Source organism: Podarcis tiliguerta, assembly GCF_965153285.1.
Source record: "Podarcis tiliguerta genome assembly, chromosome: 5".
NCBI lineage: Eukaryota > Metazoa > Chordata > Lepidosauria > Squamata > Lacertidae > Podarcis > Podarcis tiliguerta.
In genome coordinates, this window is record NC_139538.1 from 10,228,671 (window position 1) to 10,300,219 (window position 71,549).

Genomic DNA, 71,549 nt, shown 5'->3' on the forward strand with positions numbered 1-71,549 from the left:
CCTTTAGAAAAGTTGGAAACACAGACATTATCCCAATATTTTTCTGCTTCTACCTGATATCTAGAAGCAAACTAAATAATGATAACAGGTTGCTGAAAGCATTGTTATATACAAGGCTGGCTCTACCACTGGGTAGAGGAGCAGGCAGCTATCAGGGTACCACTAAAGGTAAAGGTAAAGGGACCCCTGACCATTAGGTCCAGTTGTGGCCGACTCTGGGGTTGCGGCGCTCATCTTGCTTTATTGGCCGAGGGAGCCGGTGTACAGCCTCCAGGTCATGTGTTCAGCATAACTAAGCCGCTTCTGGAGAACCAGAGCAGTGCACGGAAACGCCATTTACCTTCCCACTGGAGAGGTACCTATTTATCTACTTGCACTTTGACGTGCTTTCGAACTGCTAGGTTGGCAGGAGCAGGGACTGAGCAACGGGAGCTCACCCCATTGCGGGGATTCGAACTGCCGACCTTCTGATCGGCAAGTCCTAGGCTCTGTGGTTTAAACCACAGCGCCACCCACGTCCCTCAGGGTACCACTAGAGGGCAGCAAATGGTCATTTGCTTACTTTATTATATTATATTTTTGGCTTATGAGGACACCATCTTGGTTTTCTGCCGCATGCTCCAAAACAGAATGGCCCCTTCTGTTTGCAGAAGTAATACAGTCAGTGCTATGTTTTCTTAATGCACATTGTTAATCTGTCTAGGTGAAACAAGGCCCAGATAACAGGATTCGGAATGTGTGTGTGGCTGCAACAAAACGTTGTGTTGTGGAGTCTGGCTCTACAGGATTCCAGACACTCTATTCCATATACCCTCCTATTTTTCATTTCCACCTCCAGTGGTGTGTCTGCATGCACACCATACATTTAACACACACACACAACTCCTGAGGAACTGGAGTTTACCCCCCTGAGCTATAATTCCCAGAACCCTTAACCAACTAGGCTTCCCAGGTTTCTTGGTGGTGGTGTGTATGTGTGCTTTAAATTTATGTTACGCACACAGCCTTAGTCAGTCCAATACTTACGGACTGTTTTGGGGTGTTGTGAAGGGTTGCATGTTGTTGTTGTTGTTCTGTGCTTCTGCAAACCTCGGTTTTAGCAGCAAGTCTGCTGATGCTCCCTTCTCTGTGTGGGTAATGCCATTTTGGCTACATAACGATCGACGCAACCTGAAGATCAGAAGCAGAAGAAAGGCTTCCTTAAAGGCTTACGTTGCATGCAAGTTTCTACATGAGTTGAAAGGACAGGGGAGAGAAGGGCAGAAGATAGGGAGGGTTGTTTTGGGGTTTTTTTAATCATTTTTTCATCAGGGAGAAAAAGAATAATCCAAAGCGTGTCGGAAATGGAAAACAATTTACTCGGGACTGTCTCCTTAAGTGTCACAAAACTCTTCTCCGGCCGCTGCGACATCCTCTAATGACATTACAGCTTGTGGCTCCCATCTCATCTAATCTGTTAGCAAAATCCGAAAGTCACTTATGTCAGTCTCTAATGCAAGCTAAATGAGTCTTCCCAGTAATAAGAAGCTTCGCAGAATTAGTTTTCGTTCTGCAGAAAATTGCCATGGGGGCCGGCACTTTTATCTAAAAATTTCACTTGTGCATAAGCAAAAAACTCATATATTATTTGGTTACATTCCATCAGTGTGAGGAATAACATTGTGAGAATTCAATGCATGCTAATGATATATAGAAATCCACCTGCTTTCCGATAAAATGAGTTTAATTTTCTGTTGCCCACTGACTGGTTGGCCTTTCATAAATTACTTATGCACAGCTATTATTAAAATAGAGGGAAAGCAAATTAGAAAGTCGGCATATCTCTCTACTGGATTTAACCAAGGCAGGACTGTGACAGCTAGAGTCAGCGTTTTTGAAAAAAAAAAACCCCTCTCCTCTCTTGAAAATTTTTGCATCTCTATACAATTCTCTGCCACTGTTGTAAACGTTCTGACCTGCCTTCTTACCAAATTAACCTAAATCCTTTCTATTTTTCAACATTAATGGAATCCTCTAGAGTCCTGCTGATATATATTAAAATATATTTATTGGTTAATTTGAATTCCAGCCATATATTTTTTTTTGCACCTCATTTCCTGGCACTTCTGTTATATCTCCGCAGTTTGGAGCTTTAGCATGAGAAACCTTACAAATTAAGATAAATGCATCTGACAATTATCAGATCAAAAACAACTTAACTTTCATTGGAATATATGATTGCAAATTTCCCTTCCTGATGAAAGAGAAAAATGAGGACTTTCTCCTTGAAACAGTTAATTGGATTTTGAAGCACTGTACATTTCAAGCAATTGGTACAGCTTTGGGCCGGTCTGCGACTATATGACCCCTTGGCTTTACAAACAGACAATGGGCTTTCGTTTCCTCGCGGGTCTTTCAAGTCCATAGTTCACGGTGACTTTAACTTTAATTTCTGTTAATGATATTATTTTGCTCTTTTTAGGATAAAACTTTCGTCTGATGGGTTTGAGCAACAGTGGCAATCCCATTAGCGTCTCAAATTGCACTCTTTTTAATGCTGCTTGCAGCATTATTTCATTTTATACTATCTTTTCACACACAAACACATTTCAAACGCATACAAACACACATACATATGCACACGCATATAGAGAATTTCCAAGTATTCTAGGAGATACATAATAATAAAGGGTAAAGAAAATTAAATAAATTGAAGCTGCAGTCCTCTATCCATTTACCTAGGAGTAAGTCCCATTGGACTTAGTGAGGCTTACTTCTGAGTAATAGTAATAATAATAATAATAATAATAATAATAATAATAATTTTTTATTCATACCCCACCCATCTGGCTGGGCAGCCCCAGCCACTCTGGGCAGCTTCCAACACACACAAAAATAATAATAAAACATAAAACATTAATAGTAACAATCTGATCCAATATAAAAAGTCACAATAACTTTAAAGTAAACAACTTATATCAAATAAAGCAACTTATATCAAATAAAGCAATATTTGTTCTGTGAACCACCCTGAGACCTCCAGGTATAGGGCGGTATATAAATTCAATAAATAAAATAAATAAATATTCAACAATCCATTAGAAGACCATACGTTTGCGCTGTAGATTAAGCCTTTGTACAGCGGAAGCTGATAATCTAATAGTCAGAAACATTGGGTTGTAGCCAACATTAGTATTACTCAGGGCTGGATTTAGGTTTGATGAGGCCCTAAGATACTGAAGGTAATGGGACTCTTTGTATGTCCAGCTGTTCTTTGTCAAATTGTCACTGTTTTTTGTGTTGAATATATGCTATATGGTAATTTATGGACCTAACAGGTATCTAAATCCATTATCACATAACAAAATATGCATTTTATCAAAGCAATTGTTGAACTGAAATGCAATTAAGAAGAAGTATAATAATAGTGAAGTACAATTAAGAAGAAGTATATTAATAGTGAAATAAGTACTAAGCTAGGGACGCGGGTGCCGCTGTGGGTAAAAGCCTCAGCGCCTAGGGCTTGCCGATCGAAAGGTTGGCGGTTCGAATCCCCGCGGCGGGGTGCGCTCCCATTGCTCGGTCCCAGCGCCTGCCAACCTAGCAGTTCGAAAGCACCCCCGGGGGCAAGTAGATAAATAGGGACCGCTTCCTAGCGGGAAGGTAAACGGCGTTCCGTGTGCGGCTCTGGCTCGCCAGAGCAGTGATGTCACGCTGGCCACGTGACCCGGAAGTGTCTCCGGACAGTGCTGGCCCCCGGCCTCTTGAGCGAGATGGGCGCACAACCCTAGAATCTGTCAAGACTGGCCCGTACGGGCAGGGATACCTTTACCTTTTTAAGTACTAAGCTCTAACTTAAAATGATTTTTTTATTCATAACGAACTTAAAAATGCAAACACATTGGCATTTGGCAATGTTTCTTTAGAAACACTATTTACAAGGACTCATAATTTTGGGGGGCCCCCCCAAGAGAGTGGGGCCTTAAGCTATAGCTTGTTTAGCTTATACGTAAATCTGGCACTGGTCTTACTCAGAGTAGACTCATTGAAAATATTGGGCATGACTGACTTAGGTCCATTAATTTAAATAGTCTATTCTGCACTGAATACAACCCCTTGTGGTTTCACTCAGGGATCTGGTGAGAAGAAAGGGCAGGGGCAGATTCTGTTCTCGTGACTTGACTGTAGTAGCAGGGGGCCTGGTAAGAAAGAGCGACTCAGGGATAAGACTCACAACCACCCCATAATTGGGCCAGAGGAAGAGTGTTATTCATTGCCCCCCAAAAACCCACCACTTGCATTCAAGGGTTTCAGGTAGAAGAAGAAGAAGAAGAGTTTGGATTTGATATCCCGCCTTTCACTCCCTTTAAGGAGTCACAAAGCGGCTAACATTCTCCTTTCCTTTCCTCCCCCACAACAAACACTCTGTGTGGTGAGTGGGGCTGAGAGACTTCAAAGAAGTGTGACTGGCCCAAGGTCACCCAGCAGCTGCATGTGGAGGAGTGGAGACACGAACCCGGTTCCCCAGATTACAAGACTACTGCTCTCAACCACTACACCACACTGGCTCTCAAAGCCAGTACTTGATATATGTCCATTTGGTGGGCAGGATAATTGCAAACTGCAATGTTACTCATTTTCATTTTCTCCCTCTGTGACCTGTGTCCATGGAGCCCTTGTTGATTCTGTGCCGAAACACCACATTTTCTTGAAGTGCAAAGCAATGGCAACAGAAAAGGTGACCACTTACACCTTGCCCAAAAATAAGACAAAAGGGGTCATGGTTCTGCAAAAGCTAATTTGTGTGCATTGATGCAAATTTAGAAATAATTGCTGACCTCCCTCACTGCAGATGGTGACAGCAGTCACAAAATTAAAAGATGCCTGCTCCTTGGGAGAAAAGCAATGACAAACCTAGACAGCATCTTAAAAAGCAGAGACATCACCTTGCCAGCAAAGGCCCGTATAGTTCAAGCTATGGTTTTCCCAGTAGTGATGTATGGAAGTGAGAGCTTGGACCATAAAGAAGGGTGATGGCCAAAGAGTTGATGCTTGTGAATTATGGTGCTGGAGGAGACTCTTGAGAGTCCCATGGACTGCAAGAAGATCAAACCTCTCCATTCTGAAGGAAATCAGCCCTGAGTGCTCACTGGAAGGACAGATCCTGAAGCTGAGGCTCCAATACTTTGGCCACCTCATGAGAAGAGAAGACTCCCTGGAAAAGACCCTGATGTTGGGAAAGATGGAGGGCACAAGGAGAAGGGGACGACAGAGGACGAGATAGTTGGACAGTGTTCTCGAAGCTACCAACATGAGTTTGACCAAGCTGCGGGAGGCAATGGAAGACAGGAGGGCCTGGCGTGGTCTGGTCCATGGGGTCACGAAGAGTCGGACACGACTAAACGACTAAACAACAGCAACAACAACTGTCCTCCCATCACTGCCATGGCTGTGGTATACCAGGAAAGCAAAGGGTGAGGCAGCAGCAAGGTTGGCATGCCGCAACCACATTGCCAGTGCCAATCCAGTATGCTTGCACCCCGCTGACCTTGGTGCCACCTCCAGTGTCAAAACATCTGGAGGGCCGAGGTTGAGGAAGCCTGCTTTATGTGAACATTCCTCTGAATACCAAGTTTTAATATCACAAGGCTCAAATTTAAGTGATTGTTATGCTTACATGGGCAAGACTGGTTCACAGAATAAGCTTTAGTAGGGTAGGAGAGCTGAAAATAATGTCAATATATCTTGCATCTGCCGACGAATGCGCCCCTTGGGTTTCAGATTGCACATGGGAAATTTAGGGCTGCCATACATGCAGATTTTCCTAGACATTACCGGGATTTCAAAGGTGGAATTGATGTACGGGGGGAATTTCCAAAAGGCAGCACTTTGTCCTAGATCTTAGGCAAGTCAATCAAAAAATCGCCCTTTTTGTGCTTTCGTAAAGGAAAGCTCAACAGCTTTTGGGGTGTCCTTGTTTTTACTTTTTGAAATATGGCAGCCCTAGATAATACATGGGTCCTCCTGACACTTTGGGAAGGAAGAAGCTAGGATTCCCTCTCCCACCCCTCATATTTTCAGTCTTCTTACAAACTCTTCAAAGATACAGGGGTTTAATCATGAGTACATCGACACATCAATAAGTTCAAGTTTCTAAAATATTTAGAAATAAATTTGCAAGTAACAGGCATTTAACATGCAGGGGAACACAAGCAAAGTTATCAAAACATTTCACTAAGCTACAAGAACAAGACAATATATGCCTCTCAACAGGCATGGTAGCAATCTCCTCCAACCCCCTAGGATGATGGGAAGCAAGACTATGGCAGGTGACTCTGGCAGAATTAACATTCTCCAGTAATTGGCTCACTGCCTCTTTAGCCACAAAGCCATTGTCAAACAAAAACTGGGAATAAGCAGGCATTTGACAAAGCATCATTTTGAGCATAGTATACTGAAAACAACATCCAAGTCTTGTTTGCGTAAGCATGCAAATTAGCTGGCTTAAGGGCAGAGAAAAAAACAGCGTTCCCTTGTGATGACTTTTTTTTTTTACATAGAAAACTCGCTCTACTGTATTTGTTTGATAATGGATTCATGCCTATTGTCCTGCCCTTCACTCCTCATCAACAAGAGCACTTCAGTACAGAGAAATATGATTTTACTGCAGAGGAACAAAAGCGAGTGAGAAGGCAGAGGGGAGGGGAGAGGAGAAAACAGCGGATGGAATATTATTTGCATCTGTGCAAATAATGCATCGCAACAAATATATATGCTGTTTTATTATGAGATAAAGCAAGCCAGCTTGTCTAGAGTGCACCTAGTGTACGGAGGAGGAATGTCTTTGTTCGAGGCAAAGTTCTTAACCTTCATGTATATTCCTCCTTGTACGTCCATTAGCTTTTCTCTTTATAAATCTGTTCACTTGCTAGATGCCAAAATGTGCACAGTGCATTTGCACAGGGCTGCATTATCATCAAAATGCCTTTCTTTCTAACAAGTGACACTCAAAATAAGGTTCTGCTTTTGACTGTGAGCACTGAGCTATAGATAGTCTCTAAAAACAAAACACACTTTATAAGTGCAGAGAGAGGGAACAGGTGAACCTTCAGATGTTGTTGAGCTCCCATTAGCCCCCAGCTAGCATGGGCAACGGTCAGGGATGATGGGAGATTGTTGTCCGGCAATAACTGGACAACCACAAGTTCCCCACCCCTGGCATAGGGCCTTTTGCATAATCAGTAGCCCTGCATGATCCAAAGTCCTCATTGCACATACAGAGCCTAGACATGGATTTGTGCACCTGTAGGGAGGCCTGTCCTGCTCTCATTCCTGCTCTTCTCAGGCGCTCAGTGAATGCATACGCGGGTGGCGCTGTGGTCTAAACCACTGAGCCTAGGGCTTGCCCATCAGAAGGTCAGCGGTTCGAATCCCTGTGACGGGGTGAGCTCCTGTTGCTCAGTCCCAACTCCTGCCCACCTAGCAGTTCAAAAGCACATCAAAGTGCAAGTAGATAAATAGGTACCGCTCTGGCAGGAAGGTAAACGACATTTCCGTGTGCTGCTCTGGTTCGCCAGAAGCGACTTAGTCATGCTGGCCACATGACCTGGAAGCTGTCTGCAGACAAACGGAGTCTCCCTCGGCCTATAGAGCGAGATGAGCGTGCAACCCCAGAGTTGTCCGCGACTGGGCCTAACGGTCAGGGGTACCTTTACCTAGAGAGGCCTGTCCTGCTCTCATTCCTGCTCTTGTCAGGTGCTCAGTGAATGCATACATAAACATAAGGGATACCATGTTAGTGGAAGGGGGAGTGTGTACATCTCACATATCTGTTTATTTGAATGCTAGAATGTTTAGACCAGCATTTCCCAAACTTGGGTCTCCAGCTGTTTTTGGACTACAACTCCCACCATCCCTAGCTCCCAGGACCAGAAGAAGAAGAAGAAGAAGAAGAGTTTGGATTTGATATCCCGCCTTTCAATCCCTTTAAGGAGTCTCAAAGCGGCTAACATTCTCCTTTCCCTTCCTCCCCCACAACAAACACTCTGTGAGGTGAGTGGGGCTGAGAGACTTCAAAGAAGTGTGACTGGCCCAAGGTCACCCAGCAGCTGCATGTGGAGGAGCGGAGACGCGAACCCGGTTCCCCAGATTACGAGACTACCGCTCTTAACCACTACACCATACTGGCTCTCAACCAGGGGTGATGGGAGTTGTAGTCCAAAAGCAGCTGGAGACCCAGGTTTGGGAAACATTGGTTTAGGTCACTCCATGTTCCTTTTCATGGTGGGTCCTAGACCCAGACATTTCATTTTTCTGGGTTCATGTTGAATGTTACAAAACCCTCTTCCTACAATTCCTCTTTCTACTGTGTAGGGACTAATTAAGTCCCGTTTGCAAAGCAGAACTATACGACAGTTTCGTATGACTTCACCCAACATGATTCTCCTGGTGAACTGTACAATAGTGAGTTATGCGATCCTGAACAATCCCTTCAGGAAGGCTGCTTGTGTTCATTCATGTGAATGCAGTGTAAGTTTCAGAGGCTTGAAATAAAACAAGATATTGACCCTTTTCCTTCCTTGTTCAGGCAAAAGTATTTGCAAGCCTGTCACTTCTTTCTCGTTTCTGTGATGAGCTCTGTTCTGCTGCTGGCTCTAATGCATCTTTTTTTGTTTTTAGCAAAAGTAGCAAGTTTCCCCACGATGCCTCAGCAACGACTATTAAGAATTCAGTTGCCTACAAGCCAAAGTTTTCTTCCCGTTCTAAAACTTTTGAGAAGACTCTGATTCCAACCCAAATGAAAGGAAGAGTTTTAACAAGGCGTTTGCTTGTGAGTTCAGCACATGTATTTCTAATCTGAACCAGATCAAACCCTTGCTTCTCTGTACGGCTACTGTCCGTTGTGTACTGAACCAGATCTTCAGTCATCTTTCAGCTGACCAGTATCTATAATAATGATTCCTTTTGCTTTTTTATTTTATTTTTTTAAGAACGGAAAGGTGACTAAGTTCTCCACACACACACACTCCTAATGGATGAACATCTCCAAAGGGCATCAAGTCTTTTGGAGTAGTAATGAATACGGATTTTTGTCTTGCGCACTGCATGGGAGAGGAACTTTTCAAGCTTTCCCCCATATAGCTACCATGAAAACTCGACCCTAAGCAAGGGTGTGAGTCACTGATGAATGAAGCTCCAAGGCTTCATGCTGTGTGCTATGAGAACTGAAAAAGGCATTATAAGAATGCAAGAGTGGGAGGAGGATGAAGACAGATTGTGGCTGTTAGGAGGTTATTAATAAAAATCAAAATGTGTTTTTATGAGATGGGAGCCATTTCCTAAACAAGAAATTACTGCTGGGACTTTTGACATGCACCTTAAATGTCATCTAAAGGCTGCAGTGCTCTTGCTATCATGGGATACATCTGCATGTATAACCAGTGTCTTGCAATAATAACGAACTAATCTCTTGCTATTAACAGAATGTGCTAAACTTAGTATAGATTAGAAACCTGGGTCTTCTCTTGAGGTTGATCCAGACTGAAGCAGCCAGCCAGAGATGTGCGACCCCATTGCTTAAAGCAGGAATGAGGAAACCTTTTCAACCCAAGGGCCACATTATCTCCTGGGCAACCTTCTGGGGGCCACATCTCAGCGGTGGGTGGGGCCAAAGGCAAAAGTGTGCGGAACAATGAATGTGAGTTCAGTATTATAGTAGGGTGGTTTCTACACACTACACACTCCCCCTCTGTCTTCTATCCGGGCAAACAAGAGGCATTATCAGTGTTCAAGGATGCATCCCAGCCAGGCAAAAACAAGGAGGGTGAAGAGAAGAACCTTTGAGGGAGAGGGAGTGTGGCCTGGGGGAAATAGAAGGGGCTGGGAGGTTGCATTCAATTCTCGGGCCTGAGAATACTCAGGCTGCAGCTGATGGGAGTTGTAGTTCAAAACCTCTGGAAGGAGCCAAGCTGGCAAAGGCTGTGCCACACTAACAGATACTTCATCATCTTATAATCTTTTTTATTTTTTTTAGCTGTGGTGGTCTTTGTTTCTTTCTTGTAGAACCCCACTGCTCCTTGTCTTCTTCTTAGCCAATTGTTTCCCTCTTCTTCCCACATTCCACTGAATATCTGAAAAGTCAACGCATTTCCACTTAATCTTTCCGCCATGCTCCTTCACCCTTTTCCTCACGTTGCTATTTTCTTAAAAACTCTTTATTGTTCTCATAGCTTTCTTCTGAAGCCTTTCCAACTTAACTTCCTTCTTGAACTGTGGCTTCCAGAGCAGAGCCCTCAGGTGAGATCCTCCTAGCACTCTGTCAAGTGGACACTTCCCTCCCTTTTCTGGGAGCTGAAGTTCTCCTTGAAGGAGAATAAGGAAGTAAACCAGACCTTGAAGAACAATTCCTTAGTCTCTCACTGGATGTTGAATGACGGGCAAAGATTGAGCACATATTAGATATGTGTTTGGAGACATTCAGGTGTCCCCCTCCCTGCAGCAGATGCCTTAGTTAAATTATAGATTTGATTCCGTAGCACAGTAGTTCCAAACTTTTTGGGTGATTGTCCCCTTGGCTCCATAAACCCATCCCCAGTGTCCACTACTCTACCCTACGTATAAAGAGCATTATTCAGAATAGCAGTTTCCACAACCCACTAAGGAAGACAATGACACAAGAAAATTCAAAACAGTAAAAATTAATTGTACATTGATCAAAAATTCAATGCCCTTAATTTAATTAATTTAACCAAAGTTATTAACTTGATCCAGTGATACCAGCTTTTCAATGTCTGATAGTCAATGTTACCAGCGTTTCCTTGCTGCCACCTAGATAATTCCACAGCCCCCCAGGGTGTGCTCCTGTTCATTTTGGGAACCACATACTGAAACTTTTTTGGTTTCATCAAGTGCTTTTAGAAAATTCATTTGATACAGGTTTGGACATTTACTATGCATATTATGATTGTTGTTGTTGTTGTTATTGAAAAAGCATGTAAAACAAAACATTAGAACAAAACATTCCAAAAATCGCATCGAGGGGGAAAAGAATCACAGGTGAACAGTGCATCCTCCTTACACAAGTTGGAAAGAATATATCTCTATATTTTATATTTTAAAATATTTGTTTTGTTTTGTTGGGCCCCACCATATTTCTGATTAGCAGGTGGTTTATAAATATTAAAATAAAATAAATAAAAGGGAGGATCACTCCATTTTAAGTTTGATAATGTTTCTTCATTGTCCATTGAGGGCTCATCCACACGGCCACTTGCCCGGTCGTTTTCCCGCAGGGAAACCCAGTATTTACCGCTGAATTGGAATAAACACCAATCAGTTTCTTTGCAGCTTGATGTTCCGATTCAGAGGTAAACAGTGTGCTTACTTGGGAAAGCAGTGGGACAAACGGAAAATCTCTTGGACCCATACTTTTTAGGCATGAGACAAGCAGAAGTGTGGATGAACCCTATGCCTTCCTTCAGCCTCACCTTTCTTAGTCTGTTGGCTTCTCTGCTCCCGGACTCCCTGTCCCTTCGTTTCCCTGCATAGGAACATAGGAAGCTGCCTCTTATTGTGCCAAACCATTGGTCCATCTAGCTCAGAACTGCCTTCACCGATTGGTGCTGGGTTTCCAGGATTTCAGACAATATTCTCTTCCAGCAATACCAGGAGACATCTGAAGGCAGCCCTGTTTAGGGAAGCTTTTAATGTTTAATAGACTATTGTATTTTAATATTTTGTTGGAAGCCGCCCAGAGTAGCTGGGGAAACCCAGCCAGATAGGTGGGGCATAAATAATAAATTATTATATTATTATTATTATAAGGATTGAACCTGGAACCTCCTGCAGGCAAAACAGATGCTCTACTGCTAAGCCCTTACTCTGTCACGAGGAATGCAAAGGGAGACAAATTTCCTTATCAGGGCAGAGGAGAAGCACGTGATAAATTTCCTCATCACTAAGCTGTTTATCATTTATTTATTTATTACATTGATATATCACCTTTATCTTCCAAGGATCTCAAAGGGGTGTACATCGTTCTCCTCCTCTCCATTTCATCCTTACAACAACCCTGTGAGGTAGGTTAGGTGATAACTGGCCAAAGGCACCTGCCTTTCTGTTTCCCATATTCATTGTGGATAGAGGCAAAACCTGTACGCCTAACCCCAACTGCCTTGGAGTAAGCCCAGCTAAATTCAATGGTACTTATTTTCTGAGTCGAGGTGGTTAGGATTGCAGCTCACTATCATTTGATGACCAAGGATTATTTTTTGTTTTGTTTCCGTAACATGGGTTTAAGCCACTAGATAATTTTTGGATTCTTATCTTTTGAATGCAAAGGGACTCTTCAGGAGGTATACATATTTATTTATTTAAAAAAAATATTCCCTTGAAATATACAGACATGCAGCACCATCTACTGGAATAATGACATTTTAAGTAAGGGAACATTGTCATAAATATTGGTTCACATGTGGGAGGGAGTCATGAAACAAATACAGTGTGTGTGTAATTTCACATACAGTGTAATGATCAGCGTAGCCTTTTCCGGCATTTTCTTTTGCGGAGGAAATCTCTTCAATTGCACATGTATGGGCCAAGCAAAGGGTTGTTGGTCCCTTGCCCACCCCCCAATATCTCTTGTGCATCTAAGAAATGAATTAACAAGCAGAGAAATTCTGCATAGTTTGTGAATGTCTGTCTCTCAAACAGCAGAAAAGGCACAGCTTTTTAAAAAATTGAATCGGTTTTTGAGATGCAGTGGGCGTGAGTAAATGGGAGTGAGATGCCTACTGTCTGTGCATACGTGCACCTGGGTTTTTAAAAAAAAGGCATAAAAACCTTCCAAACATAATGTAGACCCCCCCCCCCCATTTTAAAACTGTGCCCTCCAACAACACATACCGCTGGCTCATGTTATAAACGAGGAACTTATAGTGAAGTATTCCATATAATAATGGGACTTCCAAAAGACCTGCCTATGGAGCATTCATCCCGATTCGTTTGCAGGGAGGTCAGACAAAAGTCAATGAACCTTTCAGCCCGTCAGTTCCGCAAGAAGTCTGAAGACCTCCCAATGGTGCCACCTCAATTTGCAACAGCCAGGAAACACTCTTAGCTCTTATTTTAATATATATAATTTAATATATGACTATATATATATATATATATATATGTTGTTGTTGTTGTTTAGTTGTTTAGTCATGTCCGACTCTTCATGACCCCATGGACCAGAGCACGCCAGGCACTCCTGTCTTCCACTGCCTCCCTCAGTTTGGTCAAACTCATGCTGGTAGCTTCGAGAACACTGTCCAACCATCTCGTCCTCTGTTGTCCCCTTCTCCTTGTGCCTCCATCTTTCCCAACATCAGGGTCTTTTCCAGGGAGTCTTCTCTTCTCATTAGGTGGCCAAAGTCTTGGAGCCTCAGCTTCAGGATCTGTCCTTCCAGTGAGCACTCAGGGCTGATTTCCTTCAGAATGGAGAGGTTTGATCTTCTTACAGTCCATGGGACTCTCCTCCAGCACCATAATTCAAAAGCATCTATTCTTTTGCGATCAGCCTTCTTGATGGTCCAGCTCTCACTTCCATGCCTCACTACTGGGAAAACCATAGCTTTTACTATACGGACCTTTGTTGGCAAGGTGATGTCTCTGCTTTTTAAGATGCTGTGAGGTCTCTGCTATTTTTTTTTTTTTTTGCTTTTTAATTATTTATATATATAAAAAAAATTAAAAATTATATATATATATATATATATATAGGAATCTCATTATATACAGTATGTGGGAATTAAACCCAGATTCAATGTGGCTGGGATATCAGCCTATTCTGACGCCTCCGACGTGGCGTGCAAGCTGTGAAATGTTCCTGCTCACGAGGAGCACTATAAACACTGATCTGGAGGCGCCTCGTGTTGCCGAGTCGCTGCCGCCGCCGCCCCCCCACCCGCCGGACCCCGAGTTTTATGAGAGGAGGGGGCGTAGGGAGAATCCCGCCCCCACAGCACCGCTCTTGGCTTTATAAACCCGCCGCGCCCAGGATGAGGCCTGCCTGCCTGCCTGCCTGCGCGGCGGTTGCCAAGGCCTCGCGCCGGCCGTTGCCAAGGCAACCAACGGCGCGCGTCGGGCTTTGCTCAGGGCCGGCATCGGCGGCGGCGGCGGCGGGAGCCCCGACCTGAGGAAGGGGCGCCATGAACGCCTTGGGCGACCGTGGCTATGGCGGAGCCGGCTCCACCGCTTCTATACTGGCCGAGCTCGACTGGGACGACGGCTTCGCCATCCCCGTGGCCAACGCGGAAAACAAGGCTCTGGAGGACGAGGCGAGTTGGCGGGCCGGGGTGGGGTGGGGTAAGAGAGGCCAGGGCGGGTGGGGCGGCACCCCCTTGGCTCCATCTCTGAGTCTGCCTTGGTCAGGCCGCACCTGGAGCGCTTTGTCCCGTTTTGGGGCGCCATCATTGAATAAGGACATGGGCAAGCTGGAACACAGGCAAGAGACCAAGATGATGAAAGCCTGGCCTGATGAGGAACGGTTGAAGGATTGGCATATGTTTAGCCTGGGAAAGAGGAAATACAGTGGTACCTCGGGTTACATACGCTTCAGGTTACATACGCTTCAGGTTACAGACTCCGCTAACCCAGAAATATTACCTCGGGTTAAGAACTTTGCTTCAGGATGAGAACAGAAATCGTGCTCCGGCCGCACGGCGGCAGCAGGAGGCCCCATTAGCTAAAGAGGTGCTTCAGGTTAAGAACAATTTCAGGTTAAGAACGGACCTCCGGAACGAATTAAGTACTTAACCCGAGGTACCACTGTATATCCACCTTTCACATATCTCCAGGGGTGTCCCATGGAAGAGGGAGCAAGCTTGTTTTCTCCTGCTCCGGAGGGTAGGACTCGAACCAGTGGATTCAGGTTACCAGGAAGCAGATGCCGACTAAATGTCAGGAAAAATTTCCCGGCAGTGAGAGCTGCTCCACGGTGGAATGGCCTCCCTCTGGAATCTGCGGACTCTCCTTCCTTGGAGGTTTTTCAGCAGAGGTTGGATGGCCATCTGTCCCCTGGGTGCTTGGGTTGAGATTCCTGCATTGTAGGGGGCTGGACTAGATGACTCTCGGGGTCCCTGCCAACTCTATATTTCTATGATGCCAATTAAAAATGAGCGGGGCTGTAAAGGCCCCCCACTCCAAATGTTATTGGAGTGGGATCTCCTGGAAAGTGAGTTGTGGGTTGGGTTATTTTGGCCGACCAGCCCCCCAAGTGCAGCAATTTCCTCAACTATGTGCTTAGTGTGCCACAACCATTGCTGATAGAAGAATTGAAACCAAAGAATCCCCCCAAAAGCCACACACACAAGAGTCCGCCTGTTTTCTCATGGCATTATTTTTTTTACAGCTCTGGCGCATGAATTCTTCTGGTCAAACTCTATTTCCAGGGATGCTCTCTGTGTGTGAAAGATGTCTGTCTCATCTTTGCATAGGGGACATTTCAGTCTTTCCCCGGTACAAAGATGCAGCAACATGGCGCTGGAAGTGAATTTAAAGAAGAGCCTTGCTTCTAGGCCTTCAGTCTCACTTAGGGGTCTATCTAAAACTGGATTCCAAGCAGCAGGTCCCCCTGTGCCTCCTGGCAGCAACTGGTTTTCAGAGGCATATACTCTGTTAGCTCTGGCTAAGAGCTGTTAATAGACCTGCGAGGCTGCTGCTCCATCTCTGCATGAGTACATCTACTTTGGGCTTGTTGCCTTCCAATGCAGAGTGACTAGTGCAGAGCAGAGGCGGTTCAAAGTAGGAATTTTCTTCAAGGGCAAGAGCGAAGAGTTCCTTGAATTCAGAGGAGAAAATAAAGCATGCCTCAACCACCTGGGGTTTGGGAAACATTGTGCTGATGCAGTATGGTGCCTTGTAGGGCTGTGTTCTGCTCTTTATATTTCCGGAGCTGTCCGTAATTGGTCAGAAAAGTTGGCTTAAGAGAGCACTGCTGGATCAGAGTAAAGGTCCGTCTGCTTATTTTAGTTCAGCATTCTGTTTCCTTACACTGGCTAACCAGATGAGGTAGGAACATGAGCTGGGTGTAAAGGCGGCCTTTATTGTTTGTGCCCAGCATATGGTATTCAGAGATGAATTGACTTTGGACGTGAAGGTTCCAAGTTAGCTATAATAGCTAATAGGTGTTAAGAGAGTGCATTTATGTAATCATTTTAAAAGGCCATTTAGGCTAAATGCCATGTGGCGGTAAATTCCATTATATAATAATAATAATAATAATAATAATAATAATAATAATATCTTTATTGTCATTGCCCCCTTCGGGGACAACGAAATTACTTGGTTACTCCATAAAAACACTAATTAAAAAATATAGTAAAATACAGCAGAGGAGATTTGATGACTTTCAAAGTCCGGTCTTCCCATTCAGGGCCGAGATCGCTCTGGAGAAGAAGCTGTTCTTAAGACGGCTCGTTCTAGTCTTCATCGTCCTGTATCTCCGTCCCGACGGCAAGAGCTCGAAGAGACAGTGACCAGGATGCGATGGATCTTTTACTATGTCCAGTGCCTTCCTATGGCACCTTGTGGCATAAATCTGCTCTAAGGTGGAAAGTGGGCAGCCAACAATGCTCTCTGCTGCCTTCACAACCCTGCGCAACCCCATCCTGTCCTGGGTAGTACAGCTTCCGTACCACACACATAGGCCATAAGTAAGCACGCTCTCAATGGCACAGTGATAGAAGGCAAGCAGCAGTTTCTGCGGAAGATGGTTTTTCCTTAGTATTCTCAAAAAATACAGTCTCTGCTGCGCCTTCTTCACAAGCCCCCTTGTGTTGACACTCCAGGACAGATCCTCTTGGAGTGTCAACACAAGGGGGCTTGTGAAGAAGGCGCAGCAGAGACTGTATTTTTTGTATATATATGCATTATGGTTGGAGTTTGTCCAGTCTCCTGCACAAACAAATTTTATATCCCACCCAGCCTAAATCTATTTTTACACAGGGTTAGGATGCGTGTATTGGTTAAACTGTGGCTAAGTATGGCAAACAGGGAAGGAAGTAGGGTTAACTTGCCTTTAAAAGTGGATATATTTTATGGATGGCTGTGCTGACATTCCCATTTACTGTGTGTTTCCAGTGCTGGGCGTTTAATGCATATGTATCCTGAAATTTGGTGTAAAATGCTACTGTTTGATGTATTGTTTCTTAAAACAGCTTCACACTGATTGGATCCTTAAGCCTTTCTTAATTGCTAATTCGTTTCTAACCAAAGTGTAAACACCTTTGCATGGGGTAAAGACATCCCCACCTTGTCAACATACCTTGGTGTGTACACAAACAAACATATCTGATGAATTCAAGATGTGGTGATAGAAACAGCTGGTAAGGGGAGTACTGTGAAACATGCTGGGCTGCTAGTGGTGAAATGTGAATACACCAATTTATTTCTGAACAAATCACCAAATAGGTTCATGTATGAAGACTTTGTGGTTTTTCTTCCCCACCCCTAAATGCAATAGTATCTAAAATACCTGATCATCTTCTGATCTTCTAATACTTCTAATATTTTGTAACACTAAAATATATTGAATTTTGTTTACAGCTGCAAAAATTGCAAAAAGAAAAGGCAAACTTACAAAATCAGTTGACTGACTTTGAAGACCGTATTGCTGCAATGACATCACATTTGAAGAACGTCAGGCAGGAGTTTAATTTGACACAGGTAGATGCTTAAGAGTTCTTCTTTGGTGAAATACATGTGTAATGTAGTCCTGTGCATGTTTATTTTGAAGTAAACCCCATTGTGTTCAGTGAGGCATATTCCCAGCTAAATTGGCACTGGATTTCAATTTTATCTAAATATACTCATCTTTCTTCCCTTCAAGGTAGTAAACATAAGATTCCATGTGATCTCCCATCCAGACACTAACCAGAAATGTTGCTGTATTACAGCCTTTCAGGCCTGCCATCCTATGCACACTTATTAAACATAAATAAACTTAATGGAATTTACTTCTAAGGAAATATGCTTAGGATTGTTATGCAGAGCTGTAATCCTGTGTGCAATTATTTGCAAATAAGACACATTTAACTCTGTAGGGTTCACTTCTGCGTAAACATGCATAAGATCAGGGTACATGAAACAGAAAAGGGGTGTTGATCATTGTTACTTATGTTCTTTGTTTATCATTGTTGCTTGTGTTTTGCATTGATCATTTCCAAACATAATTTTTAAATGAGTTGTATTCCTCTTTTGTCAGTAGGCAATGCATGGCGGGTTCATAATATTTACAAAAGAAATGTTATAAGCAAAATGATATCATTGATAGTGTGGGCACTTAAAGATTTAATGGATTTTTATAAGTCAAAGGGATTCTAGCAAAAACGAGAGATCTTATAACTGGTTATATTTAATATGCTAGTTGTAGATAAGATTACGGAACTTCTTTGTAAGAGATAGAACATTTTATCTGGAAAAATAAATGATTATTAATAATGACAGTTAATAATTTCTGTCAGTTAATTCATATAGCAGCTCTTGATATTAAGATGTTTGCTGCACTTACTTTTTTTGAATGAAATAGACTCCAAATTGGTAGAGAAACCCACCTGAATATAATTAACACTACATTTGTTCTGCTCTGGACTACAGAAAAATAAAATAATGGATTCAAAATCTCATTTGAAATGTTTGCATCACTTGGATAGCTAGCCGTAGGAAACTGCTTCAAGAGAAAATGCTGGATCTTTTGTTATACAAAACTCATACGTTTCTAAGTCTCAATACCTATCAGAAAGGTTCTTGGATATTTACTTAAGTGGAACTCCTTAGTTGTATGTTCTATAAATTTCATTCCATTTTTAACTTCAATTTCTTCTAAAAAGGAAACAAACACAAAAGGTGCCTTTAAATCATCACTGCTTGTTAACCCTGAAAAATAATTAATTGCCTTTCTCTTTAGTCTCTTTTCAGAGCCAGGCAGAATGAAATTGAAACTGAGCAGCATTTTAAATCCCTCGCAGAGAGAGAAGTGGGGCGACTGAAAAGCGAGATTCAAAGACTGGAGAATGAAATGGTTTCATTACGAGAGAAGAAAAATAGTCAAGAAGTATGTTTCAAGTATTTCATCACATATCTGAAAAATATATTCCTAAAGTTGGAAGCTTTCTCTGCTGCTATTCTTGCGCTGAGCTTCTCAGCTGCATCAAACAAAGGACTTCACACAGCAACAGTTTTGATATTCATACTGTTTTATTGCAGCATTCCCTCCTAAAGTATTTTAATGATCCAAGTATTTAAGGTTTTTAATGCAAGATTAGGGTACAATGTGGAAGTGGTTATCTGAACTACTGTCTTGGTTTGGTCACTTTAACATGGTTGATTTGAAACTTAAAAAGTTGTCAGACATTTAGTTCATCTAGCTCAGTTCTGTTTACAGTGACTGGCAGGAAATGTTTGTTGTCCCCCCCCCAATTTATTGGTTTTCACAATATTATAAACAAACAAACAAACACACAAGACAAACAAACATAGCAAACATAAATCATAGACTTATTGAAAATTACAGTTATTAACTTTGTTAAGTGACTTCCTCGCTTCCCCTTGGTTGAATTTCATTGCATATCCTTTTAACGGTTATCCAAATCCCGATTTTTATGAAATTTAACTTAAACATTAACATCCTTAAATCTTCACCTTATAGAATTAAACATATTAATTCATCACTTAACATAAATAAAATCCTAAGCCCATTAAGTATCTGCAAACTATTTCCGGTTTGTTTAACTTAACAAATTTAACTAAATAATCATTAAATTTATTCCATTCTTCCTGATATTCCTCCTCCTTCTGGTCGCGGACTCTTCTAGTTAGGTCGGCTAGCTCCGAAAAATCCATCATCTTCATCTGCCATTCTTCTATTGTTGGTAATTCTTGGGTTTTCCACTTTTTAGCTAACAAAATACGAGCAGCAGTTGTGGCATACAAAAATAATTTAACATCTTTGACTGGCAGGAAATGTTTGGGATTGAATCTGGGACCTTGGGCATGCAAAACATGTTCTCTATTGCTTATCTACAGCCTGTCCCTGCTTAACACTCGATTTTCCAGGAACTGTTTACTTGGGGCAAAACTGTACTTAATAAGAAGCAGTCTCTTATTGAGGCACTCATATTGGGCTATTGTTGAATCGCTTTGGGATGTTTTATGAGGTGTAACTCATAAATGAAGTAAGTAAATATTGTTACAGGCCACCCTAATCTTTGCCGAGCAGTAGCAAGAGATTCTGGGTTCTTCGACTTAACCAGGGTTTTTGATTCCTTGGAAAAATGAGGCACAGCAGAGTTTGTGCGTCTTAGAAATATGGTTTATTCACACATATTTACACCTGAAGCCTTCAATGGAGGGGGAGTTCACAGTATTAACATTCCAAGAGGGGCTTGTCCTTCCCAGCAGCACAGCAATGAATTCAGAGGCTTAGCCAAAGATAGGCCTACATAACTTGTTCATCCCAACTGAGCCAAAGCTGGGTAACTGGAGGCCAGTGTAAATTCCTCAAATGGCGTTCAGAGGCGTGGCAGAAGTGGGACCAGAGAGGGAGGAATTCATCTGCATCCTAAACCCATTCATCTTGGTCACCTACCTTGGCAACCCAGCACAGAACACTATTTTAAAGGCTTGTTTTCCCTCTGCCACGCTTAGGCAAAGCAGCAACAGGCCTGCTGCCAGATGAGGTTTAGATCTGGTGTAACTTTATGCTGCATTATTTTCCCAGGCTTGCTTTATGTGAGTTTCTTCTGCATAGGATTGCTCCCTCAATAATAGTTGGTGTTTGGCATGGATTTGTAGTAACATGGTTTTATGCATATTATTGGTATGCTGTACTGATGTTTTCTCATATGGCATGAGAATCCACTGTGTACAATTCCACTGAACTTGCAGAAGAAGTAAGGTAAAGGTAAAGGGACCCCTGATTATTAGGTCCAGTCGTGACCGACTCTGGGGTTGCAGCACTCACCTCGCTTTATTGGCTGAGGGAGCTGGTGTACAGCTTCCGGATCATGTGGCCAGCATGCCTAAGCTGCTTCTGGTGAACCAGAGCAGCGCAGGGAAACACCATTTACCTTCCCGCCGGAGCGGTACCTGTTTATCTACTTGCACTTTGACATGCTTTCGAACTGCTAGGTTGGCAGGAGCAGGGACTGAGCAACGGGAGCTCACCCCGTTGCGGGGATTCGAACCGCCAACCTTCTGATCGGCAAGTCCTAGGCTCTGTGGTTTAACCCACAGTGCCACCCGCGTCCCCTTGCAGAAGAAGTAAGAAGTGTCAAAATAAGTCTTTGGATCCCAGCAATGATAATAATCATTTTTATCTCCTCCAAAAGGGTCAAAGTAGAGTGACATGTCAGCTGTGCTAGGTGTGTCTCTGCTTTTATGCAATTTCCCCATGCCAGCTCCAGGGCCGGAAACTAGTTGGATAAAGAGAAAAAATGTTTAAAGCAATATAGAAGTAAGGTTGGAAAAGGGGATTGCTTTTGTTCCCTTCTCCACTCACCTCTTTTGCTGTAAAGTAGTAGATCTACTTCTAGTTCTGGTTTTTATATGAACAGAGTAGATACATGTTTAAAACACATGTGACTGTCCCATCATGTCTGGCACAAATACACATATATAGGAAAGATTTGGAAGCAGCTAGTCTGTCCCCTTACCTTTCTTGGAAGTAGTCATGTGAATTAAAGTCCTTTCAACGTGATGAGTTAGTCATAGCCCTCTGTTATAAATACAACCTGTTTTTATTTATTCGGGCCCATCACTCCCATCTACTGTAACTCAGTGTCTTCAGACTAGTCTTCAGAGTAGGATTTCAGATTACTGGAGGGGGGAAAGGCAGATAACCAAGAGATACACAAAACAGATTCTGACAGTATTTAAACTCAATATTTTCCACAGGTAAGCAGCCTCAAGTTAGCCATAGCATAGTTGTTTGTTGGGCTGATAAAAATATGGTATTGTATGATTTTTTTATTACATCTCCTCCCCCCCCCCCTTTTTCATTCCTACTATATTAGAACAATATTTTCAAAGTGACTCAGAAGCTGGAAGCCTTAAGATGCCAAATGAACTGGGACCAACAAGCTTTGGAGGCTTGGTTAGAAGAATCTGCACGCAAAGACAATGATGCAGTTGCAATCCAGAAGTATGCACAGCAAGATGATGGCAAATTGCAAGTATGTATATATTTTATTTAAAGTTCACGTGTAACACCCCCAGCCCCGCAAGTCCATATTACTTGCAGCATCTGGTTGGATGGGAAAGAGGCGTAGTGCTGTACTAAGACATGAGATGCGGAACATGGATGTTTGCAACTATTATTTCTTTATTAACGGCATTTTACAACAAAATAAGACGATATCTAATGTGAAAATCTGGAGTGGATTATGAGGGGTGGGTGCAGAATGGAGGAGAAGAGGTTTGGTTGTGCAAAGTGGTATTCTGTTGCATGAGCAAAACAGCCACATTGGATACTTCCAATGGAGTTATAAGTAGATGGTCCAGATAAGTAGATGAGCCCTTCCTAGCCTTAGGATTTTATGACCTGAGGTTTTCTGAAAACATGGCAGTGGTAATGCTTTATTAACTTCTAACTATTTTATAATTAGAGTTCAGTATTTTTAAAAGTATGTTTCATTATCTTTTCAGATGTTAACTCTACAGATCGAAATGCTGACTGTACAGTGTAATAACAGACGCAGAATTCTTGACAATGAGCTTACGGAAACCTTGGCTGCTCAGGTTTGTCCACTGGAGAACGGGTTTTGCAGTAATACTTCAAGTGCTTCTTATACCTGGTATACATTGTTATTAGTTTCCACTTCTCTTTACAGATAGAGCTGGATAAAACAGCTGAAGATTTCCGCAGGGTTCATCATGAAAGGCAAGAACTTATCAGGCAGTGGGAGAGCACCATAGAACAAATGCAGAAAAGAGATCAAGAAATAGATAAGTGTGCCTTGGTAAACTATTTTCTGGCTTTTTGACCTCTTAAGATACGTAATTTCATCTGGGCTTCCATTTCCCAAAGAGCTGAATGTCGTATGAGCTTTATCATATTGGTCTGAATGTAAGCCACCCCAAAATATAGACCGCACTCGTAAAATGAGTTCTCTTTGGAAGGAAAAAAATGTCATAAATCTCTGGCACAATTTTAAAAACACATGCAACCTCTAGACTCGTCTCACACAGAATAATACTGGGCAACCAATGCCACCTATTGAGAAGGGCAGGTGATCTTTTTACTAAAATTACTAAATCTCTCTGTGGTTCCTGAGGCCTCATCCTAAATCACACCTTCTCTACCTATTAGCGCACAACTAAAGACTGTACTCAGGTTTTATGCAAGCCAGATTTGGGGGGAAATGTGGACTATATTTGTACCAATACAGTATATAATTGGGTTTTCCCACCATTAACTGTTAAAGCAAGAAAACAAAACAAACAGTCCCCTGAACAACAAATTTAACTAACATATTTTGCGGTTCTTGGTTTGTTGATCCAGCAGCATGGTTACAACTGATTTGTATATTTTTCTGTGCCTAGCTTTTAGCACAGGCAAGGCGGGCAATCCGTGCAAAGGAAAGTTTGCTTAAAGACAAGGTTCAGTTTTTGGCAAATGAGAGCGGTAATAACATGGAGTACGAGAAGAGAATCGCCGTGGCTGATCGGCTAGCTACCAAACTGAGGCTAGATTACCAAAAAGAGGAGGCCAATCGAAATCAGTTACAGGATGAGGTAATTTTAACATCATATATAGTATGGAGACTTTAATCTTTTTCAGTTTGGAACGTCACTTTGGAACAAAATGTCTGCCCATGCTGTCATAGCAGAAATATGCTGTAAACTTGAGAAAGTTAAAGCGCAGCAAAATGAAGACACCTTTCTAGAACTGATAGTCCCATTATGTCTGATGTTTACTAACAGATTCATCAGAAGAAGTTATAAGCAAAACTTGTTATGGTCAGTGCATGTAAGGGATATTTATACATATGTGGCATTTGTCCAGGGGTTCAGACTTTGAGCATTGGCATTTGAATTGGGAACGCTGTAAAAATGCCCATGATGCTTTGTCAACTTTACATCTTTTGTCAACTGAAGTAGTAGGTTTATTCTCTCGTTTCACCTTTCAAATTAATTTTATGCACGTAACTAAAATCCCACATGGCTATAAAATCTAGCCCCAAATTTTAGAATTTATCATTTTTACTATGGCTGTTATTAACTTCTAGAAGTCCCAATTCTGTAAAAGGTTTATCTTTCCCTCCAGTACTTCAGTCTTGTTCTAAACATCATCAATATTTTCCATTTTCAATATGGGAAACTGTGGCTTGGCAACCACGTGAGTTTGTGGCTTAACACCTATTTGAACTTGAGTCACCCAGATCCTAAGTTCAACATTTGTGGCCTAGTGAAGTGAATTCTGTGTTTATTCCAGCCAAACTGCACTTCACAATCAAGTAGCATAAACTGAGAAAAAAACCAATACTGTACACTCTTTCATTTCAACAATGTTTTTGATAGGAAGTTCACAGAGAAATATACATAAAATTTAAAGTAAAAAGGTATGAAAACAAGGGGTGCGCACCTAAAATTGGGAATGTTTGCATTACAGAAATGCAGGTTTTCTTTATCAGAGTAATATTTGTAATAGTTAGGTAAAGGGGACCCCTGACCATTAGGTCCAGTCATGACCGACTCTGGGGTTGCGGCACTCATCTCGCTTTATTGGCCGAGGGAGCCGGCGTACAGTTTCCGGGTCATGTGGCCCGCACGACTAAGCCGCTTCTGGTGAACCAGAGCAGCACACAGAAACGCCGTTTACCTTCCCACCGGAGCGGTACCTATTTATCTACTTGCACTTTGACGTGCTTTCGAACTGCTAGGTTGGCAGGAGCAGGGACCGAGCAACAGGAGCTCACCCCTGTCGCGGGGATTTGAACCGCTGACCTTCTGATCAGCAAGTCCTAGGCTCTGTGGTTTAACCCACAGCGCCACCCACGTCCCTTGTAATAGTTAGATGTTAGTAATAAAAAAATAAAATCTGTGTTAGAAATACAAAATCTGTGTTACAGCACAAATGTGGGAAGTTGGTGGGCTGCCTGACAGCTATGATTTCAAAATGACCACAGTACTCTGAATAAACACTTATGTTTTCAATATTCATGAAACCTAACCATTAGCTGGATACCTTGAAAGCTACTGTGGATGGAACTGCTTCTGAGTTAGAAGCGATGAGGATCAATGTAGCTAACCTTAAAAAGGAAATCCAGGAGAAAACTTTAAGGTAGGCATTATAAATGGTGAGATGACTGCTATAGTTATTTTAAAAATATTTTTGTAATAAGTACTAGAAGAATAGATACTTTACACAATGATGAAAAGCGATGGCATGGGCAGATTCACAAATATGGCTATTAACATTTACTGAACCATTTTTTGTTAGCTAGGGTTTTTTTTTTAAGACTTAGGGAAACTTCGGGACTTGGAGCATAGTTTAGGGCAAGGTGCTGTATTACCTGGATGCTAAACATTGTCTCCCCTACCTCCCCAGCTAGAATTTATTATCTTGTCTTCTCTTTTCCATACCAATCTGTAGATTCTCTCAGAATGGTACAGTATTCCATCCATTCTCTTCTACATTCTGGAAAAGTGTGAGAGTTGCCCAGGAAATTCCCAATCCCATTTTTGATAAAGCTTTAAAGGTGTTTCCTGATTCATATCTTAATATGTGATAAGCTGTTAAGTGTAATGAAACTATCTGATTTATTTTGTCTTTATATCAAAACAATGGCTGAAATTTGGGCTCCTTACTAAGTAAGTTGTTAGAGGTCCTAAATAGCAAATTACATTTCTTAGAGTTACATGTAGTTTATATTAATTTGAGGGTTAGGGATATTAGCTCCAGTTTTCTCTTTTGAAAATTATATGTAACTTTCCTTCTCACCCCATAAATCTGTGCTCAGGCTAAACGTGATAAAGGACCAGAATGACAGTCTTGCGAGTAAACTGAAATATGTGACAAACCAAGCACTTACTTTAGAAGAAAAAGCAGCCAGAATGGAAGAGCTCCTGAAAGAGAAAGAGAAAAGTGTCAAGGTAAAAGCAAATATATATAAAAAGCATACTTTCTTTCACTGTTACCAGCAGTTTGTCAAAGTGCCATTGGACATGGATACCTTCGACAATTTGGTTTCAGTTTTTATAGAAATATTTGTTGTCTATGTGAGCTCTATCTGATTAATCATTTCCGCAATACTTTGAACTTCCATTAAGAACTGAGATAAACATATAAGAAATTTTGAGATGAAAACCTGTAAGATCAGGTGTATGCCAGACAAATGTGTTTTGACTGAATTGAGAATGAGATTCACAGAGGAAAGAGAATCAACAGTTCTAAGGTGAAGGAACTCAAATGTTATAACCAGCACCACAAAAGCAAAAATCCTTGAATCACGCAATGAATCACAGAGGATGTAAGGAACGTCTGTCATTATTTCCACATGGGATTTTTTTTTATAAGGAATTTAAGGAAAACCTATAATAATGATCCTTACAGGAACTGTTCATACGAAGCATGAAAGGTAAAAATGAACAGTATTTTAATCACTATTCAGTTGTGCGAAGCTTTAACATTCTGGATGATATTATTTCTGGTCTAAGAGGCTCACAATCAATGCCTGTTATAAAATCATACAATTATAGAGTTGGAAGGGACCACAAGGGTCATCCAATCCAACCCCCTGCAATGCAGGAATCTTTAGTCCAATGTGGGGCTCAAACTCAATGACCCTGAGATTAAGAGTTTTATGTGCTACTGGCTGAGCTGTCCCAGAATCTTCATAAGGAACTTGAGTATCAACAATCTGTATAGACACAAGAGGTAGATTAGTGCCCTTGCTAGCACTGACAAAATATTTTATTGAAATTACTTAAGATGGGAACACAGCTCAGTTGTCTCCACTCCTTAAGCTTAGCAGACAGTCTTCCAAAATGGCTATTTTTGCATAATGGTACTGATTTTGTAGTATTGGTGAGACAACATGGACCGGTTTGTGACACTGGACTGTGCTCTATTCTAAATGCTAATTTTTTGGCATATGATACTATAACACTAGACCTCAAGTGACTTCATAATTCAACAAGAAGCACTTTAAATTCTTCTTTGAACTTAAGTCTAGAATTTTCTAAATGTGGATTAATAGTAGTTGAATTAAAATAACAATAAGGCCGAGAACCTGAAAGCACTGAAATGAAACAACCTGACTGCAGACTGCAAGAGATTATCCGTAATATTCTTAGGAGGGCAGCTAAACCATGTGCAGTGCTTTTTTCCTTACACAGGAAGTGGATAACCCGAGAGCATAGCAGTTCCACAGCTGAGGGGTGATAGTTTAACTAGGATGAACAATGTCTGTAATGTGTTAGTCATAAGTACGCTTTCCATCAAAATTAGCCATGCATGTCTATTTGCCACATCTATTAATTCATGGTGAAAAGATATGGGCAGGGAATAATGCACTCAAAATTGCTTTCTTTCCACTTGAGCTTCTGTTCCTCACTGGCTGCCCCAGTCTCCCTTGTAGGAAAGCAGTGTTGCTGGGACTGAATCTTATTGAACACTGTATGTTTTAGGATCGCTATGTGTTATTAAAACATCCGAATTAAGATCTTAATCATTTAGAAAGAATGAGATCTCATTTCAGTCAAAGTGAATTATATTTTTGTGTTCAGTTATGGTAATTTCTAACGGTGTTTGGTAGATCAGTGGATGAATAAGTTAAAACTTATTTTCTTAGGGACATAGTGGTCTGCCCTTTAGGTAGATGAGAGAGATAGAATTGTCTGAGTGGTTGTCTTTCAGGTGACACTTTGCAACAAGTTATAGTGGGAGTGAGAGTGGGAATGGTCTATCTCTAGAAAGAAGAGGGAGAGGCAAGATGGAGGTGTCAGGTAAGGGGTGGCCTGGGTGCCAGAGCAGAATAGGTGCATATCCCAAAGAGGGACAGACCCATCCAAGGTAACTAATCTTAACTCTGGTTAAACTTAAAAGTGCATCCTTGTGTAGTCATTTACATTCTTAGGGTGCTTTCTGGTTATCACTGTTTCACTGGTAGGATTCAGAATGAATGCTTAATAAATAGCGAGTGTCATATAACCTCCATGCAAACATTCTACAAACAAATTGGTCACCTGGAAGCAACCTTGGAATTGGAAAGATTGATAAAGCAACAGACAGCACAGCATTCACCTTTTGAACGTTTTTAACACCATTAGGAGAGAGAGGCACTGGAACAACATCTGCGAGACAAACAGTTCAAAAGAATTAAGGAGCTGCAGAAACTTAAAGACAAGGAGAAGTGTTGCTCAGCTGAAATAGATGGACGCAAAGGACAGCTGAAAAACCTACACAGTCGCTTATGCCGGGTGGATGCTGAGACACTCAAACAACAAGAACTCATGTATAAGCAGGTAAGGGATAACAAGTTTTGTGTCTGTGTGTCTGTGTGTGTGTGTCAGCAAAGGGACATCTGCTGCAAGAGAGGGTTTTTAAAAAGAACGGGAAAGCAGAGGTAGACATTTAAGAACTGGGAGAACACCATGGGCTGAGCACTCCTAATTCTTAAACATTCACTTTTGACAGGTGTCCCCTTCCTGATAAATTTCTCCTTTCTTAGCACAGTCTCCTAGACTTCGTGATTTGAAACCCAGCTGTGCTGTTGATGATGGCAGAAGCCAAAAATGGTCAAGAAATCATTTTAAGCCTTTCACTGACATACATATAATTGTGTGTATATTTTCATTGTGTAGTTCTGACAAAATCTAAATCAGAAGTGTTTGCAAAATACAGTATTAAGTAAGAGAATATTTATTTGAGTTCAGAGTTAATAAAGTTATTGTTTTATCCTTCAGTTATAAAATATATTTATCTGATAGTAAGTGTCATTGATATTAGAGGAATCTATTTCTAAAAAGGAAAAAAAAAATCCATTTACTTGGAGACTAATTCCATTTACTTCCAAGTAAATATGTTTGGAATGGGATTGTATGAGTTCCAAATCAGCTTTTTGCTATGGCTCCTCTGAACCATGGCTGCTTCAGGGTAAATTTTTGAAGCGATACAAGAGATGAACATGCCCAAATCCTGTTATTTGTTAATGGGATTTGTATGCATAACTCCTATGCACCACTTTGAAAATTTACCCCTTTTTATCAGCATCTACTGGTAGTGGTAAGATTGCTACTCAGCTGTAAGCCTCCCTAAAGCAGACTCTCTCTGGGTTGGGGACTCTTTGTTATATTTTTAGAAGATTACTTGGGAGCCAGCATTGCACACCATCCATTTTAAGACAGTCTACAAATGAGAAGGCCTATAGGCCTGAAACAATTGTACAGGAACAATTACTTAATTAGGTGCCTGTCCTACAGCTAATTTTTTTGTGTTAATGTTTTAGCATGTATAGAAATGACTCTAATTGTTTGCTTTTCAGCCTCTCTGTTCATTTTATTTCTTGCCTAAAATATTTTTAACAGGATTTTTACATACAGCAAGTTGAGAGAAGGCTGTCACGCTTGCATGGGGAGCTTAACACAGATGAGAAGCAAGTTTTAGAAGCAAAAGTTGCTGAACTTTCGAAGATAGCAGAAGAAAAGAAACAAACATACAATACTCTACAAGCACAGCAGAAGAAACTCCAGGTAGTATGGCTTTTCATCTCATGGGATTGCACCTACAGCGGTGATTAATTTATAGCCCACATAATGGTCTAATGTAACTCATTGTTTGGAACTAAGCACATTTGTCCTCAGCCAATATCAGGACAGAGGTGTGGGTTGGGAATGCCAGTTCTATAGGGGGAGGTCTAATATAGTATGAGCAGGCATCCTTGCACACTTCTCTTTCCTCTTTTCTAGAGGATCAGGAACCATTTGAAGCAGATTTTGGGGGTGCTTGGGGAGTGCTGGAGTGGGGAAAAGAGAAACTAGACATCTTGTTGTGGTAGTAGGTTTCTGTTATGCAAGCAGATGGACATCAGTAGATGTCACCCATGTTTCTGGGCTTCTTGGAAGAAGGAAGGGGTTTAAATGTAACCTCAGATGCCTGAGACCTAAATACATTTTGCTCAGGTAAGAATCTGGGATGTGGCAAGGCTCTACTGATAACAAAACAGTATTTATGACCAAACTAAAAGCAACTCTTTTTTTCTTTCTTTCAGAATGACATCCATTTTATCAAGCTGGCTATGACTAAGACTGGAGAAGAAATGGCTGGCTTGACAACCAGAGTAGACGAGCTAAATCTTTTCACTGAAAAATCAGAGAAGCTACTAAAAAAAGCCAGAGCAGATAAGCAGGTATAAATAAAAATAATTATTATAATGCTGATCCACACAGATTATTGGGTTCTTTGCACTGACAGACTGTCCATGGCCCTTGGGTATACCTAAATTGACGTGTCACAAGTTTGGAAACCAAACTATTAAAAAAAAAAAGTTACATCTCAGGAGGCTTTGGATTTAGTGCCGAATATTCTTTTTCTTTTGCCAACTAAAGGATATGTTGATTGAAGATAACCTCCTGAAACTGGAGCTGAAACGTGTAAGAGATACCCTGTACAACAAGGCAGAGCAAGTTCTTTCCCTGGAAAAACGGAAGCAGCAACTTCAAACGGCAATGGAAGAAAGAACTGCAGATATCAAAGTTCATAAGGCAATGATTGAGACACAGATAAGGATAATAGAGCAGGAGCGTCAGACTTTGAGGTATTTGCCCTATGTGCTGCGTGGAGGTGGGAATGGATTTCTCTTTTCAAGGAAACATATGATATTGAAGGAATCACTTTGGAAGACCAACTTTATACTTGCTGCCTTTCTCAGCCTTGGTAGTTAGCTAATTACTGATGTACCTGTGTGATTGGTTGTCAGGAATTGCTATTACAGTGGTGCCTCGCAAGACGAAAAGAATCCGTTCCGCGGGTCTTTTCGTCTTGCGAAGCAAGCCCATTGACGGAGTAGCGCTATTAGCGCTATTGGCTAAAAAAGGGCTAAAAACGGCTTTTAAACACTTGGGAGATTAGCGGTTTTGCTGCAAAAATGCTTTTAGCAGCTTAGCGATTCAAAATAAGGGGTTTTGGAGCAAAAAAAAAATTTTCCCGTCATTTTTCGTCTTGCGAAGCAAGCCCATAGGGAAATTCGTCTTGCGAAGTGCCTCTGCAGACGGAAAACCCTTTCGTCTTGCGGGTTTTCCGTCTTGCGGGGCATTCGTCTTGCGGGGCACCACTGTACTTTGCTGCTTCTAAATTTCCTTGTACAGGAATTCTAGACAGAAGCAAACACACTCAATACTTATTCTCAGGCAGGGTTCTGTTACTAGGAGCCTGCTTTTATGCCTGCTTGCGTGCTTGTTTATCGCATTTGCACCCTACCTTTCTATAAAAATGTAAATCAGCAAAGGGCCCAATCAAGGCTAGCTACAGTCAGTTACAGAAACTAAGATACAAGCTGCAAGGGCCTGTTTTCTACAGCTTTAAGAAATCGGGAAGTAAGAATCTTTGTGCAGCGGGTGGTTAAAGCCAAGTGGGAAATGAACACTCAACCAGCTGATTTGGCAGCCCTTTTTCCCCTTCTCCTCCTTCCATCCACAGCCCACGCAATAGGAAATTAGAGTGATTTAGTGTGACTGGAGCTTAACCCCTCGCCAAGCAGGCAGGCTCTGTGTGTTTTTCCTGTGATAATTAGATGACTAATTGGCACTTGCATATAATTTGATTTGGGGTTGCTTCCTGCTGTTGCTTATTCTCTCTGAGCAGTGGCAATATTAAGATACAATCAGCAGGGGGCAGCTTCTGCAGCTGTAAGACTGAAATGCCAAACCTTTAAATATTTGGGTAAGGTTCCTTGGATGGCGGCTCCCCACGATGCAGGAATTTGCAATGTAATGTTGAATTTGTCTCCTTCTGCGTGTGGGGATTTGAGACAACTGTGAGTCGGGAGGACTGGGTACCAGCAGCAACTAGAATAGATGGGTATACCCCTAGCCTAAGTACTGTGTTGTCTGTTTTTAATAGCAACAGCATCCACTCTGCTATAGGGTTCACACACAGTCTCACTAAAGGGAAGAGGTCCCCCAAGGATGCATCTAGATGGGTAGCAGTGGAAGTCTTTTACCAAGGCAGCACAGACTTCATCTCAATCTGCAATTGTTAAATTTAACAAAAGAGAAGTAGCTTTGAAATCGGACAGTTCTCTGCCCCAAACCATCTCCTCTCAAAGCGGCTTCTCACTAGATGAGCTGACTGCCAGGATTTTGTGCATACATTTGTATGTAGTTTGTCGCCCTGCTCTTACTTGGCAGTCACAGGGAAATCAAAAAGACATTTCAAAGAAAGGATCACATATGTCCGTGGTAGCTCCATGGTCTGGGTAGGAGGGACTGTTGGGAAACCCAATCTCAGTGATGCACAAAGGCTTTCCCCTCTAACCTTCAGCACTGTCCATAGGTTCTATGGACATGGATGGGCCTGTAGGTTTAATAGCCTTTTCCCTTTACTGATTGGAAAGGAGGATCTTTGTGGAATGCTCTCCTCAGGGAAATGCACCTGGCACCATCATAGGCTAAGAAAAATTTATTTACCTAGGCTTTTGGTGCTTACGTTAGCCTCTACTGTGCTGCTCATCCTTCAATGGGATATAGTAGGACTTGTTTTTCTTACTGTTGGTTGAACAATTTAGATTTGTATTGTATGGTTTTGTTTAATTGCTTTTACTTGCTTTTACTTGCTTGTATTTTATTTTGCTGTAAAGTTGCTTTGAGTTTTCTTTTGTATAAAGCAAGTAATAAAAGCAAAACATAATAAAATAATAATTACCTTCAGGTCAATTCCCTGTACCCCCAAAAGGCCAAAAGGTGTACCTGATTTCTTAGGAAACGTCCTCTCACATATTTATGACCAAGAGTTAAATGATTTTCTTTCAAACCTGTTAGTCAGTTTCTCCTATTCTTCTCAAATCAGTTCTGAGTTTCATGAGCGACTGGGTAAAATTGAAAAATTGAAGAGCAGATATGAAATCATTACCGTTGTCATGATGCCCCCAGAAGGAGAAGAGGAGAAAACACACACTTATTACGTCATCAAGGTAACCTTCCAGCTCGGATGCTGCCCATGAGCGTGTCAAATTATCCATACTTCATCTCCAATCTCTGCTGTTTTCATTACTGGCTATCCTGCATCTATCCAGCGTGAGATTGTACTATGGGTTGGTTCATAACTTCCTGATCTGCCACTTCTACATAGAGATCACTGAAGTAATCTCATGAATTCAAGGGATTGTGCAATCATCCCAAGGGTAAATGAGAGAAAATATCCACAACCATCTTCAAAATCAGAAGGAATAGACAGGGAGGTGGGCCAAACAACTTTTTGTAGTATTTCTGACTACACTTATTATTGAAGAAGGAAAATGTGGCACTTTTGACATTGGCCTCGGAAGCAGAAGTGTGTGTTGCCATTCAGTCTAATCTTTCCACTGGTGGGCAGGGCACGTTACAATTTCAGTGCCATTTAACAGTAAGGGTGTTGCTTTATAAGAGGAGTCTGTGGTCAAAACCTTGAGAGAGGTTTCATGTTACCATGTGCGTGGTGTCTCAGAAAAGGCTTGTGGGGGGGACTAAATGTGTTTATTCTTTTTCAAAAGTTAAGAACCATAACAAAATCTCCATCACTCCGCCCCTCCCCTTGGATCAACCTTTTCATTGGGTCCTGATCCAAAGTTGGTAGACTGGGGTCAGATAAAATTTCTTCATTGGCCACTTCTGACCATATACCTAGAAGAGTTTGGATTTGATATCCCGCTTTATCACTACCCAAAGGAGTCTCAAAGCGGCTAACATTCTCCTTTCCCTTCCTCCCCCACAACAAACACTCTGTGAGGTGAGTGGGGCTGAGAGACTTCAAAGAAGTGTGACTAGCCTAAGGTCACCCAGCAGCTGCATGTGGAGGAGCGGAGACGCGAACCCGGTTCACCAGATTACGAGTCCACCACTCTTAACCACTACACCACACTGGCTCTCACCTACACTTAGGGCTTGTTAGCAGCCCCTTCCCCATTTAACTGAACTCTGATTTATCCAGCTGTTTTAGGCATTCTTTTGAACTGAATAGGTTGCACATTCTCTCCCCCTGCTTTTTCATAGCTTCCTCACACACTTTTCCTGCATACCTCATTCAAAACATGCTGGGTACTATTCATAGGGTTTTAGCTCCACTTTTGCCTGCCCTTCTGCAAAGTTGTTTTTAAGAAAGTATGCTGCACTTTGTTCCCATGCTGCTCTTCTTATTATTTAGGCTTGGAATAGGTTTGAAAAATAAAAGTATCTATTAAAGCTTGAGTAACTGCAGCCTATCCCACTCCTTAGGTTCTGTGACCTATGCCCACCCTACCATTTCATGAGTCTTTTGGGGTGACAGGCAGTACAGTGCTACCTATGGATGCGAACGGGATCCATTCCGGAGCCCTGTTCGCATCCAGAGCAGAACGCAACCCGTGTCTGCGTGTGTCGCAATTTGCTGCTTCTGCGCATTATGTCATTTTCAGCATCTGCGCATGCACAAGCGGCGAAACCTGGAAGTAACGCCTTCCGTTACTTCCGGGTCGCCGCGGAGCGCAACCTGAAAACACTCAACCTGAAGCGACTTTAACCTGATGTATGACTAGTTTTAGTGGAAAACCTCAGGGTTGCTGGGTGGCCCTGTAAAACATTTTCACAGGTGATTCACAGAACCTTCCTGCTGTTGAATTGCCATTTGTCAAATATTCAGCACATTTGCTGTTGATTCACGCAAGCCTAGAAATCTTTGCATATGTCCAGATTTTCACCCAGGATTGAAAACAAGCAGTGTTATGAGGTGTTATTAGACAATATGCACTTGTGCTTAACTACTTACCCCTTTCTGATAGAGGATTCACAAACCCTCCAAGTCTCCCTACTTTCCAGGGATTTACAGAAGCTGTCCCAGTTTCTGATTTGATCCCAGAATGTACCAATTTTTCTTACGACGTCCCTATTTTCATCAGAGAAATGTTGGAGGGTATGGAGTTATGTGACCCCCCGAGCCAAGGAGATAAGTAACTATACAACCTTAAGAAGACATCTGAAGGCAGCCCTGTATAGGTTTTTAAAAAAATGTTTAATGTTTCATTATGTTTTTATATATGTTGGAAGTTGCGCAGAGTGGCCGGGGCAATCCAGTCAGATGGGTGGGGTATAAATAATAAAATTGTTGTTGTTGAATAGGACGTCCCTCTTTTTATTGGAAAATGATGGAGGGTATGGATTCTTTAATAAATACCCAAGTGTAATACTGCAGTGTAAGGCAGATGGGGACTGGGTATTAATCTTGAGATTCTGAAATCTGTCAATAGTGATTTTTCTTCTTTCAAGGCTGCCCAGGAAAAGGAAGATCTTCAGCGTGAAGGAGATGATTTGGATGCAAAGATCCAGCTAGCTGAGAAAGAATGTATTGCCCTAGAGAATACTATGCATGTGCTTAATAACTGCAACAGCAACTATCGAGACACATTCAAGGCAGTCACAGAGAAAAGTAAGTAGGGTAAAAGGCTAAAGTCCAAGAGCAAAGGGAGATCAGGAAAGGACTCTTTTTACTAACTGCTCTACCACACACACTGCAATGTAATTTGCTTTTTTAGTCCTTCTAGGCTCAGAACATGCAATCTTTTCTATGTGATGCAGTGAAGTTATGGATGAAGAAGATCCGAGTTCAAATCTTTGCACAGCCATGAGCCTCACTGCATCACCTGGGGCTGGAAATGCTTGAGCCACCTAAAAAGATGTTGGATCATTGGGACTTGAAATGCAGGTTGCATTAAACAACATAGTTCCTTCCAGTGATTTCAGATGTACCTTTTTCTCAGAAGCAATCGTTTCCTAAGTATAAAAGGCAGGTTTAATTACAACACAAGTAGGCTATGCTACTTACACTGAAAGTGTAGCAGACTATAATACCACAATACAAACTAGTTTGGAAAACAAACTAAATTGGAACTTTAAAATCTCCCCCTTTTATTTGTGCCTGAATATTAAAAGTGTTTTGATGGCAGAGAAAGCATTTGCAGTTAACTTTTGCTCCCTCTGCTGGCTCTATTACTTTATTATTATGCCATCTTCATTAATAAGTTGTGAGGATTTTTGAAAAACTGCCATGTTAGGCAGTTTTAAGAGAGGAACTTCTTTAGCATTTATTATATAAGGCATTAAAATTGTATTTGAGTTGCCCATAGAGCTGGTTCACACAACACAGTAAGCCAAGCTATGATTTAGCAAGACTGAACATGCAGACTCCCATGGACCCAGGAGTTCACAGATACTTTGCTCTGCAACAATCCCTTTTACCACCCTTAGACATGGTGTGTCATCTGAATTTTGATTTGCAGTTAGGGTCTCCCTGAACAAGCTGCAACCAAGAGCAAACCTAGAAAGGGCCAGAGGGGAGCAAAGCAAGAACAAGCACCAATTGGGGAACCAGCATATTCACACTGAGTCATAGTCTCCCCAAGTCAGTTTCACTTACTATGTTGTGCGAACCAGCTTATGACGACAATCAACACTGAACCAGGGTTAAGCAATGTCTCACATTAGGTCTGCATTAGCCCATAAACTTTTCAGTCAAGCACACTGCATAATATTGTCATTCGGATTAGTATAAGGTACTGTGAATTTGTGTAGATCTGATCACTTTTGACATCTCATTGCAGACTAAATGTTTTGAAGTGCAACAGTTTTGTTATGCTGGAAGCAATTCATGCATCCTCCTTTGCTGGAACGCATATCCTGTCCACAGTCCAGCACTAAATGAGTGTTCTAGACCTTTATTAATTTAAACATTTTAAAATTAGTGCATGACTTTAACATCTACTTCTGTTTCTGATCATGTTCACAGTTGATTGTGCCTGTAGCAGTGTGGACTTTTGCCACTTTTAAAAACTCTTGCTTAGTTTACTGTAGTTGGTTCCTTGTATTTATTTAATAGCCGTATTGGACTAGACTGGATGTTTTAAAAGTATTTTTTCCTGTATGTTGCCTAGAGGCAAGGCAACCAATAAATAATTGTATTTTTAATAGGTGAGGAGCACCAAGAGAAGCTGAAACTGGAAAACGAGAAAAGAGCTGCGGATGAGAAATACAGATACAAGAGAAGACAGATCAAGGAAATCCAGGAAGATATACAGGTAAAGAAACTTCTGACTTAAGCTAAGTTTTAAGCCACTCTATAATCCTTATCCAAATTTAAACTTTTCTAGCAACTTTGTTCTTATATCTATCCACTTCCTCACACTGTGAAGTGCCACCTTTGCTTTGCAATTGGACAGGAAGAGGTGTAAAGGGAGGAATAGAATGAAGCAAATTCTGTGCAGATATCCAATGAAGAGTATTTATTCATTCCACCCCTCACCCCCTCATACACTGTATTTTTGCTTTCAATGATTTTGCAACTGTCACTGTCTTTCTTACCAGTTCTTCTGAAGTCGTGTAGATTTTAAATTGCTTTATATATTACGGCAGGAGAAAATCGGGACAGCACCCTCTTCCTCCAGCCCACGCGTTGGGTGTCACAAAACAGGGACCAGGCCCTCTCAGAAGTCAGTGCTGGTGATGCTGTTGGTGATAAAACTGCACCTATGCATTTGATTACACAGATAGAGGCTCCTCTAAAACATGTGAAGTAGCAACGCCATTTGAGAGTAGAAGTCGGAGGAAGGCATATTGTTCCAAACTACACAGCCCCTACTAATGGTGTTACCCTTTGTACTTTTTGTATTATGGAGTATGTCTTACCTGGTATATGACCCAGAAATTTGCAAGGGTGGAATACAAAGGAAGTAACAAGTAAATCACTAGTTCCTTGAGCTTTCTTCTAACTGTGATATCATACTGTTGTTCTCATTTTACAGATCTGAGTTACAACTCAAGAAAGAATGTGCCAATATATATTTTATTTTATTGTGTAGCATTTATTTATTGTTATGGATTTTTAAAATGGCTTCAAAACAGGTTTATGTACAAACTTGTATTTCTCCAGACCATGCAGGGTAATCTTGATACTCTTTTGAAAGAGGAGGCTCTCTGCAGAGAAAAAATACGAGAGAAAGAAGCACAAACTTTGCAGTTAAGTAAAGACATAGATGACCAGAAGCCAAAACTAGAAAGAGCCACAAAACAGGTTAGTTTAAATGAAGATAGCATTATCATTATTAAATGAATTGTTTCAATTTCAATAAAAAAAAAGAGATAAACATTGTCCGTTACTGCTAAAATATTTACTATATAAAATCTGTTAACATGAAATCTAATTGTTACCATAGCAGCATCGATTAAACAATACTTGTAATACTTTTCTGTCTAAAAAGGTGGCCCGAGTAACTAGAGAGGTCCGAGCATTAAAGAGGACTCAATCAGAAACACAAGAAGAACAAGATATTGAACTTCGTTCATTAAAAGAGTTCAGCAGATCAATTGATACAATGCTGCACGAAGTTGCAGAATCAAATCCAGATTTGAACACAATACTTCAGAGATACTTTGAACAGGTACTCTCTCGTGTTGATAAATCTGCTTCCAAAAAACACCACCAAAAACCTTCAGAGACTTGCAGACCTTAAAACCATACCACAAAATACGGCCATTTCAAAGTAATATCCTAATATGAACTTGGTATGGTTGTTTATATCCAGTAATGGTTAATACCACAATCCTTTTTTTTTAGGCTTCTCTCCAGCTTCAGATTTCTTCTCGGCTTAGCTTTCGGTCATCTCCTCACAGCTCATCCTCTTCAAATATGTAAGTGCTATTATAAAAATGTTTTAATCTTTGTTACTGTATAGTGACCACAACATTCATCCAAAGAGGATGGGGGAAATGGTCTGTATAACTAATCTTTCATGAGTGACCACTTGGCAGGAGCTGGGAAGAAAACGCACCAGTGACTCACAATTTCAGTGGGGAATAAAGGGGAGAGTTGATTTGTTACTGGTACCCTGCACACAAGCTGTCACTAAATACAGCAAGTAATACTTGATGATCTACTGAAAAGGAGCCCCACTTAATTTTGGTCCTGACGTTTGACCAAAGAACAGTTGTTCAGTGTTTATGGAGCTTACTTTTTCGGCTAGAGCAAAATACAACCATATTCACACTAGTATGACACTTAAATCACCCTCATGGAGTACTAAGGAAAGGAGCTTTAATTATTCTGTGAACCCCCCTGAGATCTTTGGATGAAGGGCAGTTGTAATGGTTCTAGGGATTGCTTGTGCGTAAGTTGCCTTTACTCATGGCTAGGTTGCATGGTTGAACCCTTTCTGACAGGACAGCCTCTAATCCGTGGCTGCCTCAGTCGCTGGCAGAATCCGTCAGTGGGCGTTTCTTAAACCGCTTCCAACATAAAAGCTGTTTGACGCCCAGTCTCCTCCCCCTTTGCCTGCGCGAAAGCTTTCTGCGCAAGGTGGGTGTGGGCAAAGGAGCACTTGTGCCCTCTCCACTGGTCTCCTGCGAAGAGTCCTGGAGCCACCTCTCTGATTCCTCTATCTCCTCCCCTTCTCCCCTGGTGTTACGCTGATTACCTTCCCCAGCGGATGGGCTATCCCTCCTCCTACTAGGACCCTCTCCTCCATCGTCCGGGAGCCTCCTCTCCGCCTCCCGCTCCGATGGCAGTTCCCTGACAGCAGTATACAAATTTAATTAAACAATTAGGCCAGGCATAGGTAAACTCGGCCCTCCAGATGTTTTGGGACTACAACTTCCATGTTCCCTAGCTAACAGGACCAGTGGTCAGGGATGATGGGAATTGTAGTCCCAAAACATCTGAGGGGCTGAGTTTGCCTACACCTGAATTAGGCCCTCAACAGCATCTAATATCTGGCACACTTTCCCCCTTGGATGGACTTCAAAGGCAGCAGCAAAGGAAAACAGGGCAATATTCAGTGCTGGAGAAGACCCATTATTATTGAAATTTGTTAGTCACTTAATTTTTCCCAAGGCAACCCAAAGCGACTTAAAACCAAACGGCAGGGAGCGGACATTAAAAACATCCCACCCACTTCTAAAAGGCCACACATAAAGGCCAAAGGCCTGGTTATAAAGTTTTTACCTGGCACCTAAATATATATAATGACGCCACAAGAGGGGAGAGCATGCCACAAACAGGGAGCCACTGCAGAAAAGGCCTGCTCTTATGTTTCCACTCTCCAGACCTCTCATGGAGGGGGCACATGAAGAAGGAAGGAGCTTGATTATGATTGCAGGGTCTGGGTCGGTTCATATGGGAAGCGGTGGTCCATGTGTGACAAGCAATTGATAGCAGTAAAAATAAGCTTATTTCAACGATCCTTTTGAATGTGGTGTAAAATGGACTTTAAGGGGCCATTCTTGGCCTAATGCTTTCGGAGTGTTGCTTCATGCATTTAAACATACTGAGCTCATTTCAATAAGCTGTTTCTTAGCATGTGCTGAGGTCATCGCCTTTTGGTGGTGGTGGGGGTCTTGACTGATTGGAGCAAGGTCTCACAACAGTCACAGCAAGTACAGTGGTACCTCGGGTTACATACGCTTCAGGTTACATACGCTTCAGGTTAAGAACTTTGCTTCCGGATGAGAACAAATCGTGCTCCGGTGGCGTGGCAGCAGCACGAGGCCCTATTAGCTAAAGTGGTGCTTCAGGTTAAGAACAGTTTCAGGTTACGAACGGACCTCCGGAACGAATTAAGTACATAATCCGAGGTACTGCTGTACTGAGAAGGGATCCACCGAAGACACTCTGGAATCAGGTAGTACAGGCCGGTAGAGCAGCATTGATCACCTGCCATGCGTGGTTCTTGGCTACCAAGAGAAAAGGGAGAAAGGTAGCAGGGGGCTTGGTGTGGGTGTAGTGGCAGGAGTGTCAGATTGGCCCTGCCGCTGTTCACTCCCTAGTGCCATACCCTTCCCTCTTGGTAGTAAGTAGCAGTGCAGAGGATTAGGAAGCAAAGTGAGCAGCACTGCCTCACTGGCATCAGACAGTAGCAAAGGCAAGAACCTCACATGCCAAGAAGCGTAGCAAAGATAGGGAACAGCACCAAGAGTACTTTATGGGGGAGACCATGCCAAGTTTACCGCCGAGAAGACCCTGTCTTCTTCCCCTGCTGCTGGGACAAGTGCTCAGGGAGGTTCATTAATATCTTCCTGTACTGCTTAAGATAATCATGTAAGATTCAGTGGAGGGACCAAGGCAGGGACTTCTCTTTACATTAAAAAAAAAACAAAACAGGATTTTTTTCACTGCTAATATGGATGTTACAACATCGTATTGTTTTCTGCAATATCCAAGATATATTTATAGTGTGACGTCTTTCCTTTTGTCTTCTAGGTCCCCCAAGAGTTCAGCTTCATCTGGTGCTCAACTTAAAGTTGTATCTCTGACTTTGAGTCCCAATGCAGATACTTTTTCACGTCCTTCTAGCCAAAGCAGCTTTTCTGGAACCTCCCGTAGCAAAAGCCCCAATTAGCTTTCAGTGTTATACTGCAGGGAATGTCTCAGAGCTTTTAAAGACATAAATGATTTAATGTTTACCTACTATTTAGAAATACTAATTTGCTAAACTGCAAGTTTCTTTGTGGATAAGTAATTTAAACATTGTTTACTTTGGGTTATATCAAACAAGCTGAGTTACTGGAAAATAGAATAAAAGTTGTTTTTTTAAAATATCCTCAATGAACATGAAGTTATTTAATAATTTCAGTAGCCTAAGAAGACTGGCTTTAATGTTTCACATGTCTTCAGGTTTTTTTAAAGATTCTGTAGCTTTAACTAATGGTAATCTTTAGAAAACAATATCAAACTGTGCTCCCCTGCCCTACCCGTCTCAATAAACTTCCTCTATTCATGACTCAGCTTAAGTAGCATCTTTCACTTAAAGATTCTGAGAGCGTTGGGGAAGTTTTCCTAAGTCTTCTTGCTTAAGAGGCCCCCTCTTGGCCCACCCCCAAAAATGATTCAAGTGAAAAAGCCACTGGATGATCCACAGACATTAAAGAAAACCAAGGAAGTTTTATAAAAAATTTAATGGCAAGACAGGCTATTTACACACTCATGGCACATTTTTGTTTTTATTAACAATACAAAGTTAACAGTCATTGATGCCTTGGAAATATTCCTTCTGTAAAGTGCAATTTAGATGCCAATTAAGCACAGGTGGCAGTCTTAATAGTAGTAAAGTTTCTCAGCCAATCACGCTATCACATATGAATATCCAAAACAGCAAAAGAATATTTTTTTTTTAAAAAGATATGATGTAACTCTTGCATATTCGCCATTCCCTAAATCAATATCAAGTAGAGGGAACAGAAATACACCCCCCCCCATTTTTCCCCATTAAGAGTACAGACTCATCAAGTGATTAGAAGCTGAACTATACTTGCACCTTTTTTTAAAAAAATCACTGGTTTTTCTGTTTACTTCCCTTTTCTCGCTCAAATTCAGCAATCTGATTAAATATGTTGACCAAATTCTGAGGCAGTTGTTTCTTAGCACCAGTTCCAGACTGTCCTTTACCATTGAGTGTTGCTTCTTCATCTCGCTCCTTGGCTTTTGTGGTTTCCCTTTCCCTGCTCTTGGGTTCTCTCTCACCTTTAATCCACGCCAATTCAGGTCTGTTGTCAGCACTGTACCTACTAGGCTCATTTATCCATGGGCTAGTATATCGGTTGTAGTGTTCAACTGATTTTGTTGAGTAATCGGACCCTGTTGGAGATGTGGAGTACTTTGTCTGGCTTGGGCTGTGCTTCTGATAATGCTCCTTCTTTGATTCTTTTTCTAATTTTCCTGAATATCTCATCTTGTTCCTGTCATCAGACTTTCTACGATACGAACCTGTACTATGCCTCCTATCAGAAGAAACTCTATCTAACTTACCCTGTTTTTCAGTTGTGTTACTATTTGCCTGAGTCTTGGAACTGCTGTAGGACTCTCTGGAATCTTCAGACCTACCTCCATAAATATCTTCAGCAGCAGAAGTCCTTGATAGAGAGTGGTCTCTCTCTCTTACCTCAGTCTTTTGATAGATTAACCTGTCCTGTCTCTCCAGCAGTTTCTCCATTTCATGCTTTTGATTAAGGAAAGAAGCAGAGGTATTGGCTGGAGGAGAGTAGCAGTCATCTTTCCTACTCTGATGTAAGAAACTCCTAGATGTGTGCTTTTTAGAGCTGCGTGAGGACTCGGACCTGTTCCGATTCCTTTTCTTACGCTTTTTGTTATCGGAAGAGGAAGAGGAGGAGGCAGATTCATCTGATGAAGAACTGCAGGAGGAGGAGGAAGTTGACCTTTTCTTTTTCTTCTTCAACCTAAAAGTTTTAATTAACCATGAGGTAATGCCGTTAGCATTAAAAATGCAGTATTTTTTGGCAAATATTTCCTACTTAGCTGTTGAACTATATACATTTTATGGTTTAAAAATTTCCTGGTAGTCAGGTTCAGAAGCTTGACTATTACTCATCTCATCAAGGTGACCAAAATTACCCACCAAGTAGCAACACTAAAACAGGCATCACCAACCTGCGGCCCTCCAGATGTTTTGGCCTACAACTCTCATGATCCCTAGCTAACAGGACCAGTGGTCAGGGATGATGGGAATTGTAGTCCAAAACATCTGGAGGGCCGAAGGTTGGGGATGCCTGCACTAAAATGTAAAACAGTATTTGAAGACCATGCAGCTGCTGTAGGAATTGCTTTACCCTCCCTTAAAAAATAAAAATAAACAGTGGATTAAGTTCAGTTGATAGAGTGTGTCTGATTTTGCTTACCAACACTCATTAGATACCATATACACTTCCTTTCTTGCCTTGCCTTATGTTCCCCCTTCCTCAAAACTAATATTTTTCCAATAAAGTTTTGCCTCAACCCCTTAATCTTTAAGCTCTGATATGTGAAACTCTATTTCCTCACATTCATCTCATACTATTTTTGTCACTTCCCCTTCTCTTTTCTGCTTTCTTCACCTGGGTCGCAATATAGACTGTAACCTTACAAGAGTATTGAGCTATGTTTATTCTAAAGTACTATATACAGTTATGGTACTGTATAAACAATTTTGGCAGTTATTCAGCTTTACCTATGAAAGACTAAATTGAGTGATTCAATACTGGTGCCTAAAGATTTGAAATGGGGAAAGGTATGTTTTGCTTCTTCACATGAGTGTAATGACTGCACAGGTTACTTCTGTTTAATTTCTGTCAGGTTCCCAAGGATTGTATGCTCCAGGAAACAAAAGGTTGCATATGGTGAATGGTACAAAAAGAGGAGTAAGGCCAAAGGAATTTTCTTTCCATTGTCTTATATATATTATCCTGTATCATCAATGCAAAAGAGTACAAGACTTGCTTATAACCAGATATTTTGTATATAACAAGAGGTCACATTTTCCCCACCCTCTGTCGTTAAGATTCCTTAATGTCCATGTTCATGTCACAGTAAGCCATAATGGGTTACCATGCGTGAATGACTTGCACTCACTTAGCTGCTCCCCAATACCACTAGAAGGAAACAAATGACCCCAGATTTCATGGTTTGTTTCATTCCATACAAGCCACTGTAAGTCCAGGCTTGTTCATAGTGTACTGATTGCTGTAACCCTACAATGCAGTCTGACTAGATGGCTAAATACCTGGTTAAGAGCAACCCATTCTGTTCTCTTATGAAATGTGAATTAAATAATGCTTAGGGCATTCAAAACCATGCCTCAGAGTTCAGCTGTCATTACAAAGGAACTTGGTGCTTTAATCTTCCTCATTTATTCCCTAAGACTTTAAAAAAAGAAATAACTCTTGTGAAGGTTCTCATTAGCTTTTTTCACTAGAAGGAAGACACACACACACACGTCACAAAATCAGCTCACCAATAACCAGGAATGCCTCACTATACTTACAGTACCAACAAGGCTCTATAGAAGGTTGAATATAATGGAGGTTACCTTTTTTCTTCTTTTAAAAGCTTACGCAGTTTTTCTGCACTTGTTTCTATTTTCTTCTCTTTTTGTCTCTCTTCTTTTGCAGCTTGTTTCTCTCTCATTTCCAGAGATTTCTTTTTTGAATCCCAACATTGAAAATATTCCATTAACAAGCCAGTGTTGACCCAAGGTTCCCCCCCCCCCAAATTCCACCCAATATTCACACAGTTTACACCAACCCCAAGGTATCAGATCCAAAAAGAAAGGTATTCAAGGCAAAATAATTGTGTTCAAATGGGATGTTAAGCATTGAGATGAGCAGGTATGGCATTAAGGGCCATATTTGCAGTTTAAAACCCATACATTAAAAGAGAATAATAATAAAAGGACCAAGATGGGAATTAGCATCCATTGCCCAATACAATGACATTCGTAATTCAGAAGGCATAAATGGAAAAATAGCAACGTGGTCGGCCATACAGAATTAACCAAATACAGAGGCATCAAGGAAATAATCATTATTTGGATTTTTGCGTAAAACGTGATCCAAATTAAAACATAATTGGAAGAGGCCATGTATGAATACAAACCATATGGCAACCGTATCACAGCCCAGTTTGATGCATGGTTTACACACGTAATCATATTCCAATGGGTTGTTGATGAGCAGCACCAGAGGTCAGACACAGCAGCAACAGTTCCAGTTCAGAGGAAAATGCATTGAAGAAAAACATATCATCAGTATTACAGGAGGGCAACTGTTAAGTCTCAGCAGTAACTGAAGTCAACTTTGCATGTGCTTGTTTAGATTTCCCCCCTCACTGTCGGATGCTCCCCACCAAGGGGAGAGAGGTGCATATACGAAGGGGGACACAGAGTCTATTTTTACCAAGCTTCCATTTACAGGCTGCTTTTTGCTGGCATGTTATGTGGAAATGTCTCGGTAAAAATAGACATGGCATCCCGCTTTGCATGTATTCTTCTCTGCATGACGGAGGAGAGGCAGCGTGTAGCGGGGAAAAGCCCAATACTGGCACGTACAAAGTGACCCTCAATGTGTTTCAAACATGCACGCTATAAATAAATCTCATCTGGAAAACTTTTATTACCAAACTTTGAGGGCATGCTAACTAATCCTGTAGGTTAAGCATCTTTGAAAATTATATTCAGCTGTAGGTAATCAGCAAGCTCATGGCAGAGCAGGAAAGCTGAATCTAGTTGCTGGATCAATATCCCAAGTTATTGGCACCAGTGCCAAAAGAAAAGGCAACCTTTTCTTTTGCAGGATTTATTTTGGTTCCGCTGGAATCAAGTTCTTGTAAGCCTCCTGTGCCAACATAGCAATCTGATCCCAAGCATACACGTGCTTCAGAAACGTGCTTAATTCCAACAACACTCATTTCCGAATAACTGCTCTGAAAGTTCACTTAACTACTCAATACAGGTAGGTCCTGTTGGCAGAACTAATCTGACTGAGGCATTTTGAATCTAGCTTCAGTGCCATATTTTACCTCTTCACTCAAATCATCCCCCATTCCTGACTTAGCAGCAGTTCAGAAACTCCACACACATCCAGTTTAATAGCTGCGACCATGCTCCCAGTAAATGACCCACGGAAGCTTGCAAGAACAAAAAATAATGCATGCCTCTTGATGCATTTACCTCAGTCAACTAAGAGAAAGTAAAGAATCACCTGCATCTGCTTACGAAGTTTCAACAAGGCATCCTCAGCTTCTTGAAAGGTCTCATCTATGTTTAAAGCCTTCTTGTAGTAACTCTCGGCATTCAACAGCTTATCTTCCTCTTCTAACCTGGCAGATGATTTTATACAACATGTAAAGTATTCTAACTACCACAATTAACCTCAGCTACATTTTTAGAGTGAGATCACTTTATGCTTAAGAAACGCTTTGCAATCAATCCATCAGCATTATAACAATGTGGGAACACGTTCCCATGTACCTCCCGCCATGCAAATGCCATTGGGTTGAACCTGAGCACAGCGAGGCATAACAAATTTCATAGCAGAGGTGATTGTGTGACATGTTACTGCACTAAATAATCAAGAGTCTCCTAGGTGTGGTTTAGTTCAGAAATCCTTAGGAAGAGATGGCAGTGAAATGACAGTTCTGCTAACTGAATCCAGCATTTTGCATGATAAAAAGAAGTTACATTTAAAACAAAGGTTAGGATGCAAGATGCAGCAGATGCCCACAACTATATAGTAGGAAGGACAGCAATGAAAAAAGTAGATGCCAAGGTATGGTGGGATGGGTATGATTGGAACTGGGTTTTCCTGGCAAACCACATAGTGACATTAGCAAAAGGAGCCTGTGCCTCAATCCCAGCCCTCTAAAATAGCAAATTTTGTTGACACAGATAACTTTTCCCACCTCTCCTTTGTCTTTGAGATGGTAATGAATGTGTGTGAGAGTCGGATAAAGCACTGACTTCCCTGAGCATGACAGCTTTGGCTAAGGATCCTGTAAGTACACAGTACTGTGGGGGGAAATGAAAGACGCTTATATGTTTGGCCCAGTTACAAGGCAACACTTACTGTCCTCCCCGTTCAACAAGTGTTTGGCAAAGGTATTTCCTGGCATTTCTGTGTGTTGGACAGTTTTCTAGAGCAACCTGAAAATCATCAATTGCTTTATTTAAGCTTCCTTTTGTTGCATACCTAGAAGGGGGGGAAAAACCTTGTTAAGTACAAATGTTTTAAATTTGCTCATAAAATTATTTAAAATTCTGCATTCCAGCTACAAATCAGACAGACACTTACAGAGCTCCACGGGCTACTAAGGCTTCAACATTTTGCACATCTATTTCCAGCGCCTTGTTGTATTCATTCATAGCATCCACATGGCGGCCTTCTTTGAAATAATCCACACCAATCTTGACACTAAAAAAAAAAAAATGGCATTATGAATATTATGGTTTCTATATGCAAATCAATAATTGGGTAATTTGCTGCAGTAGTTCAAACCTGATAAGCTGTGAAGGCTAGTGACATTCCTAATTTTCTTTAGCTCCTAAATCTGCCTAATGCACTTTTTCTCATTATCATTGCAGATTTTCTCCAAATTCCATAAAAATCAGTTTTAAAATGCAGTGGAGTTTCCTCAAGTTACATGAAGATAAGGACAGAATTCTTCGGGGACTAACCTTATCTCTCATCGATCCTCCATGGGGAACAAAGTAACATTTAGCACTTTTATCCACATGTAGACAATCAGCACATGCAATGATAGGAAAGCTCACTCCAGTCTTGTGAGCCAGAAGTGCATGATCCAGAAATATGGCTAAATGGGAAAACTAGTTAAGTATCATCACACTTAATTTTTTTTTAAGTGCTTCCTTAAATATCTACATTCTCACTTTACAAGCACCTCAGCATGGTTCCCAATCATCAACCAGAGGAACTTGACAAAAAGCTAATGTCCACTTCAAGCAAATATCACGATCCTGGGAGGAAAATGATAGTTCTTTCCAATCTTACATAAAACATCTGCCTATCAATATGAAGAAGTGCATACCATTTTAAGGCCCAGGAGGCTGATTGTTTTTTCCTCAAAGCAATGGCAAAATCTTCTTCGTTGAAATTTTTACTAGGGGAGAAAAATAAATTGAGGAACATTTAAATCACAGACGCGTAAGAGCTGGAAGGTACCTCCCAGGCCTTTACAGCCCCACTCATTTTTAATTGGCATCATAGAAATATAGAGTTGGCAGGGACCCCGAGAGTTATCTAGTCCAACCCCCTGCAATGCAGGAATCCCAACTAGATCATACATGACAGGGGCCATCCAACTTTTGCTACAAAACCTCCAAGGAAGGAGAGTCCACCACCTCTTGTGGGAATCTGTCCCACAAGCTCTGTCAGACAGTTCTTCCTTTCTTGCAACCTGAATCGACAACACCCTTCTTAAAATCAGTAATCTTTACATGGAAGACTCAAAGCTAAGTTTTGGCTCCTGAGATGTCCCCATTAATTCCTTCTTTACATCACCCTGCCTTTAGGCAGAAAGGTAAGTATCAGAAATATAAAGTGTGGTAGGCGAAACAGAGGTATTTACAGGATATGGGACCTACTGCTCAAAAGTAAACTGGTCACTAAAGGAGGGCTAAAGGAAAATCTAAAAAACCGGCACCGTAACTGGCTCCAGCTGCTGCAGTCTTGTTTGTCCGCAAAACATTTAGAATGAAAAGCAAAAGGACTGATTTTAATTGATATGTACCAAGTCTCACTGCTTCACTGATTTAGTTATGCTTGTGGAATATTATATGGGAAATGCAAAAATGTTAACGTTTAGTATGTGAGGCCAAAATAGGCAAAGGAGGACCTTGCCACTAAAAATGTCTTTATCTTGCCTTCAGTAAGTTTCTCTGAAGGTCGTCCTTAGGTGGCATTTGACTTTGATTCACTTAGCAAAAATCAATAAATCCTTATCCTCTCTCTGCTGGAGGGGCTGTGGTAATTCTGGATCCCATTTCCATGTTTTGTGGGAATGCAAAATTGCTCACATATTCTGGACCACAGTTTCTGATATTATTTCTAAGATTATTTCCAAATCTGGCTTTAGCTCGGCTTTCACTAAAAATGGATTCTGACCTCACTATCTGACACAAAGATTTAGGGTTCTTTTTATTGACAGCCGCACACTTGGTGATAGCACGCTTTTGGAAATCTAAGGTTCAGCAACATATGGGAGATGGCTATCTCAGAGCAACTACTCAGGCACAGAAAGGTAGCAAAAGGTACTGCCAAGAGATACATTTATTGAAACTTTTGTCTCCTTTCCTTTTGTATGTAAGGGCATCCCACCGACTACCCAGATTTGTCCACGGAGAGGCTATATTAACCATTAATGTATTAAGAGTATGTTTGAGATTATACTACACAATTAACGTAATTTTAAGTGGATATAGTATTACGTAACTAGACTTGTACCCAATTCTTATTACAGTTTTGTTATTTTGGAAAATAAAAATTTTATTTCAATTTTATGCTGTAAGCTGCCCAGAGTGGCTGGGGAAACTAGCCAGATGGGCAGGGTATAGTGACGATGATGAGGTTGTATGGTGGAGGGAGGTGATGTACGTGGTTTTCCACCTCTTCATTTAATTCCCACAATAACCCTGTGAGGTAGGTTAGGCTTTATGGCCGAGGGGGAATTTAAACCCTGGTCTCCCAAGTCCTTTAGTCACTAACCCACACTAGGTGGCTGAATTAGTTTAAATCTGGTTGTGGATCAGAACGTTAACCTGTTGCCCAATATAAACTATTTGCTTTGTTTGTTGAGGAAGTTTAATAATGATTTAATTGCAAATGGAAAAAGAGCTTTTCCTGCACTCTTTTTTTGTTTTTTTAAAAAAGTAATGGAAGTTTCACTTTAGTGAGCAATCTCAAAATAAAGTAAACCTGGAAGCTGCCCAAGGTTTAAAAGAACTGCAGTACTTTCTGTGAAGAGGTGCCTTATATACCTTTGTAGTCCTCTCATTAAGGATGGTGGGCTGGATTCATTCAATCCTAGTTTTCCTACCAGAAACTCAACTACAGCTGGATTGGCAAAGCCCAAGGAATGATGTAAAACTTTATCATATGTTTCCAAACTGCTGGCTATTTCAACACTTTTCCTGGGGAAAGAAAAAGAGAGGTAGCGATTATGAACATTCTGTCACTTCCTTAAGGGCTACTGGCACAATCACAAAATAGTTACTTTGTGAGGAGTCGCTAGTCATAAGATGTTCGTAGCACTTCCGGCTCTGTGCCTCCATTTGTTTTCTGAGAGGAATAAACACAACTTCTCTGTCTCCACTGACTGGATAGGACAGCCTGCCTCAATCTAGCATTTAGATACTGAATGTAAAATGTTTCTCCTCTTCACAATGAAGTGAATGTAAAACTCATTAATGGGCTAGAAACAACTGCATGTATCTAAGAAGTCACTGCATGAAGCATGAGACTTGGAATGCGCCACATTAAATATTTTGCCAGCTGCTTCTGAACTTGTGTGTACGCCATCCCCAACTCCTATTGCAAGGTCAAGGAAAACCTTAGAAACTTTTGCTTTTAGATAACCATGGGTTCCTGTTGTCTGACTGGTAATAATGGTCAGTTACACAGGCCAGCTTCAAGCCACTGGTTATGAAGCTGGCTTATTTAAATTAATGATAGTGACGGCTATAGTTCCTAGTTTAGACAAAAGGGCAAAGTGTCATTAACTAAAAGGAAATGAAAGCTTCAGAAATCCTCCCTCTAGACTCACAGGAGGAGCAGAGGGAAAGGGACGAAGTGTGCAAGCCCAGAAGACTAGGATGACTTATGTAGTGTGAAACTATGGTTGAGCATTATGTTCAAATGTGGCTAAATATTTTATTCTATTAAGGAAAGCCCAGTATGTGCCAAAGAGTTTATTGAACCACTAAAGAAAGAAGATGCAGTATATTACTGTTTTGTACCTGTAGTGCAGAGGCAGATCTTCTGAGCTGATTACTCCTAATTTGGTACTTGCTAGACTGGGTGATAGAGCAGAGCTGTGCAGTGATACTGTGAGCTTTTCATGGTAGCGATCAATATCCTTGATTGCAGCTATTAAAACACAAAAAGGCTTGATTTAAGCAGCAGAATATCCTGTCAACATATCCTGAAAATAAATATGAAGGGGGAACCTAGTTGTGAGGCAGTCGGAGGCTAAGTCAAATTAACTTGCCTTGGATAAGGTCACCTGTTTGATAGTATGATAAAGGGTCACCGTGGCTGCTCTGGGAAGGCACATCCCTCAATGGACAAAGAGCCTGAAATAGAAACCAAATGACCAAAAACTTTAGCATCCTTTACCAGGCCAGTAAATGTTCTTGCTGGGGCAAGGGGCACACATATAACTTGTATAAATGAATTCTTAGGCCAGCTATATTCACTGCAGGGAGGGGTTCACTTAGGAGAAACCATGTTGGTCTGAACTTGCTGTAATGGCAACACGGAAGATTCAGTCCTGCTGACATTTTCGCTCCAAATCACAAGGGGAGGGAACAATATGCGCAAGGGAAAACATGGTAAGAGAGGTGGATTTGTGTTTTCTTCCTATTTTTGCAGTGGTCACCAGCGCGGCTGTTGCTGGTCCAGCCCCGTAATTCTCCCAGTGTCCCACATAGGTTAGGAATTGCTGTAAAGCTGAGAAGCTCCCAGTAAGATAAGAATGTGATCTGACAGAGAGCCTTATAGTAAGGCAGTGAACATGAAATCATCTGCAGATCCTTCTTTTTATGTTTACAGGGTCTCATGAAAATCTTTGGCCTCTGCTCCAGACAAAGAGGCGCTTCTCCAAGCATAAATGCTTCTTGCACATTTCCCAGTAAGATACATGCAACTTACACTTTTGCATAACACCCTTGAGCACAGAAAAAGGAAGCAGAATTCATTTGAAAACAAATTCTAATCAGCTTTTGCAAAGCAAAATGCATAAATGCTTGCAAGAATGTCATTTTGAGATGTCTCCCGTTTTAAAGAGCCGCACAAATGCTATCAAAACTGCAACAGAGTTCACTTGAAGGCTTTTATGTCCTCAAAATAACCTTTAAACAGAAAAAGAATGAGAAATGTTTTGCTGAGGTAGCGAAACATCTTCTAGCTCACCACTTTTCAAGGCCACACTACAGTAAAAGCTTTAAACAATTGACTGTCCCACAGCACACATTTACTTTTCCTGAGCAAGCAGCTCCCAATTTGTTGTACAAAAAGCTAACACAAAACAAAATGATCCATCAGAAATTGTCTCCAGCGCAAGAATTCACATGTCAATAGTTATCATCGGACTTACAGTGATCTCTAGATCTGCTATCTCTCGAGTGACGCCACTTCGAAGGCAGAACAGCACCATGAAAAAACCAAATTCACGAATGGAACTAATCCTTCCAATCACTATGTCCCCACGCTCAATATCACGGAAAAACAGCTCTCTCCTCTCTGCACTGGGAACATCCATGAACTGCTCCAAAGGTGGCATAGTAGCATAATAATCTTCAATTGGGATAAAAAGAGTCATGTTGAAATAAAATATTATATAAACAGTTTTAAAAATATGATTATTATCCACTGTATCACATAAAAACATTTTAAATAAAAAACTGCCACCTTACAGTGTAACCTTTCATATGCCTACTTCAATGGGGCTAAAACTCACAGGTAAGTGGGTTTAAGATTTCACTCTTACAGAACAATCCTAAAAATGCCTACTTAGAAGGAAGTTCGAGTGAATTCAGAGGGGCTCACTCCCAGGCAATTGGGGTTAGGATTGTAGCCATAGCTTCTTACAGCTATTCACAATTTTGACACACAAGCCACTTAGAACACTCCTCCCCTGGCCCAAATTAGTATTTAAAGAGCTTGTCTACTTGTACCGGAGCTGGGACTTGACCCCAAAGACAAGAGATCCCAGTTCTGGTGCATATATTAAAATCACATTTATTACATAGCGGGACAGAGCACAGAATAACAGAGAAAATACTAATACAACTATTTCCCCACTGAAAATTGGTGTCTGAAAACATCTGTAGTTTTTAATTCAGAATATCCACTTTCAAGCTTCACAAACTTCAGAAAATGGAAAATCTACCCACACTGGAAACCAAGTCCACCTGTTAGTATGTTTCTTGATGATATATTCATATATTTAAACATTTATTGATTTGTTTTACTTGATATAGGAATCCTAGGCAAGTGAGAAACAACAGACATCAAATGATGTGTTGTGCAAAGGCTTTGGCTCTATGAAGCTCTTCTGTATTCTACCACATTTGCTAATACTATTCCAACTACATCTGAAAAATGTTGCTTAACATATTACTGTTGACTGGAATACTAACAATGCTTGAACTCAAAATCAAGAAGTAATGTGAATGGATTATAACAGTACTGTTTTCAAAAACTGCTTTAATAAATATTTCACTTCTAATACTTAAAAGAGCAAAATATTTCTTATGAAGGTTTTCCTCAATTTTTCTAGACCATGGGGTGAGAGAAGAAAGAAAAAAACATTAAGGAGATGAACTTATCAGCACGTACCACTAATCACAATATGACTTACAACTTTTGCCTTGTCTTAGTAGAAATCTTACCTTCATTCTCTTCATTTGCTTCTGTTGCTGTTGGCACATTTGTTTTCCAAGCATGAGAAAAAAGGAGATCAGCTTTTTTTGCAATGAAATGCTGTATCTCAATATTTTCAAGTCCTCTCTCTTTCCTGAAACAGCAAAGAAAAGAGATTAGCACCTCCTAAATCAGGGCCCACCAATCTGGGGTGACACCTCCCATGCTGCCCACAGAAGGGTCTCTTTACATCAATAAAGGTAAAGGTACCTCTGACTGTTAGGTCCAGACGCTCTGACTGTTAGGTTGCGGCGCTCATCTCGCTCTATAGGTCGAGGGAGCTGGCGTTTGTCTGCAGACAGCTTCCGGGTCATGTGGTCAGCATGACTAAGCCGCTTCTGGAGAACCAGAGCGGCGCATGGAAACGCCGTTTATCTTCCCGCCAGAGCGGTACCTATTTATCTACTTGCACTTGTCGTGCTTTCGAACTGCTAGGTGGGCAGGAGCTGGGACTGAAGAACGGAGCTCACCCCGTCACGGGTATTCAAACCGCCAACCTTCTGATTGGCAAGCCCTAGGCTCTGTGGTTTAGACCACAGCGCCACCCGCATCCCTTCTTTACATAGACCTGAGTAAATGCTCCCTCAAAAAGCCACTCTCCAGGAGCCTTCATAAGGGAGCAATTTGCAGAGAAAGAACTGAGGAGAGAGAGACCCTGTACTGGACAGAGGGGGTGGTGTGTTTCACCCCACCTCCAGGCTGAGGAACCTTCAGAAGGGAGTTGCTGCCACGGGCATTATGTGTATTTTAATGAGCTGAATAGAGTAAAAGATTATGAGTCGTGGGTGTGTGGAGGGAGTGTGCATGAACTTGACAGTGCTTAGTTTATTTTATGGCTGCTATTTTGTTAATGTTGTCAATATTGTTTTACAGATTATAAATGCTGTATTGATTTTTTTAAGCATACAATGTGACTTTTGCTTTAACTGTGATGTTTAACTTATTTTTTAGTTGTTGTTTTGGTAACAGTGTTTTATAGATTGTAATTGTTTCACTGAAGATTTATTAATTGTTCTGTATGATTTATGCTATACAGGCAGTGACTTTGAGGTGCGTCTGATATATGTGCAACCGCGAAGCACATCACGCCAAACCCAGAAGTGACCCGAAAATGTCACAAAAGGGGGTGGGGAAGGAATGGCGTGTTTGTAGGCTTTTGCAATGGGTGTTCCTATTATACACGATTTCACGTAAGCGTGCACTGCCAAGACATGCAACCCCCACGCAAATCAGTCACTTACTATATTTGTCATGTTCTATTATGTTCTATCATGTTGTTATTATTTACTGCTTGTAAGCTGCTTTGGGATTCATTTGGATGAAAAGCAGCATAGAAATGCAATAAACCAAACCAAACTCTCTGCTTTTACTGCTCAATTCCTGTCTGCACTGACTCAGCCTTTCCTACATGCAGCATGCACCCCTCAAAACGTGCAGGTTTGGAAAGTCAGACCCCCCCCTGCCCCGCTGTGAATGGAGGAAAGGTGCAAAGAGTTTCTCTCTCTGACTGCAAGGTGGTTGATGCAAGTGCTTTTCCCACAGACGAAGCAGGTGATGATAGGGACATATCCACACTCTTTTGTGGTCCTATATATTTTCCCTGCTCTTTCAGATGTCGCAGGCTTGCATTTCCTCAAAATTTCAAAAGGTTCCCTACCCCTGCCCTAAAGGAACACTGTTCCAAATGAGAACTTGTCAACTTGATTACTATAACAGCACTGTAGATAGAAAACACACCATCTCATTCTAGTAAGTCTGCTAGACTTACAACTTTGCTCTTCCAGCTGATGCTTTGTAATTATATGGTTAGGAACATGATTGTCTAATTCTGCCTTGAGCCACTTTTGCATTCAAAACACATTAGCTCTTAGTCAGCTACCCTTTCAGCCTTTAGCATATCATTAAACATATGTTTCTTTCTTGATGCCATTAAACTGAGATCTGTACAGTCCTCAGTATGTTTATTTAGAAGTCCTATCAAATTTAAAGACGCTGCTTCCCTAGTACGTTCTGGAGTCTGACATAGCTGGTTGGTGACTGCCAATGCTGTATATGTACACACACACATATGCTCGTGTGTGTTATTTGTTTATAAAAATATTCCTATGCCACTTTATCATAAGAATATCAAAGCAGCTTACAATAGTATCTATATATAATAAAAGCACATAAAAATTTAAACCAGAGACCATCAGTTAACTGTTATGGAAAGATGTGTTCTTAATTGCCTGCATAAGCTTGGAAGAATATAAGTTTTTCAGCAGTCATTTAAAAGGTTAAATAGATGTCCCTGCTCAACTTCTCATCATTACCACCATCAACATTTTACTTGTATGCCACCTTTCCATAGTTAAAACCATGCTCAAGGTGGCTCAATCTCTATTGACACCAATATTCCACAAGATTGGGCCAATACCTCCAGAGGCTCTGTTTCATGTTAATGTCAAATGACTGTCACCAACTCAGAATAAAACCAGTGTCATTCCTGCAATGATCTTAAGTGATCAAGCTGGGATATGAGGGCACAGCTGGATGGCACATCTAACTGCTGTGCTGGAGGAGGATTGGGGCTTTACATCATACAACACAGAATGACACATTGGGGGAGGGGGAACGGACATGTTTATGTTGTGGAGGGAGGGTACTCCAGTGGCAAATTTCTAGAAAGAAGCTGAGCAATGAAGCAGGTGCATTGATCACAGAGTTCAAATTCCCAGGTAGGGCTGGAGAAGAATCTTGTCTGAAACCCTTCAGTGGCTGCCAGTCAAGAGCCACCCATTTTGAACTAGATGCATCAATAAGCTTGACAGAGAATAGGGCAACTTCCTACAGCTACAGCCTGCTTTCAAACCTTATCCAGCAAAACCTGCTATGATATATTTAGGGGGTATGTATATATGGTGTGTATGTGTATATATATATATATATATATATAATGTTTAATAGGTTATTGTATTTTAGTATTTTGTTGGAAGCCGCCCAGAGTGGCTGGGGAAACCCAGCCAGATGGGCGGGGTATAAATAAATTATTTATTATTATTATTATTATTATAAAAGCACCTGCACATGTTCAGAGGCACTCTTTCATGGGATAATACAGAGCCTCAGGGGCGGGCTGCAAAATAAAAACAAACCCTAGGAGAGCTCAGTCGGCGAGACTCTTCATCTCAGGGTCGCGGGTTCGAATTCCACGCGGGGCAAAAAGGATTCCTGCACTGAAAGGGGGTTGGACTAGATGACGCAACACGCGCCCACCCAGAGGCCCCTCCCCCTCCGCGAGGAGCCCCGCCCCTTTCCCCTCCCCCTCCCCCCAGCCAAGGCAGGGCCCGCTCACCTGGCTGGCGGCAGCGCCTCCAGGCCAGGCCCGCCAGGCGGCAGGAGGCCTCGGAAGTCGGGGTTGTCGTGCTGCTCTGTGCGGAGCAAGGGGAGCAGCGCCGGCCCGTGAAAGCCGAGCGCCTGGCGGAGCAGGTCCCGCTCCATCCCCCGCGCAGTCGGCCCGCCTGCTCCTCCCCCTCACGCAGAACGATCTACGCGACCCGGAAGGGAAACCTTTCCGTAGACTTTCCCTCACGCCCTTCTCCCCGCGCTGAAGCGGCGAATTCGGCGCAGGCGCAGAGGGGAACCCCGCTCGTCAGCATTAAGCTCCAGTCGCGGGGAAGGGGCGGGGAGGCGGAGCTTCGCGAGGAAAGGGCGGGAAAGGCCGTTGCTTCGCTCTATTTGCCTCACGAAGTGATCACGCCTCAGTAAAAGGCGAAGTGCGTTTCTGTGTAACTTCGCGAGGGGAGAATAAAATGAATTTTTCTTGTCCTTGTGAAGTTTCTTTCTTTCTTTCTTTCTTTCTTTCTTTCTTTCTTTCTTTCTTTCGTGCAGTAGCCTAATGTCATTCAGAGGCGCATGAAATGCGACAGGCGCGCGCATTCTGCACTTTCCAGAAACAATTGAAGACATTTTTAGTCCCCATTGGCTTTCCCAGCTGGGTATGGGAACCATCCTAAGGATGAGAAACCAGAATAGAATAAGATTTTTTTGGGGGGGGGGTAGGTGGAAATTCCTGATCTAAACTCCATTGAGGAGGGGGCCTAAACGGGAGCATGAAAACGGGCCTTTAAAATAGAGTTTTGTTTCATAGCATCCTTTTCGGTGGCTTCAGTTGAGACAGGTCAGTCCATGCTGACTTGGTTCAGGGTGATTTCAGCCTACAGCCCCTTCCTGTCTAGCCACAAATTTGGGGATGCCCTCCTTTCCAGAACTTCAGCCACTTTAAGATTGGGCAGGGCAGATGCTAAATTAGAAATCTCCAGGCTCAGCTGGAGATCTGCTGGTTCCCAACTGCTCATCCTGGTGAATCTATTCTAGCCTTAAGGTTGTGCCCTAAATGGGTCTTTGCCATGAGTGTCTATTCGGATGATATTACTGGTAGTTTTGCTTTTAATGTTTATTTCTTTTTTTGCTATTTTTTATTGTACATCACTTTGAGATGATCACATATAGGTGATTAATAATAATAATAAACATAATAAACAAATAAAATTTATTAAGTAGGGTTTTTTTTTTTGTATATATTGCTGATAACATTTAAATATTGCTGCAAACATTTCTGAGATCATGGTCTCTTTCCAACTAGTGGCTCTTGTCCAGGTTTGTTAATTGTCTTACTTTAAATGATGTGAGGAACCTATGTCCTTTTAAAATGTATTTTTTGGGGTGTGGGGAGTTAGTGGGTTGTTTTTATTTTGATTATGTATTTTGTGGTTTTATATTTTGATTTTATTCTGTGAACCACTCTGAGACCTCTGGGTATAGGGAAGCATATAAATAATAATAATAATAATATTGGTTTGTGTGCTGTACCAGCAGGCGTTGCAACCTTCCAACAGCTTGACCTCATCCCCAAAACGCAAATTCTTCCATTGCCTCCTGAGACTGGTGGATGCCAGGACATGTATAATTAGACTTCGGCACCACCTGAATAATTTTTTTTCAGGCAGATGGTTTGTAAATTTCCTAAATAAACGCATAATCTAGGCAAAATAATAATAATCAGAGAGCTGATAATGAGATAATGGGTTTCATCCAAAGCTCTGTGAGCAGCATCCTATTTGCACAAGGGGACTTCCTTTTCTTTGAATCTGCCCCAGAGGGTCCCTGCTGGTGGGGGCCGAAGGAGAGAGGTTGGGGACATTGCCTTGCACAAGTGGGAAGCCTGTCGTGCAAGTGAAACGGCAGTGTCGGATGCGACCTGATAGATATCACAACGATTTTTGAGAAGCAGGATGATGGGTCTAGGAAAAAACACTTCCATGCTTCTCCCATTAACGGAGTTATCTGTAGGATCAAAAGCCCCCTTTGTAAGCACAAATAACCCATTTGAATTCTACCCACTGTCTTGTATCCACAGCCATGGAAGCATTAGAACAGATCGGCTTGTTTCCTGCAAAAGCACCCACACCTGCCCACTATCTCAGTCAGACCACAGAACTTCCATCTCAACTAGTGAGGCAAGATTTCTGGAGGAAAATGGAAGATTTAGCTTGGCGCTGTCCAACTGTTGCTGGTGCTGCCTGTTATCCCAGCCACCGAGGGCACTGTGTTTATTCTGCCTTGTGGAGGCTACGGAAAGAATCTCAAAAAGCACTGAATTTAGTTTGCAGTCAAGCCACTGAAAAAAGAAACACATTGATAACTGGCAGGGCATTTTTATTTAAGAAAGTGCATTTTTATTTAAGAAAAATGTCATTTGCATTTGTTGTTTGCCTCTTTGTGTTCCTGTGAAGAGTGGGATAAAATGTTCAACATCATACACTTACTAAATTACCAGCCAATATGGAAGTGAGAGCTGGACCATAAAGAAGGCTGATTGCCGAAGAATTGATGCTTTTGAATTATGGTGCTGGAGGAGATTCTTGAGAGTCCCATGGTGGTTGGACAGTGTTCTTGAAGCTACGAACATGAATTTGACCAAACTGCGGGAGGCAGTGGAAGACAGGAGTGCCTGGCGTGCTCTGATCCATGGGATCACGAAGAGTCGGACACAACTAAACAACAACAAAATCTGAATGAGATGCACATGCAAAGATAGAGATATAGACCATCTTTGCAGGATAATTTTGGGCTGGGATGGAAGATTCCCCAAGTGATTTGCACATTCAATGTACTTAAGTAAATTGGTAATCTTCAGCATGAAAGCAATTCCTGTTTGGGTGCCCTTTGTTGGACACATATAAGACTGATGTGCTCTGGTCCATGTGGTCACGAAGAGTCGGACATGACTAAACAACAACAAATGCCAACATCTGACAGCCCAACCTGCTAATTCTGAAAGGCAAACATGGCCTCCAGATTTTATAAAGCTTGATCTTAAATGGATTTTACCAAACCTTACAACCAGAATGGAAACTTTATCTTCCTGCAAGGTTTGGTTTCAGAATAGGATTGAAGCCTAAAACACAATGACATTCAGGGTCCTTGAAAAATCTGCAATGTGCAGATATTCCACTAGAGGGTGAAACAAGATCATGTGAGTCTAACCAACTGACTTATTTTTTTTTATTAAAAAAATACCCTTATTTTTGTGTGCACCTATGTATAGTCTGTAAGTATGTCAGTGTCTTCATAGATAGATACAGTACATATATGTTTCTAGCTACTGGATAGATAGATTTCTACCAAATGTTTGTAATATGGATTCCAAATCTGTATGTTATTGTTGCAATCCTGCTTCTCTAGTCGTGTTTTCACACGGCTGACTTAGACATAAATATCAATAAAAATATTGACAGGACACCTTTCTGACTGCAACTCTTCCAAGATGGTTTACATAATACTATAAGGATACAAACAATACAGAGATAAAGATAAAACTACTACAATCCACTCATAGTTAATGCTGTTCCATTTATCAATGAAAAGAGTGATTGCTATAACATCAATAAAGGTAAAGGTACCCCTGCCCGTACGGGCCAGTCTTGCCAGACTCTAGGGTTGTGTGCTCATCTCACTCTATAGGCCGGGAGCCAGCGCTGTCCGCAGACACTTCCGGGTCACGTGGCCAGCGTGACAAGCTGCATCTGGCGAGCCAGCGCAGCACACGGAACGCCGTTTACCTTCCCGCTAGTAAGCGGTCCCTATTTATCTACTTGCACCCGGGGGTGCTTTCGAACTGCTAGGTTGGCAGGCGCTGGGACCGAACGACGGGAGCGCACCCCGCTGCGGGGATTCGAACTGCCAACCTTTCGATCGGCAAGTCCTAGGCACTGAGGCTTTTACCCACAGCGCCACCTGTGTCCCGTTTATAACATCAATAGTTCAAAACAAAACATCCCAGTTGAAAAAGATTGCCATCGGAAACGGATCTTCATAGCCTTCTGGAGATCCTTAGATCCTATACACAGTCAATAATAATTTTTATATCCTGCCATTCCTCCAAGGAGCTCAGTGTAGCATGCATGGTTCCCTCCATCACCCCCCCCCCTTTATCCTCATAACTCTAATGTAGAGATAGTGATTGGGGTCAAGGTCACTTGGTATGCTTCATGGTTGAGCAGGGTTGGAACCTGGGTCTCCCCAGCCCTGATTCAACATTTAATCACTGCATCACTCAAGTTCTCAGTAAAGGGCGATTGCCCTTGTGTCCTGCTCGTGAACCTTCAGAGACATCTGGTTGGCCACTGTGGGAAATAGGATGCTGGATTAATGAACCATTGCTCTGATCTAGCAGGGCTCTTTTTCTGAACTTGAGCTCCATTGAACACAGTGGGACTTGCCCCTTTGAGTATGCCTTGCCCGTCCTGGTCTTAATTCGCTTGAGGATGCCTCTGCAACCTTCTGCAGAGGTTTTTAAGTATTCCAGAGCCCCAAGTAGCTTATGGGTTCATTCACCCTTGAGCAATTAGCATTTTTTCTCCCTGCCTCTGTGTTGGTTTAACTCACACCCCCACTTTCACAGCATGCATAACCAGTAGCCTCTAAAGAGCAATTAAATCCAAGTGCCCATTGAACATTTAATGAAGCAGAAGCTCCTATCTTGCCCCAAAGTCATTAGCAGCCCCCATTCTTGTTTGCTTTAAATGGTATTGCGGTTTAAATTATCCAAAAGCAAAAAAAAATATCTAGAGAACACGATTAGTCTGAATAACTATCAACAAGAGGCAGTATTTAAGTTGTGGAGGAAATGAAGGAGGCACAAATTAACTGATATTTCAAATTCCAGACTGGTAATAATTCATGTTGCTGCAAAAACAGCCTTAAAAGCAGTGGCGGAGAGCAGGCAGGGACGGGGCTGGCATGCATCCTGGGGGTGTGGTGCGCCGCCCATAGGGACGTGGTGCACGTCTTGGGGGCATGGCACCCAGAGGGGGCAGGGGGCAGCTGCGATGGCACCCCGCCGGGATCGCGCTGCCGGGGGCGGTGCGCTCCCCTCGCACGCCTCTTCCTCTGCCACTGCTTGAAAGTTAACAATTTTATAGCCTAACATGCACAAAGTGCTATGCTAAGATGCCAGAAACATAAACATAAGTGTGTAGTATATAAAAAAGTAAGCGATGAGGTAAGAGAGAAATGAACTGCCAAAATTACGGACTGTAATACTAAAGTTCAAATGTATGTAAAATAATTGAACATTGCTTTTATTAGATATTATATTACTGGTACCATTCTAATCATCATCTTGTCATGAATGGGTTCAGTTCTAATTAAATTCGATGGGTCAAGTTGCGTCCACATGGCACTGGACGGTTCTCTATTAGTGCTGCAATCAATAATGGATATTTAAAAACTTTGTAAACCAAAATTACCTGCTGGATTAGACCTGCGGGAAACCTTTTGGTATTTGTTGAGGTCTTCTTAAAAAAAAAAAAAAAAAAGCAAGCTCCTTGTTTCAACTTTTTGAAATATGGCAGCCCTAATGATGTTGCCTCTTACCTTTTCTCTAAACTAAAAAATCCCACACGCTGCAACCTTTCTTCAAATGGTTTCATTTTGGTTGCCCTTTTCTGAACCTTTTTCCAACTCTACTATACCCCTTTTGCGGTTAGGTGACCAGAACTGTAGTCAGTATTCCAAATGTGGTTGTACCCAGTGCTATTTTTCTAGAAAAAGAGGTTCCAGAACTCACCATGAATGCTACCTTATTCTCTTATAATGGCAATGATGCCCACATGAGAGGAGGCGGAACTGAGTTTTATTGCAGTTTTATTGCATCAGTATAGGAACCTGCTTTATACTGAGTGAGATTGCTGGTCCGCCTCATTCATTGTTGTCTACACCAGGAATGGGGAACCTGTGGTCTGCCAGATTTTGCTAGACTACAACTTCCGCCATCCCTAACCATTGGCCATGGTAGCCGGAGCACCGCTTGGAAAAGACACATATCAAAGCTAAGGTTTCAGAGAGATCTGCAACGCAAGTAGAAAGAAAAGGTGTTTTAGATAAAGCAAAAAACAAACACAAAACAAAACCATCAAAACCTTTTGTTGTTGTTTAGTCGTTTAGTCGTGTCCGACTCTTTGTGACCCCATGGACCAGAGCACGCTAGGCACCAGAGCACGCTAGGCACTTCTGTCCTCCACTGCCTCCCGCAGCATGAGTCAAACTCATGCTGGTAGCCTCGAGAACACCGTCCAACCATCTCGTCCTCTGTCGTCTCCTTCTCCTTGTGCCCTCCATCTTTCCCAACATCAGGGTCTTTTCCAGGGAGTCTTCTCTTCTCATGAGGTAGCCAAAGTATTGGAGCCTCAGATTCAGGATCTGTCCTTCCAGTGAGCACTCAGGGCTGATTTCCTTTAGAATGGATAGGTTTGATCTTCTTGCAGTCCATGGGACTCTCAAGAGTCTCCTCCAGAACCATAATTCAAAAGCATCAATTCTTTGGCGATCAGCCTTCTTTATGGTCCAGCTCTCACTTCCATACATCACTACTGGGAAAACCATGGCTTTAACTATACGGACCTTTGTTGGCAAGGTGGTGTCTCTGCTTTTTAAGATGCTGTCTAGGTTTGTCATTGCTTTTCTTCAAAACCTTTAAGCAGGGGCAATTTTAACGAAGCAAGGGAAACTTTGCTGCAAGCGCACTTCCCTGGCATCAGTTGATTTCCTGTTGCGGCCTGACGTCTGCTATAACTCTCCTATTCCAGAAGTCGTGGGGGAGACAGTACAGCTGCTAGGCTTGACTGTCATGTTTCCTGTTTAGCAGCTGTTCCAGAACACATGCTGCTACTTAGAGCAAGGGAAAATAGAGGCATCAACAGAATGACACAGCAATCTCATTCTTTGAAAAGCTAAATATGATTGCATCCTCCCCTCCACACAGTTAACTCCTAAAGAATGCACAGTGGAGGCAAGGAAAGGACAATCCATTGGGCCGAGAAACATACCTTCTTTCCTAGAATCCTTGATCCATATTTCCTTGAGACATGAGTTTGCAGCCACTTAATTCTGCAGGCAGTTTCAGCGGGAGAAAGGGAAACCATTATGGAATCAATTGTGGCTTTCTATGATGAGGAAAATATACAGCATAAGCAGTTCAAAAATTTCCCCCTCGGTGCACTGTGCTGTCGCACAGTTTATCCACATGACACATCATAGTGATTAATGCCAACTGCATGGCAAACCTCCAGGATAAACACAAATTGCACATTTTCAACGGAGAAATTGACAACAATCACATCCTCTGGGATTTGTAGGAATCAGTCTCCAGCAGCTGGAATTGTTTTGTGTTACAACATCTTCCTTGCTCCTCTCGCTGCTGCTTTAGCACTGTAGGGTTGTCAGTCGCTCATTATTTATGGCTTCTTCGTACTTCAGGAGCTAAGAATGGAAGAAGAACCTGCTGGATTAAGCCAGCTTCCCATCAGGTGCGGCATCCTGTTCTCACAGTGGCCAACAAAATGCCTATGGGAAGCCTGCAAGTAGCTCCAGATTGCAACAGCATACTCCCCACCTGTGATTTCAGAGCAGCTGCCAGTCAGTCCCAGGGTAGCCAACGTGGTAAAGATAACTGCCTAGGTAGGAGAAGTGACTGACATTTTCCAACGTTACACCACTGAGTTGGATTTGTGGTGTTGCAGAGGGGTTATTTTGTACTTGTTGGTGCAGCACTTTGGTTTTTTGGATGTTGAGCGAGCGACAAGTCAAGCTTTTCATAAGCTTCTGCAAAGATATTTAGGATGATTTGGAGGTCATCCTCTCACTAGGTTGTCATCAGCATACTGAAGCTCTATGACGGAAGTTACGGTAACCTTACTCTTTGCTTTCAGCCTGCTCAGATTGAAGAGCTTTCCATCTGTTTGATATATGATTTCTACCCCAGTGGGGAGTTTCCCCACTGATTAAATGATTCTTCAACATCAACTTCATTGGACTGGTCATGTTGTGCGGATGCCTGATGATCGTCTTCCAAAGCAACTACTCTATTCCGAACTTAAAAATGGAAAGCGTAATGCTGGTGGTCAACAAAAAGAGGTTTAAAGACTGTCTCAAGGCAAATCTAAAAAAATGTAGTATAAACACCGACAACTGAGAAACACTGGCCTGCGAGCGCTCCAGTTGGAGAACAGCCTTTACCAATGGTGTCATGGACTTTGAAGACACTCAAACTCATGACTCAAGGGAGAAACATACTAAGAGGAAGGCACGCTTGGTAAATCCACACCATGATCAACTCCCGCCGGGAAACCAATGTCCCCACTGTGGAAGGACGTGTGGATCCAGAATTGGCCTCCACAGTCACTTACGGACTCATTGTTAAAACCGTGTTTATGGAAGACAATCTTACTCGGCTACAAGTGATCGCCAAAGAAGAAGAAGCCAACGTAGTGCTCTCCACCAGATGTTGCTCCCCTCAACCCTGACGATTGGCTATGCTACCTAGAAGCTGATGGAGCTTGTCGTATGACAACCTCTGAAGGGCACCACAGGATTAGACAATAGTGTGCTAGATAGTCCAGTGTTATAGCACAGCTTTTTATGTTCCTAAGAAGAAAAGGGAGAGAGGGAAGAAGAAACCCAACAGCATCTGAACGTTTCCCCTCCTGATTTTTCTTAACATTACCTTTTAAAAAAACCCCTCTATCCACTAAGGAATAATTACACTCCTTTGCAGTGTACTTTTGAACTAATTATTAATGAAAACACCAGCTAATTAATCCCTGCAGCACTTCTGCCCACCAGGCCTCTCGGCTTGTGTGCCAAAAAAGGAACTGAGGAGGCTGATGGTTGACTGGGCAGATGGAGGAAGCTTTTAATGATAAACTCTTTAGCTTCTCTTTCACTTCTTTTCTTGCTTTTGCAGTTTAGTTTTTTTAAATGTAATTTTTTTAATTAATTTTTTAAAAAATTATTCTTGGGGGCAGGATGTTGAGTGTGTAAATTTTGTTTTTAGGATTGTTGGAATCAATTTGAATAAAAAGTGAAATATGTAGGGAGACTCATGCGCACCTCAAAATAGTGTTTTCTCGGGAAACCATAACAGCAGCCACTCAGGATAGGACCCCATAAGAATAACCCCAATGGGGCATATTGGGACAATTTTTCCTGTCCCCCACCTGCCCCACCCTGCAGCATGCACAGGCTCTTAGCTCTGACTGAAGGGAGGGAGAAATTGTAGAAGAAGAGAAGAAGAGTTTGGATTTGATATCCCGCCTTTCACTCCCTTTAAGGAGTCTCAAAGCGACTAACATTCTCCTTTCCCTTCCTCCCCCACAACAAACACTCTGTGAGGTGAGTGGGGCTGAGAGACTTCAAGGAAGTGTGACTGGCCCAAGGTCACCCAGCAACTGCATGTGGAGGAGCGGGGAAGTGAACCCGGTTCACCAGATTACGAGACTACTGCTCTCAACCACTACACCACACTGGCTCTAAGGTTATTATACATATGCACAGACTTCCTATTCTCCTTCATGTACATGTGTGTGCAGAGGAAATAACAGAGCTCTGTCATATTGTATGGGCATTTCTCCACACATGGGTATAGCACCCATGCAGATAATGTCACAATAGTGCAGTCCTCAACATGCAACTTGGCAACGGTATGGACTCCACAAAATTCCTTCTTAACTTGTATGGCTCGTGCACAGCAGAGATAGGGAATCTGGGGAGCAGCAGATGTTGCTAGACTACAAATCCCATCATGAACGGCCGCTGGTCATGCTGGATGGAGGTGATGGGAATTGGAGCCCAACACCTGGAGGGCTGCAGGTGCCTCATCTCTGGTGTGTGAACTGTTGCTGTTTTGTGGGAGGGATTCAAACAGATGACCCCCCAGTTCAGGTTGTGCAATTAGAGCCGATTGGGTGCTTCTGGGCAACTAGTCTGCTTCCAAAACAAATCATACTTTTTTACAGTAAAGAAAGGGAAAGGAAATTTCACTAAAAAGTGCAGGATAAAAGTGAAGAAGCATGTAGTTGGGGGTTTACTTATGCAGCTGGTGCTGTGGGTTAAATCACAGAGCCTAGGACTTGCCAATCAGAAGGTCGGTGGTTCGAATCCCCGCAACAGGGTGAGCTCTCATTGCTCAGTCCCTGCTCCTGCCAACCTAGCAGTTCCAAAGTATGCCAAAGTGCAGGTCGATAAATAGGTACCGCTCCGGTGGGAAGATAAACGGCGTTTCCGTGAGCTGCTCTGGTTCGCCAGAAGCGGCTTAGTCATGCTGGCCACATGACCTGGAAGCTGTACGCCGGCTCCCTCGGCCAATAAAGCAAGATGAGCACCGCAACCCCAGACGACTGGACATAATGGTCAGGGGTCCCCTTTACCTTTACTTTTATCACTGTGTTTGGATGAATCAGGGGAAGTTAAAGGGTTGTTGTTGTTTTTTTTAAAACCTATATCAGTAGCAGCTACTGCTTTCTTTCTTTTTTAAGCACACATGTGGATCTACTGTATCTGGGTTACCCTTTGCCCATACATTTATACTGATGACTGTTTCTGTTTTTAACTCAGTTTCTTGTTGACATTAGAGGGTAACCCTCCCCCCAGCAGCAATCAATTTTTGTACGTGTTGATAGACTTTTCACAGTATGATCATTATTTCTTAATTACTTCATGCCAAGCCCTGGGAGAAAAGAAATGTTCTCCTGAAACATCAGAAAAGCAAATGGCAAGTTCTTTAAAAATAAAAAATATAAATAAATAAATTTGTGTGCAATTCTGTAGAATACTACACTCAAGGGAGGATTAGGGTTGGGTTTTTGTAGGAAAATGGTTGCTTATATATATTGGCATGGAAAGAAGTTTCTTACTGGACAAAGCAAGATGCTGCTTGGGGGCATGGACAACGCGTGAACAGTTCATGCCAATGTAGCGATTGGTCTGTGTAACACGATCTGAGGGGGCGTGATGTACTGTACATTCTTTATCTGCTAGCTGAGAGATTGTTGCAGGACTTTGGCAGAGAAGACTCCTGCAGAGACTTGAAAAAAGGTGGGCAGCAGCTTTTGAGCTGTGTGAGAGAGCCCTTAAAAATCCAGCTTGGTGTGTGAGATTCTTTTCAAGCTAACTTGGTGAAACACTGCCTCATCCCACAAAGACGAACAGGCTTCGTCATTTGGCGCCCCGTGTGACTGACTTCGGACTTCACGTTGCTTCTCAGCGCTCACCTACGCCCGGCAAGGGTTCCAGACGCGTCCTTCATCCGTTCTTCTTCGGATCCCAGGTGAGAGCGCTCCCTTACGTTCTGCTATCATGGGGCAGTCCCTTTCACCACCACAAAAGAATTTTTTTGATGAACTTAAGTTTCTCCTTGCCAGCAACAATCTTGTTGTGAATGATGCTGATCTCAAAGCCTTAATTGAAGTTCTTGACACCCATTTTCCCTGTTACCCCCAAGATGGTACGTGGGATTTGACGGAATGGGAGAAAATAGGACATTTTTTTCAAAATCACCCGGAGATTGATGCAAGAATTTTACATGCTTGGTGCCAAGTTCACAAGGCTATATCTTTTCTAAATCCTGCAAATATTCTTCTTGCGGTAAAACCTTCTGCACCTTCTGTGTTTTTGTGTCCCTGCCTGCCAATGGCACAAATTTTGGACCTGCCGGCTTCTGTCTCTTCGAAAGCTCCAGATCCTCCCGTATCTACAGCTTCCACACCCTCCCTCTCTCTGCATTCCTGGCCTCTCGGCGCCACGTACGCCCCCTCCTCCACCCCTCTCCAAGCAGCTCTTCCGCCGTTAATTGCCTTTGATTCTGCTACACCTAATCTTTTCCCTGTGCTTGCCCCCGTTGGAGGGCCTCAAAGGCATGAACAATTTGACTTGCAATTTATAAAAGAGTTATCTTCCTCTGTTGCCGCTGCTGCTGGCATTGTGCCATCTCCTCCAGCCCCTGCCATGCTTACACAGGCTGAGGTTCTCGATGGACTGAAGGGAGGGAGAAATTTCCTTACCATTGCTCAGCAATTGCCCCTGGATCCTCAGTATTGGGAAGCTACCACCGTTGCCGTCACTCAGGATGCTTTGGCTTCAGTCCCAGATGACAAAAACAAGGGAGGGGGTCATTGGGGCACTCTTAAAAGGCAAGTTCAGGATGTGGCAGCCCAAGAAGTGATTGTACGTCAGCTTGCATTTGACAATGCCAATGAAGACTGTAAGCAAGCGCTACGCCCTTTGATGACAACTCCTAACATAGCCATTGCAGATATGCTCAAGGCCTGCCACTCTGAGGGCAGGGCTCGTCTGCTGGCCACTGTTCTTTCCTCTACTGGATTTCATAATTTTGCGAAGGACAAAACCTGAGAAAAGCTTGCAGTGGTTTTTCTTCTGCCATGGGGGGGGCAGAGGCACCTGTGTGATTCAGTTCACAAAAGACAGGCCGCACCGAAAACATTTTACAAGCAGGTTTTATCTTTTTTTTTTCAAACCCCTTTTCCCTGTCCCCCTTCACAGATTCTCACATAGAGATGTTGCTTTTCACTTTTTGGCTCTGTTCCCAGAAATATGTTGCAAATCAATGTACCCAGATAAGGTTGCCTTGACTCCGAGAAACGAAAGCCCTTTTGTTCTCGCCTCTGGATTTTTTACAGCGATTTTTTTTATGGCTTGGCTCGTGTGTTTTTTTTTGTCTTAGAGGAAAATGCATTTTTTAAAAATGTTTTGTTGTTATGGGAAAAACCCCATACTTTGAAGACTGACAACGGCTCTGCATATACTTCTCAGACTTTTTCTGACTTTTGCTCTCTGTGGGATATTAAGTTGCTTTACAGGACAAGCAATCATTGAGCGTGCCCATTTGACTTTTAAGACTCTCCTCAACAAGCAATTGGGAGATCGTTCAGCTACTGTCTCTGAAATACCTAACATTGTGCATCAAGTGTTATTCACCTTAAATCATCTGTTATATCCTCACAACAGGAATTTTACACCTGCTGAGCTTCACTTCAGGAGGGTAGAAGTGTTGCAGCACCCTTTAGTGTCTTACAGGTTGCTTCCAGACCTGGAGTGGAAAGGTCCAAGTTCCCTGATTTCCTGGGACACCAGCATCTCGAAACCATACTTCACGCTGTCTGCCGATGGAGATCTGCCATCTGACCTCAATCCACATTGCAGCTGGAGACATCGCCACATTCCTTCCAACTGTGCCTTCTACAGCTGTTCCTGTGTTTCCTGGCATGCTGAAGGGCCATCTCCGTCCTTATCGCATTGGCCCTCCTACCTCCTGGGAAGCCACTTGATTGATTACCAAGTACCAGTACAGTTTTGCTGCATCTTGCCTGGGGAATTGCCTGGGTTTTATTCCCCAATTACGACTACCCCATTTGTGTTGCTACCTACAACTGGGGTTGGAATTTTGATTCAGTACAAGGAACCGTGAATGTAGCCTATTTACAGCAAATGGGCTCTTGTGTTTGCAAAAACGGTTGTGTTGCCTCTTCTGGATTGTGGTTTTTGCATGCCAATAATCGAGCCACGAAACATCATGCAGGTTGCTCTGAAGCAGCTATTGGGGTGATCTATCATTCTCATCCTTATTGCCCCCCCGAACTATTAGTTTGGCATCGACCTCACAACTTTAAACACCTGAAAATCTTTGTAAGACACCGCCGTGATGCTCCCTTACAAAAAGCAAGAAAACCTGAGATATATCATCAGATTTGGAGTAATAATATCTATGTTAAAGACATAAATCAGTTTGCATCTATGCTTAATCTTTCTGATTGTTGGGTGTGTATGCATATTCCTCCTTATTCAAAGCGGTCTGGCATATTATTGCATGGTATTCCACTAAATGCTTCATATAAGATTAGTAATAATATGAAGGATGGTCATATAAGTTTATCTCCTGTGTTTTTATCGCTTGTAGAAACAGCGTCTCATTGCTTTCGTTTTAATCACAACACACACAAAAAAATAATTTTAGGTCATTATCCATATGTTTTAGGAGTTTGTGCTTTAATTCATTTTCA

At 42.0% G+C, this 71,549-nt stretch overlaps 2 protein-coding genes and 1 long non-coding RNA gene across 6 annotated transcripts; 2 read left to right on the forward strand and 1 right to left on the reverse strand.

The window, feature by feature from the left end:
• Positions 1-13,880: 13,880 nt before the first annotated feature.
• Positions 13,881-41,767, forward strand: CCDC39 (coiled-coil domain 39 molecular ruler complex subunit). 2 transcript variants are annotated; one of them, XM_083442017.1, is made up of 20 exons: positions 13,881-14,297; positions 17,566-17,685; positions 18,926-19,072; positions 22,032-22,190; positions 22,663-22,755; positions 22,848-22,976; positions 23,560-23,751; positions 25,197-25,300; positions 25,980-26,112; positions 28,291-28,485; positions 29,548-29,712; positions 30,231-30,368; positions 30,568-30,776; positions 33,026-33,149; positions 35,455-35,614; positions 37,153-37,259; positions 38,111-38,251; positions 38,439-38,618; positions 38,795-38,868; positions 41,432-41,767. In XM_083442017.1, the coding sequence occupies exons 1-20, from the start codon at positions 14,169-14,171 to the stop codon at positions 41,568-41,570; spliced, it is 2,838 nt and encodes a 945-aa protein (XP_083298143.1). In that variant the 5' UTR covers positions 13,881-14,168; the 3' UTR covers positions 41,571-41,767. The 2 variants fall into 2 exon arrangements, with proteins under 2 accessions (XP_083298143.1, XP_083298144.1); XM_083442018.1 differs by lacking the exons at positions 13,881-14,297; positions 17,566-17,685; positions 18,926-19,072 and adding an exon at positions 19,378-20,914 and having other exon boundaries at positions 21,285-22,190.
• Positions 41,768-42,107: 340 nt separating this feature from the next.
• On the reverse strand, positions 42,108-57,752 carry TTC14 (tetratricopeptide repeat domain 14). 3 transcript variants are annotated; one of them, XM_083442096.1, is made up of 12 exons: positions 57,488-57,742; positions 54,123-54,247; positions 52,826-53,025; positions 51,719-51,803; positions 51,468-51,597; positions 50,490-50,642; positions 48,542-48,613; positions 47,788-47,907; positions 47,563-47,685; positions 46,699-46,816; positions 45,030-45,139; positions 42,108-43,404 (listed from the first exon to the last, which is right to left on the reverse strand). In XM_083442096.1, exons 1-12 carry the CDS (start codon positions 57,631-57,633, stop codon positions 42,501-42,503), a joined length of 2,286 nt encoding a protein of 761 aa, XP_083298222.1. In that variant the 5' UTR covers positions 57,634-57,742; the 3' UTR covers positions 42,108-42,500. The 3 variants fall into 3 exon arrangements, 2 of the variants coding, with proteins under 2 accessions (XP_083298222.1, XP_083298223.1); XR_014511728.1 differs by lacking the exon at positions 42,108-43,404 and having other exon boundaries at positions 45,079-45,139; positions 45,596-46,816; positions 57,488-57,752; XM_083442097.1 differs by having other exon boundaries at positions 42,108-46,816; positions 57,488-57,752.
• Positions 57,753-57,944: 192 nt separating this feature from the next.
• On the forward strand, positions 57,945-59,951 carry LOC310678527. The gene is made up of 2 exons (XR_014511816.1): positions 57,945-58,516; positions 59,552-59,951. It is a non-coding gene; the product is annotated as an uncharacterized lncRNA (long non-coding RNA).
• Positions 59,952-71,549: the final 11,598 nt, after the last annotated feature.

Bases quoted from the DNA above. Each gene is read 5' to 3' on its own strand.
- TTC14 (XM_083442096.1), bottom strand. From the start codon at position 57,633: ATGGAGCGGGACCTGCTCCGCCAGGCGCTCGGCTTTCACGGGCCGGCG. The intron at 51,598-51,718 runs GCAAGTTAATTT...GTGTTTTAATAG, and splicing joins AACAGGTGACCTTATCCAAG to CTGCAATCAAGGATATTGAT. The intron at 45,140-46,698 runs GTGATTCTTTAC...GATTCAAAAAAG, and splicing joins AACTTCGTAAGCAGATGCAG to AAATCTCTGGAAATGAGAGA.
- CCDC39 (XM_083442017.1), top strand. From the start codon at position 14,169: ATGAACGCCTTGGGCGACCGTGGCTATGGCGGAGCCGGCTCCACCGCT. The intron at 17,686-18,925 runs GTAGATGCTTAA...CTTTCTCTTTAG, and splicing joins AGGAGTTTAATTTGACACAG to TCTCTTTTCAGAGCCAGGCA. The intron at 22,977-23,559 runs GTAAACTATTTT...TTCTGTGCCTAG, and splicing joins AAATAGATAAGTGTGCCTTG to CTTTTAGCACAGGCAAGGCG.